This window comes from Vigna unguiculata, chromosome 11, assembly GCF_037176805.1.
Source record: "Vigna unguiculata cultivar grain cowpea cultivar isolate G323 ecotype 2 chromosome 11, ASM3717680v1, whole genome shotgun sequence".
Classification (NCBI taxonomy): Eukaryota; Viridiplantae; Streptophyta; class Magnoliopsida; order Fabales; family Fabaceae; genus Vigna; species Vigna unguiculata.
This window is the reverse complement of record NC_140802.1, coordinates 9,655,716-9,710,723: the sequence shown is the minus strand read 5'-3', so window position 1 is coordinate 9,710,723 and position 55,008 is coordinate 9,655,716. Positions and strand designations below refer to the sequence as shown.

General features: G+C 35.9%; 1 protein-coding gene, 1 long non-coding RNA gene and 2 pseudogenes across 4 annotated transcripts; 2 read left to right on the top strand and 2 right to left on the bottom strand.

Annotated features, from left to right (window-relative positions):
- Nucleotides 1-4,716: 4,716 nt before the first annotated feature.
- On the bottom strand, nt 4,717-5,988 carry LOC146880977 (uncharacterized; annotated as a pseudogene).
- A 233-nt stretch (nt 5,989-6,221) lies between these two features.
- Nucleotides 6,222-15,387, bottom strand: LOC146880976 (uncharacterized). 2 transcript variants are annotated; one of them, XR_014986434.1, is made up of 5 exons: nt 15,214-15,387; nt 10,701-10,944; nt 10,553-10,625; nt 7,429-7,546; nt 6,222-6,532 (listed from the first exon to the last, which is right to left on the bottom strand). It is a non-coding gene; the product is annotated as an uncharacterized LOC146880976 (long non-coding RNA). The 2 variants fall into 2 exon arrangements; XR_014986433.1 differs by lacking the exon at nt 15,214-15,387 and having other exon boundaries at nt 10,701-12,253.
- Nucleotides 15,388-17,170: 1,783 nt separating this feature from the next.
- On the top strand, nt 17,171-20,869 carry LOC114170499 (G-type lectin S-receptor-like serine/threonine-protein kinase At4g03230; annotated as a pseudogene). The gene is made up of 7 exons (XR_014986239.1): nt 17,171-18,550; nt 18,759-18,896; nt 18,969-19,165; nt 19,414-19,611; nt 19,704-19,941; nt 20,023-20,170; nt 20,390-20,869. The product of XR_014986239.1 is annotated as a G-type lectin S-receptor-like serine/threonine-protein kinase At4g03230 (transcript).
- Nucleotides 20,870-26,357: 5,488 nt separating this feature from the next.
- Nucleotides 26,358-30,358, top strand: LOC146880975 (G-type lectin S-receptor-like serine/threonine-protein kinase At1g67520). Its single transcript, XM_085669195.1, has 6 exons — nt 26,358-26,420; nt 29,028-29,168; nt 29,418-29,628; nt 29,721-29,958; nt 30,034-30,181; nt 30,353-30,358. Exons 1-6 carry the CDS (start codon nt 26,358-26,360, stop codon nt 30,356-30,358), a joined length of 807 nt encoding a protein of 268 aa, XP_085525321.1.
- The last annotated feature ends 24,650 nt before the right edge of the window (nt 30,359-55,008 follow it).

The following is a 55,008-nucleotide window of genomic DNA, read 5'->3' as shown; positions in this document are numbered from 1 at the left end:
GGACCCAATTGAACAAAATTGACGAAAATTGGGACTTATTTGAACACAAAACCAAAATTAAGACTTATTTAAAAAAATTTGACGAAAACTGGGATCAAAAAGGTATTTTAACCTTAAATATAATATTAAATAAGTTAGAATAAATAAAAAATGTTGTAAATATATAAGTTAAAAAAAATGAATCCAAATTGTAGATTCTGAGAATATATTTTCCTACTAAAATGTATTGGTGTTAGTTCAACAATGAAAATTAATCTATTTATTGACTCAATCACAGGCTGGTTCTAGAAAACATAACTTCAGTGCATTATTCTAATCCCTTTATAATGAATTGTTGATTCAAAAGTTATAACCAACATCAGTAATTTTGTTCCGTCTACACGAACAATAACAAACAAACTTCACAGCAATTTGGTAGAATATTAAAAATAGTATATAGAATTCTCGCACCTGATTAGGCTATGTTACCTTCTCTTGACATACCAGAGATTCATGACTAGAAAAAATGCATTGCTTCCCATTCATTTTGAACTCAACATCGAGCATCACACCTAAATTTGGATTATAATAATCCACTGATTTTCAATTCTAGCATCCCATAGTTTGATATGGCCCTTTGCCCATCCGTAAAGGAAGAGGTTTGAATTGTCTGAATTGAACTTCTAGCTCAACCAATTGCCTGAAACCTGAGTCTCCAATCCCTTCCAACATCGATAATCCTAGATGTGTGGTCATGTTTACAAGAAAGAAGAAAGTGGCCTTGTGGAAGTTTAGCACGCATGCTTTCTTCTGATTTTTGCTCCACTGAACGGGACCGAAGTGCCACTAGAACAGTTTCACTAATAAGAAAAATGCACAAAATGGTTAAAATAAGTGATGAATACCAATAGTATCTGATTTCCAGTAGAAGAGAACGATAATCTATGTTGTTTGGTTGTTCTTCTTCGTCGTCTGAGGCATTCCATAAGCGTTCTACAGAAGATCCATTCAAATTCCTTTCCTTGCTATCACTAGTACTACACATGTAATGATGACAACAATGTTAACTTGTTTTCAGTTTCGCCTACGTAGTGTGTTCCTTCATGAGCCCTGCAAGTGCAAGCTCTTGCCTCTGCAAAGCTCTATTCCGACCTCAACTTTAATAATATTATCTTGTATGAGAAAAACGAAAAGGTTTTGGATAACATGATCGATTGCTTGAATCCATTTCCAATGCACACTTTCATGTGAAAAATAGGAAAGTGATTAAATTTGAAAGAGATATTGTTTTGGTATGAAATGAACTATTAATTATCACATGTTTTCAGCTAACTGAATCTTATTACATGCTTATAGTACTCCAAGTTCTTGATAAAATGCCATTTACCATCATGTTGGTTTCAGTCTATTCTTGTTGGTGCATTTGCTAATAAGGACTTCAACAGGGCATTCAGCAACCGCATCCCGAGTTGTGCAGGTGCTTTAGAATGATAAATGAAATGTTCATCCTTTCACATGACATATATTGTGTGAATGTGACTCACTATTATACTGCAGATGGATTTGGTTCTAGGATTTACAAAAGATGCTGATGTCCTCCACCTCATTCAAATTGGGATCCCGGTAATTATTGGTTTTCAAATTGGAAAGGATATCGATAGTCTATCTTTACAAAAGTCTTTGTAATCATAGTCTAGTATATATATGAAATGAAATATAGAATCAAGCATTTGTTTGCAACAAATACAAAGTAAAAATGTAAGATTGCAAGGAACAATCACTTTATGAAATTTCTGAGGCTAATTGATAAGTGAGTTGTATTAAATAAAAAATTAGATATGGAAAACATCCTAGGGTAGAAAAATGATGAATGTAAATACACGTATAAAAATAATTGGTCATGTTATTTTAACAAAGATGTTGCGTTAAATATGTTTTTAATCTCTTAACTTTTAGTAATAAAAATTGAAATTAGTCTTTTTTTTTTAAACCTTGGCTCAATCTTGTCCTCCAACTGTAGAGATGTTTGAATTTAGTTATTCTAATCCAAAGATATTTATATCGTTTTATTAAATTAAAAATAAAAATTGTTTATATCCTAAAATTACATGCACTTACACTGCTACTAAAATTTTTAAAAAATTCCTAAACTTATAGGCAGTTACAATTGTTACTAAAAATTTTTAAATTCTTATATTCCCTTACCATTATAGCCGTGACAATTTTATTTTTAAATTTTTAGATTTAGTGACGGTTACAACCGCCACAAAACTTTTTAAGACTCCTAGACTTACTAACTGTTGTAACTGACACCAACAGTGGTAGAACTTGACTAAAAATTTTAGAGAGGCCAAATTATATTTATTATATATAAATTATTTTTTTAATTAAAAAAAATTAATTTTTTTTAATTTAAAAAAATAATTTCTTTTTAATTAAAAAATAATAATTTCTTTACATCATTTTTTTTATTCAAAATAAGCACTCATGATAATAGAATCTAAACAATATAACAATAATATATATGAAAGAGTAACATAAAGTTTATCATCAACAATAATATATATTAAAAAAACAAAAGTTACCTTTATTCATATGGCTCTTTTACACTCTTTCAATGATTTAAAATCTTCAATAATTGAATCAATTCTTTTACTCTTTATCATAATTTTTCTAATATAAATTTTTCACTTCTCACAAAAAGATAAAACTATGAATACCCCAAATTAAATCTTAAAAGCAAGACTCAATATTTTAAGAAAACTAATAACTTCTAAATGGTCAGCTTCCCTTACCTTAAAGTAGATTCCTAATCTTGTTCTTCCCTTACACAACTTCAAAGCCTAAAATAGCTCTATCTACACAAAGAATAGTTTGATCAACAATTAAAGCATGATTTTATGATCTCTAACCGATAGAGATATGCCTAGAGTGTAGAGAAGCCACGTACAAGAGGGAAACATATTGTTTCAAAAAAAAGAAGGAAAAGACAAACTTAGTCAAAAGAAGAAATTGTTCGGTCCAAAATGTTCCTTAACTCTTCAATTTTGTCGTAGTGTAATTTGATTTTGAAAATAATAAGGAATTGATGGTGAAAATTAAGATGGAAATAAAACGAGAGAAAGTGATGGAGACACGGAAGAGAGAAACCAAATAAAAAAAAATATAAGAAATTATAATAGAGAAAAAAACGTGATTTTTAAATTTAAAAAAAAATTCAAACTAAATTAATATAAATAAGATAATAATATATAAATAAAGTAATAATATATAAATAAAGTAGTAACATATAAATATATATTTTTAAAATATATAGAAAATAAAATAAAAATAAAAATAAATTAATATAAATAAAATAATAATTTATAAATAATAATTTTTTAAATATAAAAATTAAAGTAAAAAAAATGGTTGGGGCAGTCGTGGTTCCTCTTGTCCCTTCATTCTACCATCTTTGGCCACCAAATTCTTAAATTTCTAGATTTACTAGCGTTTGCGATCATCACTAATTATTTTATTTGATTTTTTAAAATTAATTTAAAGATAGATAAAATTGACTTTAACAATTTTAGTAGCGGTTATTTCGACGATTATAATAAACCGGCGTTATAATAACTTTGTGGTGCTAAATTTTATGGCAGTTAATTAATTAAGGGAAGAAAAAATAGACTGACGAAAAAATTCAAAATTTTATTAATGAAATGGAATCTCTTCCTTAATGTTGTTCTTATTTGAGCCATTCCAACATACTCTTCGCACAATATCAATATCCATTTGAATGAACGGTTTCTAATTAACAATATTTAGTTTATATTGTCGAAGTGTTTTTTATCATAGACAACTTGAGTTCTTTTAATTAAGAAGGGCTCGCGTGGTGGTGGAGAGTCGCCGGAACAGTTGCAGAGAGAGAGAAAAATTGTCCAATTAGAGCGACGACTGGCCAGAGCAGCGTGGCCGGAGGCGAGATGCGACGATGGCAACACAACGATGGTGGAAGAACAAGGGGGGCTCACGTGGTGGTGTTGCCGGAACAGTTGTAGAGAGAGATGAAGGAGATGCAGCACGCGCGAGGAAGAAGAAGAGTGATTCGCATTTTTGTGCCCTAATTAAACTATATGGCCTCGGTTCAATTGATAACCGAGGCATATAGTGCTATTTGGCCCCGATTCACTGCCACCTGAGGCCAGAGACGTAACAGGTAATGGCATTTTTGAAATTTCTGGCCACGTTTTTGGCTTCGTGTCTGTTTAATCGAAGCATATAAGCACCTTTTGTCACCAGTTTTATTTGAACCGAAGCCTATAACACCTTTTGGCTTCGGGTTTTACTTGAACCGAGGCATAAAAGTTGCCTAGAATTGCAAAGATTCCACCGCGCCATTATATGCTTCGGTTCCTTGCCAACCGAGGCCTATAAGACGAGGTAAAAATGCAATTCTGCACTAGTGAAATCAAACTACTCATTTGAAAACATGGAAATAACTTATTTTATCTCGATCTATGATGCCCAGACACGAATACGAATACAAACACGACATGAACACGAATACGAAGATATGGCAAAATTTAAAAAGCATAAGATACGGACACGACAATATATATATATATATATATATATATATATATATATATATATATATATATATATATATATATATATATATTAAAATATAATAATTATATTTCATAATAAAAAAAGAAACATTTAAAATATCATAATGTTTGAGTCTTATATATGTTAATCTTCATCAAAAAATACAACTTCTAAGTCTGGTTCATCGAGAGATAGGCTAGCAATATCAAGAATTCCATTGTCATCCAATGAAAAATCATCCCCAGCAGTATCCACAGGCTAGTTTCCTTTTCCTTGTATTTTGAGGAGTTTCTTGAAAGAAGACGAAGATTACTGTAGACAAATACTAAATATTCCGCCCTTTTAGGTGTCATCTTATTTCTTTCTAAACAATGTATAAAAGAGTAGGTGCTCAAATTTCTTTCATAACTAGAAGAAGAACATGGTTGTCCAAGTAGCTTAAGAGCTATATTTTAAAGTATTGGTGCATGAGATCCATGAATAATCCACCATGACTTTGCATCCATTTTGCCTTTATCCCTTAAAGAGTCCTCATCTGCAAAATCTCCCAATTTACCTGAAAAGTTTGCGAACTCTAGATTCACTTCTCTACTCACATCAGCATCATCAAAGTACCTCTTAAAACATCTTTTCTTTTATTGAGTAAGTTTCAAATCTTTATGTGGGGCACGTCTTTGTAAGTCTTCACTTAATCATTTAGAACTGTAATATCTACAATATTAAAAATACATAAAGATATATTAACATAATATTATAAATTTTAATAAAATATAGTCATAAAGTAATTTAACTACATAATTATGTTGGATTTAAAGAATGAGCAAGGCAATGAAGAGATGTGCTACTTTTAGTCCAACGATAAATCAATATTGAATTTATTACCTCAAAAAAGGATGAATGTTCAACTTCTATCTTCCTTTCATGTTGGTATCTGATCTTTCTAACATTTTCAATCATTGAGTCCCACATTTCATATACTAAGTGAAGAGTAGCCATATTTGTATCTATTTTTCTGAGAACATCATAAATAGGAGCAGTAAAAATAAGTATGTAGTTAACCTTCATCCACCAATTATCATTCAATAAAGTTTCTTTCACAAATTGTGCACTATTCACATTGTCCTCTTTATAAGAAGACCAGTAATCACTAATTGTGCACTGTTCACATTGGATATTGAAAGAATCTTTTAAAGGACCTTTGTGTTTTGGATTAACACCAGTACTCATATGCTTTCCTTCATTAGATACAGATGGTAGAGAGACCTTTTTTCTTCTTTGAATTTTCTATTTTCAATGTTGCTTCATTGTCTAATCTTCTAAACTCAACAAGTTTTGATGTAGTCACGTTTGGACAAATTCTAACTCCTGCTCCCGTAATTTTTAGCAAATGAGATCTTACTTGAGTGTAAGATCCATTTTATGATAAATCACATAAACTGCATTTAATCATATTCTTTTCACTACCAGGAGTTTTTCTTAACTTTGTAATATATCTCCGTAAAAGTTTTGTTTCATCTTTTTTTCGATGACTTGACTAGGTATATTCATCTTAATTTCCTATAATAAAATAAATTTTCTATTAAATTAATTTATTTGGATATAAAAAATAATATCACAAATTAAAAATAAATTATATAATTCAAATGGGACAAATATTAATTATAACAATAAAAAACTAATATTTTAATTTAAATGGGACAAATATTAAAAAAATAAAAAGATATAATTCAAATAAAAAATAAAATTAAATATAAAAAATATTATCTCAAATTAGTAGATAAAGGTGTCCTCCGCACGTGTCAAAGAGTTAGGTCGTGTCTGATCCATGAAAAAGCTCCTGACACCACATCGTGCATGTGTTTGTCACGCCTCCGCGTCCATGTCTGCTTCGGGAGCGGGAAACGTGCTCCAAGCACCGAAGCATAAGAGATCTTGATCACTTTTTTTTTATTACCTATATCTTTGAAATATTTTTTTAAAGGTTAATGAAAGCATTGTGGGACTATAAACATATGCAGCATTTAGAAAATAACATATAAAGGTCAAGGTGCTCCAATATATAAACCCACCCAGCCACACCACTCTAACCCCTGAAATGAGAATTTCGAACTGTGAATGAAGTAAAAATACTTTCATTATCAACTGAGTTTTGTATAATGTTTGAAATCTCATATTATGTTTCAATTTGAATGCAGATCATATCTGCAATGTTAAACTAAATATAAACTAAACCAATTAAATTACCATTCTACATGTGCACAAACTCAGTTTCATTTATGATTCTCACTTCCTCTCTATATCCGTCATTTTCACTCTCTGTGAATAAAAAGATATAATTTATAATTATAAAAATTACCATAAGTTTCCTTTTATGATCAATATTATAACATCAAATTATCTTATATATGTTACGCACTAGAATCATCATACTCGTATTATGCATTTTAATACTAAATATTATTTGACTAAACCAAGATAATATTTATAAATTATATATTGATTTTTCATAAAATAAGTTAAACAAATCAAAATGAAGGTTCTGGAAATGTTTTTCGAAACTAACGACAGAGCTCTCGTGTATATATATATATATATATATATATATATATATATATATATATATATATATATATATATATATATATATATATATATATATATATATATATATATATATATGCAACAATTTGGTAACAATATGTTGAGTATGAGGAACCAATAATTTGTTGATTGTGTAATGAGCTAACTAACAGACAAGAAGAACTCGTTTATCCTAACAAAAGATATCAAAATCATTCTAGCTAAAAGGTGAAATTATAATTACACTTAAAAAAGAGACTTGGGGAAGAAATTTACCTGTTTGTTTCAGGAGCTGTCACCTTCTCTGGCAACCCTCTATGAGGCTTTATCATTTACTGACATAAAATTCTTTATGACAATAATTGAAGACCCGGGATGCACACTAACCTCAGACCTAAAAATATTATAATGAGTATGAGGTTTATATGAGTAGTAGAACTTCTGGCATATTTAAAGAATAATTGATTTATAAAATGAGATTTTAACACGAAATAATGATTTTAAAAATAACCTAGAAGAAGATGATTGTAAGGCTCGCTTTCCATTCTGCCCATTTTTCTTAGGGCTGTCTTAACCATTGGGCCTTAGGGCTGACCCAGAAAGGGAAAACAGACTTAGTCCGCCCCAAACCTTAACCTAAACTCACTTTTCGTAAAACAGCAATCTCACTCCCTAGAGCTGCTGCCGTTGCCGTTTTCTACTAGGGTTCCAACGTCCAGAGTCACGTTTAGCTTGGTCTTTATTCTACTCACGTAAGTACCTTTAATCCTTACCGCCTTTGTCTTGTATAACTTTCACAGTAACAGTGGAAACCCTGTTATAACTCGTTTTTATCCACTGTTCCAGTTGCGAGTCGGGTTCTAGAACTGCTGTGCTCCTTAGTTATGTGCCGAAAGACCTGTACGAACCCATTTCCAGGTAGGGAAGCTCTAGCTCACTTGCATATTTCGTTTTTGCTATGTTATGAACTGTCGTGTTGAAGTTATAGGGCTGGTATGATGTGGTTATGAGCTGTGAATGTGTTAATGTATGTGGGATGGGCTGGCTTGGGTCGCTGTTGCAGGAAAACAGTGGCGAGACCTGCTAATCTCGCCCAAGTGAGCCAGTCTCGCCTAGGCAAGACGAACAGGGACTCGCCCAAACCCTTTTGCGCGAAGAGGTCGCCTAGGCGACCCGCTCTTCTTTTTGAGCGAGTGAGCATCTCGCCCAGGCGAGAGGGGTCTCGCCTAAGCGAGATCCCGCGTGTGCTCCTGCTGCCTTTTTCGAGCCCTCACCTAGGCGAAAGGGACTCGCCTGGGCGAGACCCTTCAGCCTGAGCGAGGTGCTGGGCGAGGCAGTGCTGAGTTTTGGTTGTATGTTTACTCTCGGATGATTGGAATTGTTTGGGTATGATTGCTATGATGAGATACATGTACATATGTATGGATATATGCCTAATGGAGTGTTATGTATGCGTGACATGATTCATGAATGGTGCATGATGGGTATGGTGGGAACTTAGCATGTGAAAGGAATGAGTGGTTTGGAACTAAAGTAACAGGGCGTTGATATGAGATGAGGCCCTAGATTAATGGAGTGGTGTTGACTAGTAATATGGATTCAAAATGTGATGCGTATGAGGAATTAATCCCAAGGGTTGATATGAAATGGTAAATATGATTTAATGTTCTCTTATCGCTGATTTATGAATGTTGGTTCGTGTCAGCGTGTAATTCTTTGGGGTCTCTAGGTGAGACTTTCGGGACTGCGCTTCAGTGATCGGGACGTAATTGCATGGCCCCTGTTAGTGGGTGCCCATGGTGGTACCCCATCTGTATAACTAGGTAAGGATTCAAGGTAAGGACTGCATCTTGACACTCTAAGGGGCCAGTTAGTCTCACTTAGAGCGGACTGACTCCTGTGGTGAGAGTAGCAGAAGGCCTGAAATTCATTAAGGGCTAACCTTGTGGTGAGGGAAAATGATTCAATGAAACACTTGTAATACATAGCTCGGGGGTGAGCAGCTCGGGGATGAGCAGAGGTATCCACCACAAGTGCGAGCGTCCGCTGAATCCGACCAAGTTATATGTATCCGGATGAGTCGAGTCGAGTCGTAGTGTATTGTTTGGAAGGTCGTAATATGCTTGTGTGACGTATGTATGATGGACTGTGAATATGTATCTGATTTCATTGATTGAATGATTGTATGCTCTAGCTTACCCTACTTTTATTGTGGTGTGTTCTGCTGTGTGGTACTCTCTCTTGCGATGATCATCAACTTGTTGGTGTGAGCAGATGCGAGGAACACCCGCGGGCAACAAGGAGGTGATGGTTCCGCGGCATAATCTACATGGGCTGGTTTTAGTTTCTTTAGTGGGCTTCTCTTTAGGGCTAAGGCCCATGTACTTGCTTGTTCTTTGATTAACATACTTTTCCTTGTAAACTCGTTAACCAGTTCTTTTGGGCATCGTGGTGTGCCTAGGTTTTAAGGAGTTGGGTTTTGAACTCCAGGACTGCGCTTTTAAGTTATCTGTTGTGATGCTTCCTTTAATTTCGTATATTAAATTAAATGGGGTGTTTATCATTATACAATAAAATGGAGAGAGTTGTATCTTACTTTTTTTTTGTTATATTGATATTTCAACAGTTTGTTTAGGACCACCACTTAAGGGAACAATATCTAAAGGAATAACAATAGGTGTCGGTGGACTCTTTTTCTCTTTCTCCATCCAACAAATTTAGAATGATACAGTTAATGAAACCACACAGGGGACTTTCTTTTCTCTTTCACCGATGAAAAAAAATCCATACATTCCACCTTAATACAATAATTTTTCATTATGGTGATGTAGAGTATCCAATTAATCAGAAAAATAATGCAATGTGAAGCTAGCTTGGATCTAAAAATAAGTCAAGTACAAACAAGTATATCAACTCATCTTAATTCTATTATTTGAATTTAGGGTTGTGGCGTAACCACAAAAATGTTGAACTCAACTAATCAGAGGCTATGCCCAAAGACAAGTAGAAAAATTATCAAGCTAGGATTAAGGAATTGTTTACTTTAAATATCAATGCCAATTAAGTCCTATAAAGGAAGGTTTTGTCTTTTATAATGCAACCACTAGACTGACACAAATCCTTGTCGCAGGGCTTAATAAAGAAGATTCAGTTCAAACACAAATAGTGATCCAACTTTGTCTTTCTGTAACACTCTGAACGTCTCTTAAAATAGCACTAAAATAAAAGTTAGAGGTTTCTTCAAGTTTTAGATTGAATCTCTCAAACTATAACATTATGTCCACCTAGTACGAACAAATCAACATGCAATTAGTATGCATCTTTCAATATAACGCTAAACAATAACTACCCATAAACAATGAGTGCATCATATATGAAGGGAAAAGGAAAGGGGACTAACCATGAAATAGGAGTTGCAGATGCGATGGGTGTGGAAGAAACAATAGTGGGTCACAAGAGAACAACAAGCTCAACTGAAAACATAAAGAGAAAAACAACTTTTAACATCAACCCAAACTGAGTACTTAAAGAAAATTACAAATTCTCACCGTGATTGACATCCCAATGTCAATGGAGCTCCATTCATCACTGATTACAGGTTAGGGCACTCTGAGAAAGGTCAGTGAGCAAGGAAGCAGTGAGACAATGGGTTGAATTTATTGTTGGATTCAACACCATTACTGCAAGAAGATAACTCTTTTTCTTTCACAACAAGCGTATTTATTCCCTTTGCTCCAATAATTAGAATCAGATAGAAAAGGCTCCACACGAATTGCTAGCGCACTTCTATAACTGAATAGAAATCCAAAGTTGTACTTTATCAGACCAATACTCTTGGTTGAGCTCCTGAGACACTTCCATTACCAGCCTAGAGTCATTACCAACTAGGAAAGTGAAATAGTTCTCGTTCCATTGTAACTGTTTTACACAACTTCCCCTAATAACATTGCCAATAGTATCGTTGTAGCTGTCGTCAATCCAAAACACATTAGAACTGTGGTGGTGGACCAATATCATTGGGACTCGATCAATAAAAGGTCGACTTGAAGAACATTTATGTAGAATTACTCAAAGGATGTGAAATACCGGATAATTAAAGGTGGACAATAAATAGGAATGACAGAATTTGGGAGACAATATAGAAGATGGAAGAATTTAAGAAGACATGACAAATTAGGATAAAAGGGGATCACGGGCTAAGTAAGAGAGGATGAACTATTATGAATGTCCTACTTAATTCCATTCACCTTTTGGCTAGAATATTTTGGTGTCCACAATTGAATGTGGGTAAAACTCTTTGTAACGTCCAAATTTTTATTCTTCCAATACAATAATCATAGACAATTGGCTGATAGGTGGAGAGTTCACCCCTCTATTGCCACGTGTTGCTCATCCATGTTCTCTCGCTCATCGCCCTCAAATGCCTTATGCGATCATGACTTTCCATAAAAGCACCTCATTGAGAGCACGCAAGATTTTTTGGGGGTAATGAGATTTCTAAAATCTTGAAAACTACATTTTTAGAACAAGGATCAAAGTTGGGTTGTCTTTTTGACAGAGATCATCCAATCTTCTGTTATGGAATTTTCCCCATTAGTTTTTTAGTTCCTAGATTTATTTATTCACCTTAACGTCATCTCTCCATTGGTTTTCCAATTTTATACAATTGATTTTACGTGATTGCTAACTTGATATAAAGATAAATAATATTTATGATTATTTTAAATATATTTAACAGATTTCAACAACAGAAAAGTCATATCCAAATCTAATCAAGTCCTATATAAAAAAGTCAAGGGGAAGCAGAAAGAGAACTCGAAACTTCAGATTTTAGGAACTTTAGGGAGTCCAATTTTGTTCTCTCTATTCTTCTTACATTTTGATGTTACATTGATTCTATGGAGGATAAACTTATCGGGTTGGTTCTACTATAATTTATTATGGATTCTAAGGTTAAAATGCAATAATTGATTTGTTATTTTGATTACTGTTACGATTTATAGTTTTCTAGGTCTTTTGCTTTATTTAACTAAAAGTAATGATTTTTACATTGTAGCAAGTTAGTACAATGTTAAATATACATAACATATCAATCATATGAGTTCAATGATTTTTAATTTTAATTGAGAATATACTTTGATTAAATTTAGAAACTTTCATGTGATTGAATGGGTTTTTGCTAATGATTAAGAATGTACTTTGATTAAAGGTGAAAACTTTAACAAGAATTAATGAAGAATGTACTTTGGTTAATTAGCTTTTTACTTGATATAAGAGGGAAAATAATAAACATAATTAGACATAGTAATATTTGATTGAGAATGCACTTTGGTTGATAGTAAGAATACCAACAAATTAATTGAGAATTTACATTAATTAATTTGAAAATCTAAGATAATTAATTGAACAATAATCCTTAGATAACCAATGAAGAATCTATTTTGAAAATAGTGGAATCAATATTTTTTTTATCATTGTTTTATATCTTTTTTATCTTTTTCCAACTTGATTTCTTTATTTCTTATGTTATTTGATTAACATTTTTCAATAGTTTTTATAAGAACTAATTTGTTAGAAATTAATTATGTGTTGTTGGGAGATGACTTGGGGTTACTTTACCATTTCTATTTTATTGACTAATTTCTAAACAATATTGAAGTTGTTAGTATTAATTTGATCGTATCAACAGAAACTTTATAAAGAAGACCTCCTAAAATCTGATTACACCAACCAATCTCTTAAGGAAGGAGCATAAATCCAATGGGAGCAACCACTCTCCCAAGGAATAAAGAAGACCTCTTAAAATTTGATGGAAGTAACCAGTTTCTTAATTAAGGAATAAAGAAGATCTCTTAAAATCTAATCAGAGCAATTAAACTCTTAATAAATAAAAAGAGGGAAGATACGAGATATGCTTTATACTGTTTTGAAATAGAAATCAAGATAACAAGCAACATTATTACAATTCGCACGAGGAAGGAAAACTCATTGTTGAAATATAACCCTTTTTGCTTGGTCAATAACAGCGTTAAGTTCATCTTGGAAAGAACATTGAGCCATGTGTAGAAACATTGTTATGTCTCATATTCTTGAAAATTACAAACTAAAAAATGTGTTATTAAGGATGACATGCACCCTAGTGGTTCTTTTTGGAGGCCCAACATCTTTTGGGCTTATAATAGAAGATATATTACTTGAGTCAATAATTAAAACATATCTAGCCTTATGCTCTATGATGCTTAGGTTAAGGGGTTGTGTGGTGGTGGACAACAAAAGGTGGACAATAAACGTGAATGACAAAATTAAATAAGACGTTAGGAGACAATAAAGAAAATGGAGAAATTTTGGAAAGCATCACAAATTAAGATAAAAGGGAATCACACGCTAAGAGAGGATGAACTATTCTAAATGTCCTAGTTAATTCTATTCGAAATCAATTAAGTCAATTCACTCTCATTGTAATGCAATAAATTTATAATAAATTACAAAAAAAAAAACTCATAAGTGAGCCAACCCACTAACCTACTAGCTCGTGGTGGATCGGGTCGGATTGTGAAATTTCTAGCTTACCAACAAGTAAGCCAGATTAAGCTGACTTTTTTTTAGCTCAACCCGTGGTGAACCAACCTGTATGAACAAGATTGGTTCACTTTGATAACTAACTCGTCAATATTGTAATTTATATATAACTCAATTTTTTCTGCACCTATTATATAATTCTTTTTTTTATTTCTTTTCTTATCACATCATGTATCTTATAAATCTATTATTTTTATTTTTATGTGTTTATATTAAGTGTTCATACACTTTTTTTTTGTTAATAAACCATTTTTCAATTATAATATTCCAAACAAACAATATAATGCAACCAAAGTGTGTCACTTTCTAAATGGAGTACTTGTTGACTTTAGAAATTGCCATACGCCCGTGAACTGTAATATTCCAAACAATAAAAGGCAGCCAAAAGTGTCATTTTCCATGTTGGACGGACTTGTTGATGGCCATGAGCTGAATTTTATTATTTTAAAATAGGTAGCAATTTAACATGATAAAAAATTAAATTATCAAACAAATCCAGGACTTCAGATGATATTTAACAATTTAAAAAAAAAAACTTTCAACTTTTATTATTATTTTTAAATAAGAAAAAGTAACGAGAGAATATAGGACAATGATAGTTGTATGACAAATTAGAAAAAAAAAATAGTAGTATCAAGAACACATATTTCAAAAAAAGGAATAAAGGTAAAATATATGGTTCAATTTGGAAAAAAAAAAGGGAAAACAAAAAGAAAAAAAGGTAAAAGGATAATGATTCTTGGTAGAGCTGTCAAAACGGGTAACCCGTCACGATCCTACTCAACCCACCATGAGTTGATGATTTAGTGAGCCAACCCAACCCGGCTCACATTTTAGCGAGCCAAAAAAATTTGAACCTGACCTGACTCACCACGGGTTGGCGGGTTAAACAGGTTGACTCACGGGTTATATTGAAATTTGTAAAAAAATTTCAACCCAGCCCGACCCGAATCCATGGTGAGCCGGGTTGGCTCGCGGATTCCAACCCATTGTAATAGCTCTAGTTATTGGCATGACATGAGCACTAGCATGTACGTTTTTATAGATTTGGTTAGAAAACGCCCACATGTGAGTTGTCAATAAAAAACCTAACATGACCCAAATGTAAAGTCCAACCTAATAAAAATAATTGTGTGACCCTTTTATTTGTGGGTTGGTGAGTCAACTCGGCTCACCACGGGTTCAACCCGAATGAGCCGAGTTAAAAATAAATCCGTATTGAAATTTATAAAAAAATTTCAACCCAAACCGACCCGAATCCATGGTGAGCCGAATTGACTTGCGGATTCCAACCCATTTTGAAAGCTCTAGTTATTGGCATGGCATGAGCACCAGCATGTACGTTTTTATACATTTGATTAGAAAACGCCCACATGTGAGTTGTCAATAAAAAGACGTGCTCGATTTCACGGGTGGATAAAACATCAATCATCAACAAATTATTGAATCCCCAAACCGGTACCAAACTACAATTGGACATACCTGGAAGCAAGAATGGAGTAGCCGATGAAGTCGCAACGAAGGCAGCACGATGGTCCTTAGCGATTGGGATGGAAACGACTGGGACTTGCCCCTTGTGTGCGGTGTGGGATGACAACAATATCACCAAAGAAGAGAGCCGACCAATTGTGAAAAAAAAAGAAAGAGAGAAAGTGTAGAGACTTTTTTGCCGTCTTGTATAGGAGAAGCTTTGTGTTTATATAGATATCTTCAGCATCATCGAAACCCTAGTCTTTAATTATTATAAGATATACGAGGAAGGAATTGGTCCCGATGAAACATAATATAGAAATCAAATTGTCGCTTAATATCTAGGGTATTAATTATAATTATTAAAAATATCGGCTATAATTACTACGATCATATATTTTCCGGTACATGAAGATTTGATCAAATCATAACATAATATTCATATAGTTGATTCTAATTATTACCAGAAATATTTTCTTCTAATTATTAAAATCGTACCCTTCTCTAAAAAAACATTATTACTAGACATATTTGTTTCTAATTACTAAAATAGTACAATTTCTCTAAAAAACATTATTACCGAAAATATTTGATTCTAATTAATAGAATAATATCTTCTCTGACTGAAAAATCAATGAGACACATCACATCAACATAAATTAAAGATATTTATTCTAATAATTATAAAAAATATTGCTTCTAATATTATACCCTCTTCTACAAACAAAGATTATAAAATGTTCTTTTGAAACATGTCATGTGTACAGTGTAAATAGCAACCAGTCAAGGTGAAAATATATATAAAACATTTGGGCTCATGAGAAGGGTGTGATAATTAAAAATAAATTAGATTTTTTTTATATGGTAGAATTAAAGTTAAAAAACCCCACCATCAATAAAAACACATTTTTTATTTTATTTTATTATTATTTTTAATAAAATAAATGCATTCATCAGAAGTTGGGGTTGACAATAATTTTGATAGTAACTTTCTCACATACAATTATAATCTAACTTCTCTTCACTTGAACAAATGAACTTTACCTTTAAACCTATTCTAGACATGAAAGAATGTCCAGACTAAAGCTCAACATGCCTCAACCAAGTCAAGTATGTGATTAACATAATTTGACACAAATGTTATTCGAGATAACATTTCAAGCATTTTGATTGGTTTCTGTAAACGGTAAGCGATACTGTGTACGTATGTGTAAATTATAGAGATTAAATATACAAGGGCAAAATCCTAAAATATGGATAAGTAAAGATATTAAATAATTAACTAAACGTAAAATATAACAGGCACTGTTATTGTAATTTAAAATATCTAGAAGTTTATTGAGTTTCCCTAACGTCTAAAAATTCTAGAATATCTTAATTAGTAAAGTGTGTAAAAAATTCTATAGTGAAATTTTAATTAGAAAAACTCCTAAAAATTAGTTTAGATATCTCCATTAACTCCTATAAATATCACGTTGTATTTTACATTTTCAAGCAAGAAAATTTGAATTCTGTATTCTAATTATCACGTTTCCTCTATAAGGCACAATACAATATCAAATTTGAATTAATTCCGTCATTATTTTAAATAATGAAACTCAGCTCATGATCATCAACAAAGTCCGTCCTCGACTTAGAAAGCGACACTTTTGGCTGCCTTTTATTCTTTGGAATATTACACATCGCGGGCTAGTGTCTATTTCTGAAGTCAACAAGTCCACCCTCCACTTAAAAAGTGACAGATTTGGTTGCATTATATTGTTTTGAATATTATAATTGAAAAATATTCATGACACAAAAAGAGTGTGTATCAGCACTTAACATACAATCTAGAAAGAGAATAAACATAAAAATAGGTTTAAAGATACAGAGGAAAAGGAAATATGCGATAAGTGTAGATAAATTGAGATATATGGGTATCATTTAGTCATCACAATTCATTAGTCAAGCCACCAATGCTGTCATGAATACCAGCCATTCAATCCGTCATCTACGACAAATTATTAGATTGGATTTCTCATATAATATGTAGAATTGTGTTAAATAATGCAAATCAATGTTGTGAATTAAAATGGCATTAACTTCCTCTACTCTGTCATCCTTGACATCATTCCTTTTCCTGTGTACGTTTTGCGTTAATGCAGTCACCCACAGACAAATTTTGAAAACAGGAGAATCACTGCGAACCTCAGACTCAGTTGTGTCCGGTAACGGGAAGTTCGAACTGTGCTTTTTCGGCAGAGTTAGAGATAACTCATTCAGAGATAACTCAACAAGTACTACGTTGGTATACGGTATAAAAGGATTCGAAACGACAAGAATAAGATTGTTTGGGTTGCTAACCGAGACTACGCACTTGAAAGACCCTCAGCAGTTCTTACCTTTCATATTGATGGAAGTTTTGTGATCAAGGATGGACCAGGTATATACTTTCTCAGCAAGCTTTCAAACAATTTCAAGACCTATGGCATGCTCTTGGATTCAGGGAACTTGATACTGCTGAAAACCTCAAATAATGAGCTTTTGTGGCAGAGTTTTGATCATCCCACGGACACCCTTTTACCCGGAATGAAACTAGGATATTATGAAGGAAACATTTGGTCATTGCGATCATGGACAAGTGCAGATGACCCTGCCCCTGGAGCTTTTTCCCTCCAGTATGATTACGGCAAGGCGAACCTAATCATCAACAATGGTTCTAATGTGTTCTGGATTGACGACAGCTACAACGATACTATTGGCAATGTTATTAGACAAAGTGATTTGAATAAGTCACATCCGACGAACGACAGGTATTTCGCTTTGCCAGTTGGTAGTGACTCTAGGTTGGTACTAGAAGTGTCTGGGGAGCTCAATCTGGAGTATTGGTCTGATAAAGAACAACGTTGGGTTTCTAATTCATCCAAGTGTGGAACTAACAATTGTTGTGGAGCCTTTTCCATCTGTAACCCGGAAGCTCTTGACCCTTGTGACTGTCTTAATGGTTTCAGGCCCTTTGATGCTGATTCTTGGAGTAAAGGGGACAAATCCGCTGGCTGTGTAAGGAAAAAAGAGTTATCGTTCTGCAGTAACGGTGTTGAATCCAACGATACATTCAACCAACTCTATGATGTGAACTCAGTATCAGCTTCGAACTGGACGATAAAGATCGGTACAGCAAGAGAGTGTGAAAGAAATTGTTCTAAGAATTGTTCTTGTGTTGCTTTTTCATACTATGCGAACGGTAACTGCCAGTTGTGGTTTGGTTCATTATTGAATCTAAAGAACGTCTCAACAGAAGTGATAAGTTTTGATGATAGTAATCCAATTATTTTCCTAAGAGTTGCTGCCTCAGAATTGGATACTTCTGGTAAGTTCAAGAAGCCTCAATTATAGAACCCTCAGCTGCTATAAGATACATTTTTGTGTGCTCTCAAAGTTAAGAAGACACAATCCTTAGTTGTTTTTCACTCAACTGATACTTGTCTCTCTTTTCTCTTGAGTCTCTTCACTTCACAGCTTAGATAAATTTATCAGTCAACAAATGGATTTTCATAGTTGATAAATTTTCTCTGCAGATTCGAACACAACAAGAGCAAAAGAAGGAGGATATACTGTTAGCAAGAATCTACTTCTGATTGTTATACTCATCTCTTCTCTAGCTTTTCTTGTAATGGGCCTTTTAGTTTACTGGATTAGAAAGAAGAGGAGAAAAGGTAAGAAAGAAACAAGTTTCCAAGTAAATTCAGAGTATTTTAACTTATGAACTAATTTTCTTCTATTTGCAGGGGAAGATTTGCTTCATTTTGATATAAGCATGAGCATGAAAGTTGAAGATTCTGAACTTACTGAATCAGATAGGAGTGCCAAAGTGAAGAAGGAAGTCAAATTGCCTTTATTCAGTTTCGAGAGTGTTGCAGCTGCAACTAATAATTTCTCAGATGCAAATAAACTTGGTGAGGGTGGCTTTGGACCCGTTTACAAGGCATGCTCAAAAACTCTTAGCAATTTTTTTAGTGCAAATAATCTATCCTCTCAATATAAATAAACAGTTTTGACGATGTCGTTCAATCGCAAGTGATATATATGATGTTGGGTTCTAAATAATAAAGCAGAACACAATAAAAAATTTAAAGAAACCACTTTTTTTCATGCTAAATATTCATTGAAACCACGTATCTTTGTAGTTACTACGCAATATATGTGATTTTTACAAAAGATAAGAAAATACAGGGTACATTATTTAATGGGGATGAGGTTGCCGTGAAAAGACTGGTCAAGGATGGGAAGAGTTGAGAAATGAAGCTTTGTTGATTGCAAAACTCCAACACAACAATCTTGTTAGACTTCTTGGTTGCTGCATTGATCGAAATGAAAAAATGCTGATTTATGAGTTTATGCCTAATAAAAGCTTGGATCTTTTCCTTTTTGGTTTGTATCCTACAGTCTCTGAACTCTCTTAAATATGATCCCATCTCCTAAACTTAAACTTTGGTTGTGACATCTTTAATGATGCATAGCAGATGCAACGAAGAAACGGATGCTAGATTGGGGAACAAGAGTAAGAATAATTGATGGGATTGCCCAAGGAATTCTTTATCTTCATCAGTATTCCAGGTTCAGGATCATTCACCGAGATCTAAAAGCGAGCAACATATTATTGGACAGCAATATGAATCCCAAAATATCAGATTTTGGAATAGCAAAAATATTTGGTGATAATGAACTTGAAGCAAATACAAACCGAATAGTTGGAACATAGTAAGTCAATTAACTATAACTATAACCAGTCATTTTCTTAAAATGATCAACCATCTATTAATTAATGTACTTTATTCTCAGTGGTTACATGGCTCCTGAATATGCATTAGAAGGACTTTTCTCAGTAAAATCAGACGTGTTTAGTTTTGGGGTCCTTCTGTTGGAGATTATAAGTGGCAAGAAGAATATTGGCTTTTATCAAACGAGTTCCTTCAATCTTCTTGGATATGTGAGTTTCTAGATTCCATCCATTTGTTCTTCATTTGCATGTTCACATTCAAATTGATTTCACGATTTTTGGATGTTCTGATCCCTTTCACAAAAGGTATGTCATAGGATGATGGGTTTTCTTTTTTCCGAACATGGAGAGTGTACAAAATCATAGTGCCATACCATAATATGCTCCAAACATTCTAACTTTGAGCTTGTTTTGTGCTAAATCTTGAAGGCTTGGGATCTTTGGACCAGAAATTCAGGAGTGGATCTGATGGATAGTGCATTAGATGAGAGTGATACTTTATGTAATGTGTCAAGATATGTGAACATAGGACTTCTTTGCGTTCAAGAAAGTCCAGACGATAGACCAACCATGTCTGATGTTGTATCGATGATTGGGAATGACACTGTGTCCCTTCCTTCTCCTAAACCACCTGCATTTCAAAAGCTCAGAGGTGATGATAGTTCAACATTGCCCTCCACCTCCACAGAAAGACTTTCAGTTAATGTTATCACAGAAACAATTGTGGAAGCAAGATGAGTCACTATAAAAATCCTCCTTCTAGTACTTGGATTAGACAAGAGCTCTTTTCTATTTATAGTTTGCTCTATCAATATTTATTCCTCTTCTATATTTACCACGGGATCAGGTTAAGAAAAACTGAGTCTGATTCCAACAGTTAAATGATGTTTAAAATACTTATTTCGATAATGGATCTTGCCTTTTTTAATAATTATAAATGATGCAAGACTGCAACATATAAGTAAAATGTTGGAAGATGGAAGTAATCTAGCTTATTTTGTAATCTTGCTTTATTGATATATTGTTGTCAATTTAATTTGGGAGAAATGTTTTTTTCAAAATTTATGAAAAAGAAATGCATCCAAATCTCTTTAATTCTACCTCTTTCCCTAATTATGGATATCTTAAATATTAAATTTGTTGTTAATGATTGTTAAACTTTATACTTTCCTAAAATTTAAGTATAATAAAATTTAGGTTAAATTACTCTTTTAGTCATTTCATTTGTTAATTAGTTTCAAAATAGTCGTTCAATTATTCGTTGTCTCAATTTCATACTCATGTTTTATAAAGTGACTTAATTTAGTCCTCTTCGTCTAAATTGAACAAACACCATTCACAAGTATTAGGGAGGCAAATTGAACTGATATGTGTCAAACTTGTTAAGAGGGGTGCAATTGACGCGGCATCAATTATAAAAAGTTCTTTTTCTAGTGAGTCATGAAACCCTAAATGTTGGATAGGTTCAAAATTGAGAAGGTTTTCTTTTCCCTTTGTTTTGTTGCTCTTGTGAAATCCTGTAAGCATATCGCGAGTTTGTGGTGTTGTGAGGCATGTCCCAAGTTAACTCCTGTAGTTCTTGCACATGTTCGGGCAATGCAAATGGTGGTTTCCCCTATGCTGGTGGTGGGTGGAAAGGGTTGGGTGTAACTCCAATTTGCTAGTGTGGAAAGGTTATTTTCATGAGAATTGTCAGAACAACTAGAATGCTAGGAAGAAATTTTGTGGTTGCCCAAATTTCAAGGTTAGATCCATGAATGTTGTTGCAGATTTTTTTTTAATTATTGAATGTAATTATTGTTTATTGGTTTTTTTTTCTTCGTTTGATGAACAAAGAGGATATCAAGAACCTGTTAGGTGTAATTTTTTCAAGTGGTGTGGAGAAGATGATATTGACGAAAGGGATGGTGTTATCTTCAAGCAGAGGAGGAAGATTTGTAGTTTAGAGAAGTAATAAGTTGTATGAGAAATGGGTGAAGCGTTTAATAGGAGTTGTTTGTGTTGTTGTACTTAATATAATCTTAGTTTCAATGTTGATGAAAAGTCCCTAAATTGTTGTGAAAGTTGTATTTGGTAAGTTGTGCAACGTTGTATTTTGTTTTCATGTGATATATAAAGTTACAAAATCATTGTGTTTTGTATTGGTTAACATTGCATACATCCTTTCTGTGTATAAAGCACCCCCACCAAGGGTTATGACTCATTTAACTGAATATTTTATGGCAGAAATTTTATATAGTAAAAGTGGGTTTTCTGTAAAGTGAATTTGTTAAGAGGTTAGGACAAGGACATATTTGGGCTACACTTTTGTTTTGATAAAAAAAAACAATTGAATTAAAAGCCCACGCCCCTTCCCCCCGCCCCCTTTCAATAATTTCAAAGCCTTATAACAAATTTTATGACTCAAATTAAAGTTGAATGAATATGACAGTGGTATCCACTTTGTTGTAATAAGTCCTACATTTCACGTCACACATAGTTCTTGCTAATTATATGGGACCCTCTTTCTATTTATCCCATTGCTTTTAAACCAGTAAAACTAAGTACATCAGTATATATGGGTTAATATGCTTACACCAATAAAACATTGAAAGCAAATAATATGTTCCATATAATCCATTCCTGTTTCAAAATAAATTCAACAGGTGCACTCTTAGTTCAAAGGGTCCACATCAAGTGCAAAATCCAAAACTAAATCCAAAATAACATCAAGTGTAAATCCAAAACTAAATCATAACAGATGGCCAAAGTACTAGCTCAAGTGTAAATGTCCATAAACTAAATACATCAGATGTTGCAACCAAATGCAAAATACATTAATTTTCACAGTTTCCAAACACGCCCCTCCTATGTTGAAGTTTTTGCCTGATGTTGGGTATACCACGTGATGGGGGACGTTGTGGTTGAATTGCTAGTGCAAGGGGATATGTTGGAACTGGTGGAATTACTATTGTAGGGGAATGTGTTGGAACTGGTGGAATTGAGTCTTAGGTACTAATTGGTTCATTTGAAGTTGAAGCTTGTGTAGAAATGACGCTTGGTGGCAGATTTTCACCTACATCACAACTTGATGGTTGGGTTGGAGGCACAAATTGTTCATGTGACAGACTTTGCCCTTGATCAAAACTTAGTGGCACATTTTCACCTTGTGGAACATGTGGGGAAGTGCTTCTATTGTGTCCTAGTTGTTTACAGATGGCACATTTCTTCCTCACCCCTCCTCTTCTAACCTGGGTCTCATCTTTCTTTAATTTAGAAGCTTGAAGTCTTCTTTTCTTTTTTATGTATTCCAGGTAATATACGCTTTAGTGGAGGCAGCACATCAGGGAATGGAGTAATCTCCCACACACGTTGGCTGTTCACAAGATATATTATCAAGCAATCTATTTCTTCGTATGACGACTTGGTAAACTAGTGTGCTATATATTGTTCTACACTCAGATTCAAGAAGTTCATTGCAGTAAGAAAGTGACAACAGGGCATGCTAGTAATACTCCATTTTCTGCAGTTGGATTCCATGCTATCCACATTAACCACAAACTTCTCACCAATAGTAGATACGTGTCTGACCTCAAAAATCTTTTTCGCTGACCAACTATTTTCATAAAAAGGGCACAAAATCATAAAGCAGTTCAAGATTTAGTATACAAAATATAAAACAAACAATCAATAGTACCTTGGAACCCAATATTTTGTTAACTGCATCTCTTTGTTTAGTTTGTTGCGAATTTTAAGGCATATTGAACATTGAAATAAACTTATCTTCAACCTATTACTTGTCCATCTCTTATCATGCACAACCTTATGTCCTCAAGCATTGTAACTATTGGCTTACTCCTTGCATCCACTAGCACGCTATTGAAGGCTTTTGACATGTTAACTAGTGTGTCACATTTCATAGTGGTATTGAACCTTGATCTTGACCAATACCTTTTTCAGTTTGCGGCACGTATCAAAATATTGATATAACAAATGAAAATATACATAAACTTAAGTAACAATCAAATACTTGCCTTGGAGGAATAACTATTATATGTTTGAATGCATTCTCGTTCACTTCTTTGATCTCTAACATAACCTTTTTCCCAAGCTTGTGGATGTGTGCAGTAAGCAGCCCTCCACATTAAACGTTTCAGAATCTTCCCTAGAAATTTCTTCCTGAAATTCTCATACAAGTGGCGCATACAAAACCTTTGATCAACTCTTGGAATGAGTTCATTTAAAGTTGGTAGGAGACCCTAACAAAAAAAAATTAAATGTTGGCAGAACTTAACTGAATTACATACAGTTCATATAACTAAAAAAAAAAATTGTTTACCTTTTGCTAGTCTGATACAAAAGTGCATGAGGCACAACTGCATACACTATAGGCAACATTTGATCATTGGCATCTCTTGCCATAACTGTCAACAACTCACCACCAAATTTCCCCTTTAACAAACATCCATCTAATCCTATTATAGATCTACATGATACAAAGTTGTCCTTGCATGCTTTTAAACAAACATAAAATCTTTGGAATATTTTTGAACCATCATGATCTTTAACCTTTATTTTAATTGTTGAACCAGGATTTGATCTACATAACTCATGAGCATAATCATATATGCGTTTGTATTGCTCTGTAAAGGAACCATCAATCTTGTTTGCAACCATTGATCTTGCTTGAAAAGACATTGAGTGAGATATATAAATGTTCCACTTCTTTAAGCCTTTTTCTATAATCTACATGGCCTTCACAATAGGATTTTCTCTAACTGTGTTCTCTATTCTCCCAATTAACGACTTTGCATTGATTATACGATTATTAAACTATCTATAGTAGGTATGTTCATCAACAATCTTTCTCAACTGTCAAGTTTTAAGAATAGGTACAAAAGCACAACAAGCAACCCAGAAACATTTTCCTATTGCACCCAAACATTTCCACCTTACTTTTTTTTTTCATTCTTCTCAAATTTTAAATTTCTCCCGCTATGCAATCCATATGTTCTTATGGATTCCATAAATTCTTCCTTATTAATGAAATATGTCCCAACTTCCCATTCATATTCAGCCATAATTTTGGGCATACAAAAAGTGGGAAACTTTCCACATCTCTCTTCCTCACCACTATCAAAATCATTGTCTTCATTACTTACCAATTCATCTAATTCTCATTCATTATCAGAGAGACCTCTAGCATGTTTCTTGATTACATTAATTTTTTCATCGTGATTAATATTTTTCCTCGAACTGGTGGAAGTCCGACATGATCCACCAACACCTAGTTCACAATCTATATTGACATCAATTAAACAATCACTATCTTCATCTATGTAATCAATGGAATAACCATCCTTAACCTCAACCTCTTCCACATTTTGGTCTTCACCCCCCTCATTATGTGTCTTAGACTGAACCTAATCATCAACCTCACGAATCTTAGGCTAGACATGTTCTTCAACCTCACCCTGAACATGGACCTCTCCCTCAACCTCACCACTTTCTAGACCTGTTCTGCACCATCACACTGCACCTGAACCTCTACCTCACCAAATTCAGCTTAGAGTTGTTCTTCAACAACTTCAGCCTCAATGGCATTCTCCACACCATTTACTACTTCAACATTATCCTCAACTGAACAATATTCCAACATATGTACCAGCTCTGCTTCACAAATCAAGTGAATCATAAATATATGGACTTCACTATGTCGCTTCGCGATGTTAACCATATGGAGTGCAGCAACGTCATCATAGAAATGTTGCAACCTTTCCTCCAACACTACACAACCTCCAATAAAATAGCACAGGTCTTTCACATCAATATAACACCTCAAAGTAAGACCATTTGTCTTGGTCACACGACAAATGCTTGTTTGGCCATTAACATATTTAACTCCACCCTCATTTCCGAGGTGCCCCCATGGTGGATAACCACTTCAAACTTCTCATCGTCCATAAAAAAATGTGACTATAGATATAAACCTATGAAATGTCCAGATACCCACAACGACATACCTTTATTACAAAGAATACCACCGACACACCAGCAGAAAACATTAAACCCCATTTCGAAGGGGACCACAAATTACACACACTAATTTGGAAATGGTGGGACAACACAGCTTTGCCACGACTCAACTTAGTAAAACAAATATTAAACATAAAACGATATAGAAGCATCGAAATGAAAAACAAACCCAACTACATAGTCCAACCAAACCCCCTAAAAACCAGCTTCAGTGGAAAATCAAAAAATCCTAAAACCTAGTTTGTAAAATTAGAAGAAAAATTCACATGGATTGTTGAACGCCTTCGATCACAATGAAGACAATCACTCCAATGCAGTGCCTAGTGATCCCAATCATAGTCGCAATCCTTGAAATTGATTGTCAGGTGATCCCAATTCCACGATGAAGAACCCAATTCCCTTCTTAGCTGGTGATCTTAAACATAAGCACATGGTTACGGGCCACGTAATTAAAATTGATACACAGTTAAAGAGCCATGTCATTGTTCCGTTATGAATTTTAACATTGTTAACTTTGAGGACTATATTTAGTCACTTTAAAAAACATGAGGACCAAATTCAGACAACAAATAATTGGAGGACCATTTTGAAACTACTAAACAAATAAGAGGACTAAAAGAGTAATTTAACCTAAAATTTGATTAAAAGAATAAGATAGATACAATTCTTTTAAATTAACGAATGACCAGATGAGACGAAGTATGAGAAAAGTGTGAAAATAAGTGGCCAATCTCACCCGCTATTTATAGTAATTGGGGCCCAACTTTTGTGTGATCTCAATCGTGTAATTTCATCGCATCCAAGCATCAAACAATCTACAATGCATGACAGTTCAAATTCCGTTACAGGCATGGAAGTCAAAATGTCTTTGTGCCAACTTTTCAAATACTCAATGCGAGCGGTAACACCCCAGTTGAGCACCCTGAGCTGTCATTTCGTTTTTGCATAAAACCTTGCTTAAGGCCTGGGGGCTTGTGTAATGTATGGGTTGGTCGGTCATAATAAGGCCAACCAACAAAGTAAATGAGAGTCGTGCGACATACTCTCTCGTTGTTGCCACTAGTTGGATTGCCCACATGATTCCACCTTAGTCGTTTATACGATTTATGTGATGCATCGAGTCGAGCGATGCATCGCGCATCATGTGAATCCCTCTCACTTGCCGCCAATTGGACTAAGCACAGGATTTCACCTGATTCCTTTATGCATTTTATGAGTTGGGCAGAACAACCAACCGAGCGGCACAACAAAGAATTAGTTAGTAATTTAATTAACATAAACAGGTCAATAATTAATATTAAATGATGATTGGGCCATGATTAACCCGACCCTAATCACGAGGCCATGACAAAACCTATAAATAGAAGTCAAAGGTATGGTTGTTGGAACTTTTGTGTCGCATTAATTGCAACATGTATTACTTTAACCAAACAGCTCTACAATAACTTTAGCATTAGAGCACCTTTGACTGGTACACCCTAATCGGTTGACAAACAGGAACACCGAACAAAGAGCTGGACAGGAGACTTGAAGAGCTTGAAAGTTGTTTAAGTAGAAGTTTGATCCCTACACCCGAAACAGAAAAAATATGCGTGTCCACATAGAAAGTCTTTTACTTTATTACAAAATTATCATTGTTCTCACTTTTTATCCCAATTTTATGTATAATCGACATAGAAAGTTTGTTACTTATTACGAAATTGTCATTGCATCAGCTTTCTCTACCAGTTCTAGTGATAATCAACACAGAAAGTCTTATAATATTTACAATTTTGCCACTGCATCACTTACTATATTGGATGTTAGCATAATTAGTCATCATAAAAAGCTATTTTTGCATTAGTGAGAAGAATAATAAAAATAATAGGTTTATAAGATATATGATTTGATAAGAAAAAAATAATAAAAAGGAAAAATCTATATAATATAAGTGTAGGCATATATATATATATATATATATATATATATATCAACCATTGTTCATTACAATTGACGAGTTAGTTGCTGGTGTTGAAATCAAGCCACCATTGCTGTTTCCAAAGTTAACAGGTCCACCCTCAAATTAAAAAGATAAAAGGGAAAAATAAGTGTGTAATAGTTCAGAGAAAAATTAAGATGTATGTGTAATATAGTTCATTTAGGGTTAATTGTTATTTTTGAGGTCAAGCCACGGATGCTGTCCCGAATACCAACTCAGCTCATGACCATCAACAAGTACGTCCGAGTTAGAAAGTGACACTTTGGCTGCCTTTTATTGTTTGGAATATTACAGTTCACGGGCTAGTGGCTATTTCTAAAGTCAACAAGGACTCCATTTAGAAAGTGACACCATTTTTATATTGTTTTGTTTGGAATATTATATCTTAAAAATAATTTATAAACCCCAAAAAAAGTGTATGAACACTTAATATATACACCCAGAAAAGAATAAAAATAATATGTTTATAGAATATATAATATAATTAGAAAAATGTAAAAGAAAAGAATTATATAATAGGTGTAGAAAAAATTAAGATGTATATATATCATTATTCTTTACAATTGACGAGTTAGTTGTTGGTGTTGAGGTCAAAGCCACCAATGCTAACAAGTCCAACCTCCAATCAAAAAGTGACACCTTGGTTGTTATTTGGAATATTATAATTGAAAAATGATTTGTAGACCCAAGGAAAAGTCTATCGTACTTCATAACTATTTAGAGGGAGAATAAAATTGATGTGTGATATACATGTGATGTGTGATATACATGTGATGTGATAAGAGAAGAAAGAAAAAATTAAAAAGTCAAGCCACCGATTCTGTCCTGAATACCAACCATTTCAACTCCTCATCTACGACAGCTCATTAGATTGGGTTTCTCAGACAATATGTAGAATTGTGTTAAACAATGCAAACCAACTTTGTGAATTAAAATGGCATTAACTTCTTCTACTCTGAGATATTTGACTTCATTCCTTTGCGTGTGTATGTTTTGTGTTAATGCAGTCACCTACAAAGAAATTTTGCAAATAGGACAGCCACTGGGAACCTCAGACTCGGTTGTTTCTAATAGCTTACTGAATCAGATAGGAGTGCCAAAGTGAAGAAGGAAGTCAAATTGCCTTTATTCAGTTTCGAGAGTGTTGCAGCTGCAACTAATAATTTCTCAGATGCAAATAAACTTGGTGAGGGTGGCTTTGGACCCGTTTACAAGGCATGCTCAAAAACTCTTCTTAACAATTTTTTTAGTGCAAATAATCTATCCTCTCAATATAAACAGTTTTCACGATGTCGTTCAATCGCAAGTGATATATATGATGTTGGGTTCTAAATAATAAAAAGCAGAACACAAAAAAAAATTTAAAGAAACCACTTTTTTTCATGCTAAATATTCATTGAGACCACGTATCTTTGTAGTTACTACGCCATATATGTGATTTTTACAAAAGATAAGAAAATACAGGGTACATTATTCAATGGGGATGAGGTTGCCGTGAAAAGATTATCACGGAGATCTGGTCAAGGATGGGAAGAGTTGAGAAATGAAGCCTTGTTAATTGCAAAACTCCAACACAACAATCTTGTTAGACTTCTTGGTTGCTGCATTGATCGAAATGAAAAGATGCTGATTTATGAATTTATGCCTAATAAAAGCTTGGATCTTTTCCTTTTTGGTTTGTATCCTACAGTCTCTGAACTCTCTTAAATATGATCCCATTTGCTAAACTTAAACTTTGGTCGTGACATCTTTAATGATGTATAGCAGATGCAACGAAGAAACGGATGCTAGATTGGGGAACAAGAGTGAAAATAATCGGTGGGATTGCCCAAGGAATTCTTTATCTTCATCAGTATTCCAGGTTCAGAATCATTCACCGAGATCTAAAAGCTAGCACCATATTGTTGAACAACAATATGAATCCCAAAATATCAGATTTTGGAATGGCAAAAATATTTGGTCAGAATGAACTTCAAGCAAATACAAACCGAGTAGTTGGAACATAGTAAGTCAATTAACCACAACCAGTGATTTTCTTCAAATGATCAACAATCTACTAACTAATCTAGCTTATACTCAGTGGTTACATGGCTCCTGAATATACTATAGAAGGTCTTTTCTCAGTAAAATCGGACGTGTTTAGTTTTGGTGTCCTTTTGTTGGAGATTGTAAGTGGCAAGAAGAATACTGGCTTTTATCAAACGAGATCCTTCAATCTTCTTGGATATGTGAGTTTCTCGATTTCATCCATTTATTCTTAATTTGCATGTTCACATTCAAATTGATTTCATTATTTGTTCATGTTTTAAGCCTTTTTTACAAAGTGTTTTGGGAGGATACCATAAACCAACATTGATTGTTCCTTTCAGATACTTTAAAATTCTTTTTGCAACTTTTAGGTATGACTCCTTTGGATTTGCTTGGAACCTTGCACATAAGTACACATTAAACTGGATATTTGGCCTATTTGTTGAAAGATAGAACAAAGAACCAATCAACCCTCTGTATTTGGTTGAATCCACTGGTTGGCCAGCCTCATGTGCATCCATAAGACAATTTGTAGCAATTGGAGTGACAACTTCCTTGCAATCCTCCATTTTGAACTTTTTCAACAAGTCAAAAGAGTATTTTGATTGGCTTAAAACTGTTCCATGCTTGAGTTGCTTGACTTGCAGCCCTAGAAATTAGGTAAGCTCACCCATCATGGACATCTCAAATTCTTCCTGCATAGCTGCAACAAACTCTTCACACAAGATGTTATTATTGAAATAAAGATGATATCATCAACATACACTTGAATAAGTATTACATCACTTTCATGTTTTCTAATGAAGAGTGTTTTATCTACTACATCTCTAGCATAGCCTTTTGATAAAAGAAAGTTGTTTAGCCTTCCATACCACTGTCGTGGTGCTTGTTTCAAAACATACAAGGTCTTTTTCAATTTGAAAACATGGTTAGGATAGAGATGATCCTCAAAGCTAGAAGGTTGTGATACATACACTTCTTCATTTAAGAATTCATTCAAGAATGCACTTTTCACATCCATTTGATGCAATTTAAAGTTACACATGCAAGCATATGCTAAGAGTAATCTAACAACTTCTAGCCTAGCTATAGGTGCATATGTTTGATCAAAATCAATGTCTTCTCTTGATTATACCCTTTAGCAACTAGTCTAGCTTTGTTTCTTACTATATTACCATCTTCATCCATTTTGTTTCTAAAAACCCATTTAGTTCCAATTATATTTATGTCATCACTTTTAGGAACTAGAAACCACACATCATTTCTTGTGAATTGATTGAGTTCATCTTTCATAGCAACAATCCAATTATTACCATTTAAAGCATCATTCACAGTTTTAGGTTCAATTTGAGATACAAAAGCAACATGTTCACAAAATACAAGTCTGCGTCTAGTGGATACTCCCTGTTTAATATCACCAATAATGTTGTCCTTTGATAGTCCTTTAGGCTCGATCAAATCCTTAGGTAAGTTGTTGTTTGTAGCTTTTTCAGTCGGTTGTTTTTTCTTTTCAGTCGATTGATTTTCTACAATAGAATGCTTTTCTGTAACAAAATTATTTTCCTATAGTAGATCATCTTCATTTGCGTTCTTTGACAATTGATCTTGCAACTTTGGGTTAGTTTCATCAAATACAACATGCATGGACTCTTGAATAGTCATTAGTCTTTTGTTATAAACCCTATATGCATGGCTTTGTATATCATAACCTAGAAAACACCTTCATCCGCTTTGGCATCAAATACTTTTAGGTGGCTTAAAACATGCCTTCTCCCTTTGTTGTTATCTTCATAGGTCACAAATCCTTTCTTCTTCAACTCCAACTTAGCAAATTTGGTCTTGTCACCTATCATATGTCTCGAACAACCACTATCAAGGTACCACAAATCTTTCTTATCACTTTTTATGACCTGCAAAACAAATTTGTATTGCTTGGTACCCTTTGATATGTTTGGTCCATCATGGTTACACCTTTCTAGATCCTTTTGGGATCCATTTCATAACCCTTTTAGGAACATCATACTTTCTAGCATAGCAATTCTTAATAACATGACCTTTCTTCATACAATAGTTGCAGGAAATGAATGACATATCATTTGGCTTATTTTTTGAAAAGAAACTAGAGAACTTCTTGGTTTTGTTTTTGAAAGTAGGATTGTAACCAAGTCCAACTTTCCCAAACACACAATTTTGAGAACCAATAACAGCTTCTACGTTTGCTTCCCCTCTTGTGAACTTAGCACAGGTTTTCAAAAGGTATTTCACTTGATTTTTTAAAAGTTTGCAGTTTTCACAAGGTTTTTCAACCGGCTGATTTCCAGAACAATCGATTGAATTACTACAAATAATTTCCAAATGCTCAAAATCAATTTTTAAATCGACTATTTCTTTTTCCATTTGACTGACTCTGTTTTCCAACTAGTTGTTTAAGCCTTTCAATCAATTACTTAACATAGAAATCTTGTTAGCCTCATTATATAACTCTTCAAAATCATGCAACAATTGATTATAGTCATTTTTGTCTAGAGAATTTACTTGACTTGGTGAGGATGATTCAAAACCAGCCATTAGGCACAAATTAGCTTCCTCACTCTAATCTTGTGAAGAGCTACTTGTTGAATCATCATTGTCCTCCTATGCTATATATGCACATCTCTCCTTTGGTTTCTTCTCTTTTTTCCAGTCAAAACTATTCTCCTTTTCTTTGTTAACATTTGGACATTCAATCTTGATATGTCCTTACTTTCCACAATTATAACAAATGAAATTAGAAGAATTTGACTCATTTCGTTTGGAAGTGTACCTCTTGAAATTACCTTTGCTACCTTTCTCTTTTAAATACTTTCCAAACGTTTTGGTAGGAAGATTCAAGTTATCACTATCACTTGATTTAACCACCTCATCCTCAGGCTCATCATTCTTCTTGGTGCTAGTCTTCAAAGTTATGTTCCTTACCTTTTTCTCACTAGACTCTAGCTCATTTAGCCTTTGCATCTCAATTTCATGCTCCCTTAGCTTGCCAAACAATGCAGTTGTAGTCAATGTAGATAGGTCTCTTGTTTTTGAGATAGTTGTGACCTTTTGTTGTCAAGATCTATCAAGACACTTCAACACCTTTATATTTAACTCCTCTTTGTCAAATTCCTTACCCAAGCCTATGAGATGGTTGACTATGTGAGTGAATCTCTTTTGTACTTCCACTATAGACTCCCCTTGTAGCATCTTGAATAGCTCATACTCTTGAATCAAGGCATGTTTCCTTGCTCTCTTCACGTCATTAGTTCCTTCATGAGTTACTTCAAGCACCTCCTGCATTTCCTTGGAACTCTTGCTTTGGGAAACATGAAAAAACTCATCCATGTTTAGAGATGACGTAAAGATATTCTTAGCATTGCAATCATATTGAGCTCTTATACTCTCTTCCTCTGTCCATTGAGTCCAAGGCTTATCAACTTGCACATTTGCAACAATATAATTAGGAGTGTAGGGTCCATTTATGATTGCATCCCATATCCCTTGATCTATTGATTCAATAAAGATTTTTATCCTAATTTTCCAAAATTGGTAATTAATACCAATAGACATAAGGGGTTTATGAATAGAGGCACCTTAAGCAAATGGGAGCTTGTTTTCAGCCATTTTAAGTAGTTCAAAAACATATTTAGGATCTTACTTAAGCAAATTTCAAGTACCTAGCTCTAGATACCAATTGTAAGTTTTGAAATGGTTGAAATGCCAAGAAGGGGAGGGGGGTTGAATTGGCTATTTAAAAAATAAGGTGACTTTTAAAATTCTAAAATAGTTTTTAATTGAATTAAATCAACCACCAAGTGTGGATGCAAACACTCATGGATTAATAACTTTCAATTGATCAAAAACAAAGTTAGCTGATTGATTTCATTGAACATATACAGACAGAACCAGTACTAATAGAAATAGTCGATTACAACACAAAAACAATCGACTTAAAAACTAGTAAAAGTGTAGAAATGTGAATTCGTGATTTAAAGCAAGATCAATGTGAAAAATCAGTCAAGATAGGTTTCAATGAGTTATACAAACATGATCAATGCTGCACATAACACCAAATCTCACAAGAATGTTAAAAAGATGGTTTAGATCACAATTCTCTAAACTTTAAATTGAAATGCAAGAGAGAAGGGTAAGAGAGAAGAGTAATGCATAAGATTTTTATACTGATTCACTCAAACCTGAGCTACATCTAGTTAGTCAAGGCAACTTGAACCTGACATTGCATTATTTCAAAAGATTTACAAAGTTTACACCCTTACACTCTTAAAATATGCAAAAACACACACAAAGACTATTGAATAGAGATCGCAAATAAACCCGCCCCCGTGGGTATTGCCCGAACCCGTCCCCGTTTTGACAAGGAATCCCCGCATTGACTGGGTATGGGTATGGGTATGGGGAATCCCCGACTTTTTTCATTGGGTATGGGGATGGAGATGAGGATGTACATATCCTCGCCATAGTACCCGTCATCGCCATATCTCTGTTCCGTTTAAATTATTAAAATATTCACAATTAATTAAGTAACCCTATATATATATATATATATATATATATATATATATATATATATATATATATATATATATATATATATATATATATATATATACTTTCTATTTTTTTTTTCTAATTATTTTGTTTGTCATGAAACTCATTTGCATCTCTAATATATTTTTCATCTTATCATAACCTTTATGTAATTATGTTAAAGTAATGTATGTCAATTAAAAAAATTTATGTCTCACATTTGAATATTTATATTATTTTTTAATATTTTTATTTATTGTATATTTTTCTTTCACATGAGAATATTTAATACTCCCAATTTAAGAATTTAATAACATAAACATTTCATTTAATAGATAATATAAAAAAAATATCTTTACTTATTATTAATAATTTTTGTTTCATTTGAATAACTCTTTTGTTTCACTAAAACAATTTTCGTTATTTCTCAACCATTGAGTATATATGTTGATATTTGAAAAGTTTTCTTAGATCTTTAAGGTATTCTTCATCTTATCATACTCTTAATTATACATTTGTTTTCCTTTGTGAGATTTCTTTCAATAGTCTCTCAAATTATTTCTAAGACACACATTTGTTAATTTTTTTAATATTTTTATTTGTTGCTTATTTTCATCATGTAGAATATTATTTTGATATATTTTATCTAATTATTTTTTATTTTCTAACTCATTATCAATCATACTATAATCTTTTCACTATAATTGTATAAATAACTTTTATTTACTCTAATATAAAAAATTTATGTAATTTCCTTGAATATTTTTACCATTCAACATACACTACAAAAAACATGTAAATAGCGAAAGTTAATTTTGTATTTTGCATCGTTTTTAACTGTCATATTTTACTGGAGCGACGATTTCCAAAAATGTCGTAATTCTTGCCGTTACAAAGTATAATATGACGATTTTAGATGAACCGCCGCAACAACCGTCATTTTATACTATGTAATACAATGACATTTTGAAGAGGTAAATAATGTAACTTATAACTAACGTAATATTTTTACTAAAATACAAATTTAATAAAAAAAATGATGCTTAGAACTGACATCATCATCATTATATTATAACATTTTTAATTATCACTGTTATAATTAATTCTCAAATAAATTATGTCATTATCAAGTGTTTTAATTTAATATTTAATTATTTATTATGTTTCAGCAGCATTTATATTTTCATAATTCAATAAAATTAATTTTTGATGATAATTTAAAGTATATAAAAAATTATAACACTAAAAATAGAAATTAACAAACAAATTGGATACTAATGTAAAGTATATCTTACTAATAAATGGATAAACCTCATTCTTAATTTATGTAAATGTAAATGTAAAAAAAAAACACATCAAATCTCTTGATAAAGTGATCTTCATAAAGCTTAAAGCTTCTAAACTCTTGAAAGACGTTCGAAATCAACTTGAAGGACATATTACTAAGGAGCAAGTAATTGACACATGAAGGCTCCATCTTAATCTAATGCTTTCTTCAAAAGGTAGAGGAAGTTCCTTGGAGTAACTTTCCGAAAGTTTAACGTAAAAAACAATGCTCATTCCTTCACCATCAGTTTCTCCTAAAAAAGTGTACCAAGATATAGTGAACCTAAATTCTACAAAACAAAAAAGTATAAGAATATGCAGTAACAATTTTATATATTTCTCTATTGTTGAAATACAATATTAATGAAAAAGTTTAATGTAGTGAGATGTACACTTTCAATTAAATCCACATAAGATGTACCCTTAGTTCAAGCTTAAGCTCTGTTGCATTCCTTAGTACCTCATTTATATGTATACAAGTTCTTAACTAAAATATTGAAACCATGTGAAAAAAGAAGAAGAAGAAATGAAGCAATAAATAACAATAAATCCATACTTACAAAATAACAACCTGTAAGATTGTTTATACTTGAAGGGATGAGAAATGTTCCAACCCATGGAAATGCTTTGACTAGTCTTGGATTTTTTATTGGATTCGAAGAAACCTCCTAAAAGGTGTTGCATTAAGCAAAGACACTTTTACTAAATGAGGCTTACAAGCTGCAAAATACAATGTAACCAATTCTGTTAGTGAGTTTCCACGAAATAGAGAAGTATATGAAACATTTAAATAATGATTGTTCACGACTTTCTTATTAGCAATCTAGCATATGAACCAAATTTTTGAAACAAAATAATTTAATGGTAGTGGTAATATTTTTATTGTCATGGCAGTATTGGTGCGACCTCATAACAACTTTGGATATTGGAGGATGACCAAATGATGCATCCTCAAGCGCAAGAAATATCACAACAATAATGCAAATAGTGTCTCGATAAAACAAACTAGACTCAAATAGCTAAAAAAAAGGAATATTAACAAACAATTCATGTGTGAATGATCACAACTCGTTTCTTTCTCTCCTTCTTCATACTTCTTCAATTTACCACTTTTGCATCTTCTTTTAACGAAAATCTAATTTAGAAGAATAGAAGAAGTATGTGATTATAGATAAAGAAGAAGAAAAAAAAAACAAAACCCCATAAAAGAGGAATAAAGAGATAGAGAGACAGGAACCTCCAAATTGCGGGCGCTCCTCAGCATTGGCTTTACAGGTGTGGTTGAGTTGCTTCTCTTCCAAAGGAGTCCTCCAAAGTCATACTTCTCACGATCTCCATCACAATGCACCGCCCATCTATCTCACTTTGTTCCTTTGATTCCAAATCACGTTTTGTAGTGATAATCTATGAAAACCCCAAATCAATAACCAAATTTTCAAGAGTAAAACTCTAAATGGTTTCCCACTTTTCTCAACAATGAAACCCTAAATATATTCTCGTTCCCCACCATTCTACTACAAAATAAAAAGGAAAGATGAAAACTACCTACAATTCACGCTCAACAGAGAGGAAGGCGCAATGAAGCTAAACTTTGGAGATGAACATAGAAGTTGAATGATAGTGTTGGAGAGATTTCATATACCTAAAACTGGAAGAGGAATTGCGCTTGTGCATGGGCGAAGAAGAGGAAGGTGTGTGTTGCGTGGAAGAAGATAGGGCGACAACCTTAGTGATAAGCGACATTGTGTCTGCCTTGGTACTGGTGTACACTATGCAGGCTGAAGATGAAAATGGAAAAAAACCTTTGAGTGTTGTCTTTTGGAGAAGATGAAGGTAATGAATATAGGGTTTGGTCTAATTCAATGTTTAGTAGAAGGGGGAAAATGAAATTTTGGAACAAGAGTAAGAGTGGAGGGCCAAAAGATTGAAGTTTGGATTTAAAATTTAGGGGATAGTAAAATTTGTTTATAATATTTATTTAAAATATGACAACTAAAATCGTCGTATGTTGAATGTAAAATATGACGGTTCAAAAGATGATAGTTATCGTCATATTTTATATGTAAAATATGACAGTTCAAAAATTATCGTATTATTATGTAAAAAGTGACGATTTTAAATAACTGTCATATTAAAATCGTCACAATTTACACAATTTTTTGTAGTGATATATTGGAGTTCAAAAGATACAAGATCTAAGTCAAAATTTTATTATTATGTTTATTATTTGTTCTTTGCGTCATTTTGATCAAGTGATATATTATAACTTTTATTAGTGTATAAAAAAGAGATTCATTAGAATTTAAAAAATTGAAGTTAATAAACATTTAAAATATATTTTAATTTGAATATTTGTTTTTCTTTTATATTTTTTCAAAATATTTTTAAATTTTATCAACTAGGTTTTATTAATGTTTGCAAATTTAATAAATGTTTTGGTTCTCATGAAATTTTATTTGGTATTCTAATCTAAAATGTAAACAATTATAATTTATTTAAAAGTATTTGATATCGAAGAAACAATCATCCTCCTAATATTGAATATTTGATAATATTGTGTTGCCTTTACCGTAATTTTTATTGTTTTATAAAAATTAATTAAAATTAATATTGAAGTAGTAAAACGGGTATGGGTATGGGTACGAGATTATACCCGTTACCCGGTGGGGATGAGGATGAGACAAAAGTTTAATACCCATTAGGTTTGGGTTTGGGGATGAGGATACATTTTTTTTACGGGATGGGTATGGGATAACGAAACCCGTCCTCGCCCCGTCCCGTTGCCATCCTTACTCTTGAATCACACAAGAATCAAACCAGCACAGCAAGACACCTCTTGCAGACCTGGAAGACCACTAGGCATAACCAAAAAGCTTGAGAAAGATGAAACCTCAGTTGTAGCACAACCCTGCCTACCCCAACCACCTTCTCCAACTTTCAAAACCCAAGCAAAATGCTCCAAGAATGATCCAAGATCAATCTTCACCAGCTGGACTTTGTATGAAAACGAAAGAGAGAGAGTTCCGCAATTTCTAGAATGATTTCACGCTAAATAATGGTCTTCTTACCTCTCTTTCGATAAATACAACTCTTATAGTAAAACTGTTACGAAATTCAATAGGTTAATTTTCAAATCAATCCGTTGATTTCACTTAAGATAAGTGAAATCAGTCGATTACAAAATAAATCCACTGATTAAATAAGTTTCGGTTAAGACTACTGCAAATAACCTTTTAATATGTTGAAAATTCATTCAACAAATTAAAATACACCATTAAACTTGTTGAAAAACATTTCAATAGATTAAAAGACACAACAAAGACCCTATATCTTCACAAGTAACATCAAATCTCTATATCTTCATCAATGTAAGCATGGTTCCAAGGCAATGGCTTCAAGTACCTTCATCAAAGCTTCATCAAATCTTCAAGTACCAAATCATCCAAGCTACTTATGTCAACACATTGTCCAGTACATAGATTCATGTGTTTCAGCCACACTTGGAATGTCTACCAATTCACCATGTGACATCCATGTCGCATAATTCTTCAGAAACCCATCACATACAAGATGTTCTCTAATTTCGACAATATACATTATTCTCTCATTCAAACAATTCACATAAGAACACCTCATCGTTCATATGTTTTCTGCACTACTATCACGACGTTGAGCGAATTCTATAAACTCCTCGACCACTTTCTCATATTCATCACTTATGCATAATAAATTAATCCAACTCTAATCCCTCAATGTTTTGTAACGAAAAATAATTCTAATACTAAGTGTCGCAACCTAAATCGTGACGGGACAACGAACTAAAAAGAAATTCATTTGGAAAAAGAGATTTGAAGTCGCCACCATAGTTTATTCTGGAAAACTATGGAAAACCAAATTTAGGATCCGAGAGTTGGTTACATGTACAAAAGGTATTAGCACCCTACCGCGTCCGCCCAAAGGCGGTACCTTTAATTAAATTTGCAAAAGAGATGTGTTTATTTTATAATATTTATTTTTCCCATAAATAAGAAAATAAATTGAACAAATATATTTTTTTGAGTAAAAAGGACCCGACAAGGATTAACCTTGGTCCTACATATTATCATTAAAAATGAAAAATCAGGGCTACGTACTTCTTTATCCAAAAGTTTGATTGAATTATTTAATTTTCTAAAGTTGTCTTTTGACATTTTTCGAAAATGAGTATCATGCGATGCATGCGGCCGGGTTGACACCAAAAATATTTTTTATATTTTTGTATTTTTTAAAAGGACTGTCGTGCGACGCGAACGATCGATAAGACACCAAAATATTTCTTTGATTTTTATATTTTTCAAAAGGAGTGTCGTGCAATGCGAGCGGTCGATTAGACATGAAAATTATTTTTATAATTTTTTTATTTTAAAAAGGAGTGTCATGTGACGCGAGCGATCAATTAGACACCAAAACTATTTTTATAATTTTTGTATTTTAAAAAGAAGTGCCATGCGACGTGAACGTTCGATTAGACACTAAAAGAAAAAAAAATAAAGAAAATATTTTTAAATTTTTGTTTATTATGATTTTTATCATTTTTGAAAACAATTTTAATTTTTATTTCAATTTAAAATAATTTTATTATTTTAGAAAATGATGTGATTGAAATGAAATGTGAGATTTAATTAGAAAATGGTAAAATTGGAAATAGAAAGTGAGAGTGCATAAGTGAGTATGTGGGTGCAATGAGAAAAATTACACACATGGAAATGGGGTGTACATAGGAAAAGGATGTGCTGCAGGAAGTAAATTGCAACCTGGCCTAAAAAATAAAATTATAGGAGTGTGAGGAGTGTGCTTAGTGAAATAACAGGTACATGAAGTAAAGTAAAACTAGATGCAAGGGATGTGGGATTATTTCATTGGGGAGTGCATGAAGAAAGAAAACAAAACAAATGGTCCAATTATGAAACAAATGTGTAAAGGTGTGAGAAGAATTAAATTATGGGGGTGCACAAAGGGATTTTTAATCTGCCAAACCCTAAGCCCCATTTACTTTCACCCTTCAAAACGTTTTATTCAAGAGCTTTCTTCTAAAACTTCATCTTCTAAACCATCTTGAACTTTGGTTTTGTTTTGAACTTGAAATTTAGTTCCCTAAGTTTAAAGTTTCATATACAATTAATTTAAAAATATTTCTATAAATATTTAATAAAAATGTCAATTTTAGTAAGAATATAAGTATAAAATTTATACAAAAAGTAAATCAAGTTTCAATTTAGGGAGGGACAATATTACTTCATTTTTAAAAAAATTGGGACTAAATTGAAACTAAAAACAAATATAGGAACCAAATTGAATCATTTTTACACGTGACACAACTGTGAAGTGACATGTGTAAAATATTTTTAAAAATTAAAAATAAAATAAAATAAAAATTCAAAAAAACCACAAATTGACACGTGGTGTTGACTTTAACACTGTTTGGTCAAAATTAACAGCAAGGATCAAATTGAATCATTTTTTAAAAACTAGGACCAAATTGAGACAAAAAAAAAAACTTGACACTTCATGATAAATAAAAGGACCAAAAGAGTAATTTAACCTTTTTCTTTCTATTTTTTTATAGTTTATTATTATTGTTTTTAAATTATTACTACTAATTCATTTCTTTTAGTGTTTTGTTGTTTTGCAAGAGAAGAATATAATGTTTTAGATTGCTCAAAATTTTTTCATCTTCACCCGTTAGAGCAGGAATAAGTAGATACGGTTGGAGAAGGTCATAGACAACGTACTATGGGAGAATAATTACAAAGTTATGTGTTGTGCGGAGGGTATCATGGTAATGGACAATGTGTTATGCAAAGCCAACCTCAAAAGGAGGCAAATTACATGGGAAATCAAGGTCGACAAGAAAATTATTGGAATTATAATCAAGGATGGAAGTCTTGTTCAAGCATGGGATAGTCGAACCATCTAACAGGCCACCTCAACAACATTAACAACCCTATTTGATTGAAAGGATATTAGAGTTGGAAGAAACATTTCAACAATTCATGCAAGTCTTTATTTCCAGTCACAAGAGCACGAAGGCATCCATTTGAGATTTGGAGACACACATAAGTCAATTGGCACAAAAGTTGGAGGAAAAATTAATTATAAAAATTTAAAGACAACACTAAGGTCAATTCAAAGGAGGATTATAAGGCTATCACAACTCAGAGTGGAAATGTATTAGAGTAGAAGGTGAGAAAAAGAAAGGTTGAAAAAATATAGAAAGTGAGAAAAAAATGAGAGTGATGAGGAAAAAATTGAAAAGGATAAGAAAGAGGAAAAAATGAGTGAGAAGATGAGAGAGTTGAAAAAGGAAACCAATAGGAGAAAGAAGAGGAGAAAAGCAAAGAGAAAGGTGTGAAAAAAACTCTTCCATACCCACTAGTTCCTTCAAAGAAAGACAAGGAGAAGCAATTTTCTCGCTTCATTGATATTTTCAAGAAGTTGGAGATCAACATTCCTCTTTCGGAAGCACTACAACAAATTCCTGCTTATGCAAGATTCATGAAAGATTTGCTTACTAAGAAAAAGAAGTATATAGAAAAGGATACAATTGAGGTTCAAGGAAATTATAGTGCAATAATACAAAAGTTGTTGCCGCCAAAGTTCAAAGACCTTGGTAGTTTCATTATTCCTTGTACAATTGGGAATTTGGCTATTAGGAAAGCATTGATTGATTTGGGAGCCAATATCAATCTGATGCCTCTTTCTATGATGAGGAAGATTAGAGACTTAGAGGGGAAACCAACAAGAATGACTTTACAACTAGTTGATCGGCCAATCAAATGCTCTTATGGAGTAATTGAGGATGTACTTGTAAAAGTGGATAAATTCATTTTTCAAGTAGATTTTTTCATTCTTGATATGGAGGAAGATACTAAAGTTCCTCTAATTGTAGGAAGACCATTTATGAAGATAGCTAGAGTGATTATTGATGTTGATGATGGTCACTTAAAAGTGTGTGTACAAGACGATAAAATCACCTTTAATGTGCTTTAAGCAATGCAATATCCTGAAGACAAAGATCAATGTACCACACCTAGCCAAACTCGACCAAATAAGTAAACGATACATACATACCAAAACAGTCAAGTATTCAGCCTAGGCCTAGTTAGCCTAAGTCTTATCAAATCTAACCTAAACATCTAGAGGAATAACCTGCACAAGATAGCATATAACCAACCTAAGTCATCAAGGAAAGTAGCCAGCCTAGGCCGACTACTCTAATAGACTCAGTAAGATTAAAGCCCCCAGCGTTCAATAGGTCCCCAGGCCCACTTACAGCCAAAGCTCAAGCCAAGGCCCGACCCATAAAATAACCAGAGATAATTAATGCTCTATAAATACGCGTGGACCCCGGTAATTAAAGGTACGCATTCATTAATCACATATTTGACCTTTTTAAGAGTTTTGACTCACTTGAGCTTCGGAGTCCCTTCTGCAGGTAACCCCTTCTGGGTGCAATCCGACATGTATCGACCGGGAAGAGACCAACTGAGGAGATAGCGGACTACATGGTAAGGTGACGCTTGTGCCTAACTCATCTTATTTGTTCTCTGCAAGAACAATTGGCGCCCACCGTGGGGCACGAGACGAACACCTTTAGTACTCGTTTTTCTCCGAAGATGGTTTCAACCCGTAGCAAAGCTGGAGTGAACAAGCAGGCGGATGCTGGTCCCTCAAGACCTGCTGGCATCACCCCTGACCTGGCCGCCATCCTAGACAGCCAAGCGAAGATGCAACAAGAGCTGGCAGATCTAAAGAAACGCAGTGCTGACGAGATGGAGGCACTGCGACAAGAGAACTCTCGCCTTAGGCGAAAGATCGAAGTTGATCCCAACCTGAAGGGAAAAGCCAAGGAAACCTTTGAAGCTGCAAGGTCCCCGACATTCCAGCCCACAGAGGAGGAAAGCGAATACAACCCCACCCCCCATACCTTCACGACTACCCAACAAACACCCATCCCTTCCACCCATCCCCAAACCGCAGCCCCAACCCCTGTCGCTACCCTCCCTACCACCCAGATCCCCTACAACATACCCACCACCCTACACACCACACATGTTCCACCATACAACCCATAGTACCCTCCAACAAGCCACATCCGCCCTCACAACCTTACTTCCACCTTCCTCGCTATGATCAATCATCCCATCCCACCCTATCTGCTCCTTCCCCACCAGCCCATACATCGTCACCCCTTCACCGACTTTATCGCCAATACCCCTCTTCCCACCTAGTGGGAACCTTTCACCCTAGACCGCTATACTGGCGAAACCGACCCTGACGAACACCTCAAAGTCTACATCACCCATGTCGCCCTGTACACGTCCCAAGATACAGTCTTCTGCAAAGCCTTCCCCACCACCCTCAAGGGCCCTGCCCTAGAATGGTTCACAACCCTTCCGCCTTACTCCATCGACAGTTTCGACGTCCTTTCCCACATGTTCTCCACCCATTTCGCTGGCAGCCGTCCACACCAAACTACCACAATCTCCCTCCTGGGCATTAGACAGGAACAAAGCGAACCACTCAGAGCGTTCATAGATCGCTTCAGTAAGGCAGCTCTTCGCACCCCACACCTCAACCAGGAGATGATACTCCAGTGCATGGCACTTACCCTGCAACCTGGCCCCTTCGCCAACAATGTCTACCTCCACCCACCTGCCTCTATGCACGAACTCAAATTACGTGCAGCCGACTACGTCCGCATGGAGGAAATGCAAACCCTCCACACCAAATTCTGCAATGACTATGCAACTACCACCGCCAACCCTACCTCGCATCCTCCCCGACCTGATGCCCGCCCGTGCGAGCCCCGCCAACCTCGCTTCACAAGATATGCCCCCCTTACCGTAGCTCGTTTCCGCATCCTCGATTAGGCCCTACAAGCTGACCTAATCCCTCCACCATGCAAGACAACCACCCCTCCTAACGCTGACATGACCAAATATTGCCGCTACCACCGCAACCACGGCCACACTACAAAAGAATGCAAAGCACTCCAGGATAAAATAGAAGAACTGGTCCGTGCTGGCCACTTTCGACGTTTCATCCGTAGAGATGATCATTCCTCTTCCTCTCGATCCCGCCACCCCCCTCGATCCAACCACAGATGCCCTCCAAATGACTCTCGTCACGACAGACGCCCCGCCCAACCCACCAACCAAGAACCCGAACCGACATCACCCCTACCGACCCCCCCCCTACGCGGCACCATCAACACCATCTCTGGTGGCTTCGCTAGTGGAGGATCCACTTCTTCTGCCAGAAAGAGACACCTCCGCCATATCCAATCCATCAACCATATCACCCATTCCCACCACAAACGTCACATGCCTCCTATCATCTTCACAGATGACGACTTTCATGGCCTCAACCATCAACAAGATGACCCCATGGTTATCATTGTTGAAATCGAAAACTACGCTGTTAAGAAAGTCCTTGTCGATTAGGGCAGCTCCGTTGACATCCTCTATTGGGCCACCTACCAAAAACTTCATCTTTTGGACACTACCATGGTCCTATACGACGAGCCAATCTATGGCTTCTCTGGTGAACAAGTATCCACCCGTGGCTACATCGACCTCCACACTATCTTTCTTGAGGGGACCCAAACCAAAACCATCCCAATCCGCTTCCTTATCGTCGACGCGCCAACATCCTACAATATCCTCTTGGGTCGTCCCTCCCTCAACACTCTTGGCGCCGTCGTCTCCACCCCTCACTTGGCCATGAAGTTCCCTTCCCCTTCCGGTGACATCCTCACCATCCACTACGACCAGCGCTTGGCACGCGAATGCTACATGGCCAACCTACGACCACAACTCCCAATTCAACAAACCAACCACATTGAACGACCCCCTGGCTCCAGCATCGCCCTGTCCGGCGAAGATCTGGACCCTAGAGTAGGCCAGGATGTTCGTCTTGAACCAGTTGAGGAGACCTCCCCTCTAGAGCTTCCCAACGGCCACTCTATCAACCTAGGCACCGGTTTAAACTCTGACGAGCGTGCCATCATCACACCCATCCTCATCAACAACACAGATCTTTTCGCCTGGTCAGCCACTGACCTCCCTGGGGTGGACCCTCTAGTGGCATCCTACAAACTATCCATCTATAAGGAAGCCCGCTACGTATCCTAGAAAAAACGCAAACTTGGCGAAGAACGTCGGCTAGCTGCTAAGGTCGAAGCTGACAAGTTACTAAACGCAGGATTCATAGAAGAAGCTAAGTACACCACTTGGCTTTCTAATGTAGTCTTGGTGAAGAAAGCCAATGGTAAATGGCGGATGTGTGTAGACTACACGGATCTAAACAAGGCTTGCCCTCGCGATGCCTACCCCTTACCCAACATCGATCGACTCGTTGACGGCGCGGCAGGAAACAAGGTGCTTAGTTTTTTGGATGCATATTCCAGGTACAACCAAATTCCCATGGCCGCGTCTAACATGCACAAAACTGCCTTCATCACGGACGATGCCAACTACTTCTATAGGGTAATGTCTTTTGGTCTCAAAAACGCTGGAGCAACCTACCAACGGCTGATGGACAAGGTTTTCAGTCATCTAATGGGACAATGTGTCGAAGTATATGTTGATGACATGGTTGTCAAGTCTCCAAGTCACCACCAACATGTTGAGGACCTATCAACAGTCTTCTCTGCACTACGCCAATAGAACCTCCACCTCAACCCAGACAAATGTGTATTCGGCATCGACCGGGGAAAATTCCTTGGTTTCATGTTAACCTAGCGCGGCATAAAAGCCAATCCCGAAAAATGTAAGGCCATCATCGAGATGCGCAGCACCACTACCATCAAGGAAGTCCAACGTCTCATAGGCCGCCTCACAGCCATTTCCCGCTTCCTACCCAAGCTAGCCGAACAAACCCAACCCATAGTCCAACTCTTAAAGAAATCCACCCGGTTCACGTGGACTGATGATTGTGAACAAATCTTTCAAAAACTAAAAACCACCCTCACCTCACCACCTATCCTCCACAAGCCAGACACCCACCAACCCCTACTCGTATACATCACAGCCACCGACTACACCGTCAGCGCTGCGCTTGTCCAAGAAATGGAAGGCACATAGCATCCTGTCTACTTCGTTAGGAGGACGCTGCAGGATCCCGAAACCATATATCAAATGGTGGAGAAACTAGCTTTATCTTTAGTCCACGCAGCTCGCCGCTTATGCCCATACTTCCAAAACCACAGCATCACTATCAAAACCGACTACCCCATCCAAAATTTTTTACAAAAACCAGACCTAGCCGGACGAATGTCATCCTGGGCCGTCGAGCTGTCGGAATTCAACATTCGCTATGAGCCCCATGGCCCCATCAAAGCTCAATGTCTCTTAGATTTTGTCAACGACCTCTAGCACACACCCACAGAGGACCAGTGGACGCTTCACGTAGATGGTTCCTCAAACCCAAAAGGTGTCGGTGCTGGCATTGTTTTGGAAGGACCCAACGACATCCTCATCGAAAAATCCCTTCACTTTGAGTTCCAAACGTCAAACAATCAGGCTGAATACGAAGCTATCCTCGTCGGCCTTTCCCTTGCCCGCGAAGTAGGCGTTAAGACGCTAACATGCAAAACTGACTCCAAACTCACTGTAGGACACCTAAATGACGAATTCCAGATTAAAGACCCCATCCTTCTACAATATTACCATCTGGTCCGAACAGTCATTCAATCCGCTTTTGAGCGAGTCCGCATCGAACACATCCCAAGAACCGACAACATCAGAGTCGACATCCTCTCTAAATTGGCCAGCACCAAATCAAAAAGCCGTCATCGATCCTTGTTGCAGCAAACCCTATCTACACCCTCCATAACACATACTTGTCAAAACCTAACCCACCCCCCAACGGACAGTAGCGCTCCTCCTCAAAACCATAACTGGACCACACCCTATATCCAATACCTAAAAGCCGGCAACCCCCCACAGGATGCAGACAAAACTTGGCTGGCTAAGGCCGCCAGGTATACCATGATAGGCGATGACCTTTACAAGCGCGGATACGGCCAACCTCTCCTCAAATGTGTCACGGCAGAGCAAGCGCAATATATTATTAAAGAGCTACACGAAGGCATTTGTGGCTACCATTCCGGTGCACGTACCATGGCCACCAGAGTCCTTAGAGTCGGGTACTTCTGGCCGACTATAGAAGCAGACTGCCAGGACTATGTCAGAAAGTGCAAACCATGCCAAAAACATGGCAACCTCATCCACCAGAAGCAAGAACAACTCCATCATATACTATCCCCATGGCCCTTTGCTAAATGGGGATTGGACATTCTTGGCCATTCCCCATTTAGCGAGAACAACTCCATCATATACTATCCCCAGCCCTTTGCTAAATGGGGAATGGACATTCTTGGCCCTTTCTCACCCGGCAAGGGACAAGTGAAGTTCCTAATTGTAGTCGTCGACTACTTCACCAAATGGATAGAAGCCAAGCCCCTAACCACCATCACGGCCCAACAAGTTCAGCAGTTTGTTTGGAAAGATCTTATATGCAGATATGGTGTTCCACATACCATCATCACAAACAATGGCCGATAATTCATAGATAAGGAGCTAGCCAAGTTCTACACTGGCCTGGGCATCAAACACATCACAAGTTCTGTAGAACACCTAAAAACTAATGGACAAGCAGAGGCGGCCAACAAGGTTATCCTAGTGGAACTGCGCAAGAGATTAGACAGCACCAAAGGCCGATGGCCCGAAGAGTTAGTAGAAGTGCTATGGGCTTACAGGTGCACCCCTCAATCATCAACAAACGAATCCCCATTCAGCCTAGTTTACGACGCAAACGCCATGATACCGGTTGAAATTGGCGAACCCACCCTGCGTCGAGAACTATACGACCCAACCCACAACCACCAAAACATGGCCACTCATCTCGACCTCTTACCCAAACTCAGAGAAAAAGCCCAAATACGTAATTTAGCTGCCAAACGAAGAGCTGCCAAAAAGTATAACGCAAACCTATGTCCACGACCATTCGCAATTGGGGACTTAGTATGGAGAATGGCCAGCAGTGCAAGAAAGAAGGATGGCAAATTCTACGCCAACTGGGACGGCCCATACTGCATACGTGAAGAGGCAGGAGGAGGAGCTTATCACCTTGAACACTTATCTGTGGAAGAAATACCCAACACCTGGAATGTGTCCCACCTCAAATTCTATTTCAGTTAAATGGATATTGCACTCAACCGAATACATGTAACCCTGGGTGTACTCTTTTTCCTCACCTAGTCTTTTTTCCCTAAGGAGGGTTTTGGCCAGAGAGGTTTTAACGAGGCATCCCATATTCAATAAATAAAATGAAGGGTTCTCAACTATACAACTCTCTTACGTTTTTACTCTCATATTCGTTTAAGTTCCCCACCCTTACCACAAGTAAGCGGCCTGGGTCGAACACCCTTAACTTGTGCTTAATTCGTTTAAGTTCCCCACCCTTACCACAAGTAAGCGGCCTGGGTCGAACACCCTTAACTTGTGCTTAATTCGTTTAAGTTCCCCACCCTTACCACAAGTAAGCGGCCTGGGTCGAACACCCTTAACTTGTGCTTAATTCGTTTAAGTTCCCCACCCTTACCACAAGTAAGCGGCCTGGGTCGAACACCCTTAACTTGGGCTTAATTCGTTTAAGTTCCCCACCTTTACCACAAGTAAGCGGCCTGGGTCGAACACCCTTAACTTGTACATAATTCGTTTAAATTCCCCACCCTTACCATAAGTAAGCGGCCTGGGTCGAACACCCATAACATACAATCGATCATATCACACATACACCACATATCATCAAAACACAACATACACAATAACATACAGAACCTTAATCGCATTTAAACACAAGTGCAAGAATGTACGAATGTAGCATAATGTACCAAATATTACAGACATAGGCTCAAATAATATTCTCGAATCAATTAAAACTAGAATCCTATTTTGCTGCCTTCTCCTCCTCGGCATCGCCCGCTCTTTTCTCCTCCTCTGGCGCCTTCTGCTCTGCCTCCTCATCCGCACTGCCCTCGTCCTCCTAGACCAGCTTTCCGTCAACAACGTCCTTATTCACATTGAACTTTGAATTCGTTATGTCCACATCCTGATGGAAAAAAGCCGCTTGACGCAGTCCCTTCTCAAAGTTATTAATATGCTCTTGTATATTACTATTCTTCAAGTCGTCAAGCTCCCCCACGACACCGTCATACTTCTCTTTCAATTCTTCATAATCTTCCTCCCACTCCCCTATTTTCTTGTTCAATCTTTCCTCTGAGTCCAAACAGCGAACCCTCCACATCATCAACCTTTTTCTCTCTACCTCCCAACTCTCCTTCGCCTTCTGCAACACAGCCTTCTCTTCCTCAAGCTTGTCAACCTTTCCCTGCAACTCCTTTACCTTTTCCCGACCCCCCTCCTTCACCTCCCTCCGGTATAAAGAGCCCACACGACGGCTCAGTATCAAGGCTTTGCTTCCAAACTCCATCATCGTTCTCACAATATGATCTGCATCCATGCTATCAATGGAATTTACAATGGTATCTGGGAGGTTAATCGCGATATCCTTCCTCACAGATATCTCCGGCAATTCGATTAAACCAGATTCTGGCCCTTTCTCCCCACTAGCCGACCCTGCTCCGCTGGCCTACCCTGTCTCGAGCAAGGCCGCTCTCACTCTCTTCACGTCTTTCCCCTTGCCGTGTCGAGGCGGCAACTCAGCCTTCCTCTTCGTCCCACCGTGTACATGTACTTCCACCACGGACTCCTGCAGGTTGGGAACATCAGTCTTCCCAGCTGCCTTGGCCTTAGCGGCCATCTCCTTCCTCAACGATTGGAAAAGAGCCAAGCTCTTCTTCCCTGATTGCGCCATGTGCCCTACAATAATATATTACAACTCAGATTAAAACAACTTAGAATCATTAACACAGTTTAAGTAACAAACAGATACCTTCAATATCTATAAGCGGATGCACCGAATTATAAACTCTAACTAAGCCCTTAGTGGGCAACTTATCGACAAACTTCATTAAGATCTCCACCACCTCCTTATCCCCCACCGATAATTCATCCATCCCCATATCCTTATACCGAAAAGGGCTACCCGTCCAATTAAATGGGAATTTTGTACTCCCATCTGCATTCAAAAAATTAGCTTTGCCTTCTTCCATCACAACAACCTTGAAGTACCCGTCCTTGAAGTGCTTGAAAGACTGGGAAAATGCGTCCAGTCTACTGATACTAGGACGACTTATCAGAGACAGCCAAGTAGTCGACTGGCGGGGTCTGGTGTCGTAGAAGTACAAGAAAGCGTAAGGAGAAGGCTCCAGGTACAGAGATTGACACAAGACGCGAAAAGCTTGCAAGTAAGCCCAACTATTCGGGTGCAACTGTGTAGGTGCCACGTTCAATGCACGCAACACACCCATAGTAAAATAATCAAACGAAAGCCGTACATGTAGCTGCGAAAAGTGACACATGTACATATAGAAGAACTTCTCTGTGGCCCCCTCTTGCCCGTGACACACACGGTCAACAACGCTAACCCTCTCCAGGGAAACGATATCACCACTTACCCCCTTCGAGATGACGGCCGTACAGTTCAACCAGGAGTTCAAAAAATGAGACCACCGGAACAAAGACGATTGATTACAGACATCGGCAGCCGCCCACCCGTAACCGCCTTTGGCCGGCCAATCACTCTTCAGGGGGATCTTCTCGAACCTCCGTCACCGTCTCTATGGGAATGCCACTCGTCATACCTCCGGAACTAGTAACCTATTCATCTACTCACCTATCTCTACTCCTCTTCGACCCCATGCTCTCACTACTAGATGTGGACAACGATATACTATCGCTATTAGGCATACCTTTTTTGTGTTTACGGAAAGATATCGGCTGAAATTGGGAACTAGTCGGACAATAAAATGCACACAAGATCTCTGAATACGAAATTCTCGCAAATGAACCAAGTAACCCCTCACTCGTTTTGAAATCCGTATTTATAGGCCAGGATCCTAAACGACGAAAACCCCTTCCCGCCAAAAACAGCAACTCATATCAATAGACACCATCATTACATAATACATGATTCTTAAAAACGACGACGCTAGAACTTTCTGATTTGGCCCTTGACACCCCTTCACCTACCTTTAAACAATTACCACTTTTCAGCCTTAACACTGTTCATCACACTTAAAGGTTGGGGGACTGGTGTATCACACCTAGCCGGCTCCGCTAGCATACCAACACATATCACCCTTGATCGACAACTCATATCGGCCAAGGTTGGGGGACTGATGTACCACACCTAGCCAAACTCGACCAAATAAGTAAACGATACATACATACCAAAATAGTCAAGTATTCAGCCTAGGTCGAGTTAGCCTAAGTCTTATCAGATCTAACCTAAACATCTAGAGGAATAACCTGCACAAGATAGCATATAACCAACCTAAGCCGTCAAGGAAAGTAGTTGGCCTAGGCCGACTACTCTAATAGACTCAGTAAGATTAAAGCCCCCAGCATTCAATAGGTCCTAAGGGCCTGGGCTAGGGCCCAGGCCCACTTACAACCAAAGCCCAAGCCAAAGCCCGACCCATAGAATAACCAAACGTAATTAATGCTCTATAAATATGTGTGGACCCTAGTAATTAAAGGTACGCATTCATTAATCACAGATTTGACCTTTTTGAGAGTTTTGACTCACTTGAGCTTCGAAGTCCCTTCTGCAGGTAACCCCTTCTGGATCCAATCCGACATGTATCGACCGAGAAGAGGCCAACTGAGGAGATAGCGGACTACATGGTAAGGTAACGCTTGTGCCTAACTCATCTTATTTGTTCTCTGCAGAAAAAATCACTATGGGAGAATTGAGGAGATAAATGTCGTTAATGAAAGTCAAATGCATATGAAGTCCACTTGAAAAAGTTTGGAGTGATGGTCATGAATATCAAATTATGGAAGAGGTAGAGTTGAAGAAGTAACCTCAAATGTTGAATTGGAAAATTTGGTGAAAAAAGAAGTTGATGATAAACAACAACTTGAGTTGAAAAGGTTACCAACTCATCTAAAATATTTTTTCTTAGAAGGCGAAGAAAAGAAGTTGGTGATCATTAGCAATTCTTTATCAAACACAAAAGAATAGAGATTGGTTGTCGTACTTAGAGAAAAGGATTACAAATTTGTATGCACAAGATAATGTTAGAAAAGGATTACAAATCGATTGTCCAAACATAGAGGACATTAATCTAACCATGAAGGAGGTGGTTAGAAATGAGGTACTCAAGCTGCTTGAAGTTGATATGATTTATCCTATATCTGATGGTGGATGGGTTAATCCTGTACATATAGAGCCAAAGAAAGGAGGAATGTCTATCATTTAGAATGATAACAATGAATTAATTCCAAAAAGGATAGTCATCGGGTGGAGAATGTGTATTGATTATAGAAGGCTAAATGAGACAACTAAAAAGGATCACTTTCCCCTACCTTTCATGGACCAGATGTTGGAAAGGTTAGCAGGGCATGCCTATTATTGTTTTATGGGCGGTTAGAAACATAGAGGACTGCATTTACTTGTCCCTTTGGCGTATTTGTTTACAGAAGAATGCCTTTTTGTCTATGTAACGCACCAACCACTTTTCAAAGGTGTATATTTGTTATTTTTGCTGATTTGTTGAAAAAAAAACATTGAATTTTTATGGATGGTTTCTCTGTATTTGGTTCATCTTTTGATCTTTGTTTAAAGAATGTTGAGATTGTACTCAAAAGATGCATAGAAACCAATATTATTCTGAATTGGGAAAAATGTCACTTCATGGTGCATGAAGGTATAATACTTGGCCACAAAGTCTCATCTAGAGGAATCTTAGTGGATAGTGCCAATGTACATGTCATTAAGAAGTTGCCCCTACCTACTTCTGTAAAGGGTGCTCAGAGTTTTCTTGGTCATGAAAGATTCTATTAAAGATTCATCCAAGATCTTTCCAAGATAACAAAGTCACTATGAAACCTCCTTGTTAAATATGTTCCGTTCAAATTTGATGATGACTGTATACGGGCATTCAACATTTTGAAAGTGATTTTGGCTCTAGTAATTGTTGCTCCAAATTGGGAGAAAGAATTTGAGTTAATGTGTGATGCAAGCGATTATGCTATAGGAGTTGTGCTTGGTCAAAGGCAAAGAAATGTTTTTCATACCATATATTATGCTAGTAAGGTCTTGACTGGTGCACAATTAAATTATGCTATAACACAGAAGCAGATGTTGGCTATTATGTATGCTTTGGAAAAGTTTAAATCCTATCTCATTGGATCAAAGGTCATTATCTACACAGATCATGCTGCTATTAAATACTTACTGATAAAAGCATATTCAAACCCAAGATTGAGTACTTTTTCTGCAAGAATTTGATGTAGAGATCATAGATAAGAAAGGGAGTGAGAATGTGATAACTGACCATCTTTCCTAATTAGTTAATGCAGAAGTAACCTGCAATGAGAAGGATATTCATGAAACTTTTTCAAATGAAGTCCTTATATGGTAAATTTTAAAGTTGCTGGTATGGTAAATTTTAAAGTTGTTTAAGTTTTGATGAAGATGTGACCACCTCATCAAGTTCCAAGGAGGCCAACCCTAGGAGGATCACTAGGAGCATGACAAAAGGGTAGGCATTATCCTCTCTATCTTTATTTTGCATTTCTTTAGTTTCAATTTCTTGAAGTTGGTTGTGGTTGACTATTTTGAGTTAACTTGTTGACCTTGACTTAAGGGTGGACTTGTTGACCCAAGATTAGCTTAACCTTAAACCAACATGCTAATAAATTCCTTAATTTGCTTTTGTGGGAATAAGAAAGGATGAGGACCTCATAGGAGATACTTGGCGTCCTAAGGAAGAGAGAGAATGAAAAAGACTTTCTAGAAGCATCTAGAAAGGGGAGGCCCACATGCCTTGGACACCAAGTCTTCTAGAATGTTCTAGAACCCTCTTTTGGGAGCCTTGGCCATGAAGACTTTCCACCTCGATGGCTTGGACGAAATTTCACCCATGTGCACACTATGTTGACCTACTTTCTAGAACATGCTA

What these genes read in the sequence shown, in the direction of transcription:
- LOC146880975 (XM_085669195.1), top strand. Translation starts at nt 26,358, where the DNA reads ATGAAGAACCCAATTCCCTTCTTAGCTGGTGATCTTAAACATAAGCAC. An exon ending in AGCACATGGTTACGGGCCAC is followed by an intron (nt 26,421 to 29,027) that starts GTAATTAAAATT and finishes TGTTTCTAATAG; the next exon opens with CTTACTGAATCAGATAGGAG. An exon ending in GCTTTGGACCCGTTTACAAG is followed by an intron (nt 29,169 to 29,417) that starts GCATGCTCAAAA and finishes AAGAAAATACAG; the next exon opens with GGTACATTATTCAATGGGGA.